Raw genomic sequence first — 72,089 nt, forward strand, 5'->3', positions numbered from 1 at the left:
GTACAAGTGTTGTTTACATTGATTACCTTGTTCTAGAAGCACTCTATCTATTAAAAATAACCGCTTCAAACGCAGTTTTCCAGATTTAAGCATACATAGGGACGGACAGACAGCAACAACGACTTTGTTTTATACTAAGTAATGATTACAATATAACCCTACATAGCGCCCTAGTTCCAAGCTAAGCAGAGCTTGTATTATGGGAACGAGACAACTGATAAAAATGTAATACTTAAATACAGTTTGTTTGGTACACCAGACCAATACAAACAATTATATTTATAAATACAAATATTTGTATCGTGCAAGGATCGAATTCGTGACCATGATAAGTAATGCGGTGTGCAACCACTAGACCTTGGATGTTTAAATTTGAGATTGATTTGAGTATTTTGTCACTACTAAACATAAACATTGGATGTACAGAGTTATAATAAATAAACTTGGTAAGGTCATAGTATTACTACTAAGTAATAAATAAGACAAGTACCACATTCCAACCAAAAAACTTCGCCATGAACTGAGCCAAACTAATTAAACTTCTGTGTTAGTTGACGATAACATGCGGTGTTCATCAAAGAAAAGACAAACTTAATCCTAACGGTTAGTAGAACTTATCTATGAGGGGATGGGGATTGTTATATATATTATATGGGCTAATGACTCCATCGCTAGCCATGCCAGGCAGGTTGACCTCCACGCGATTCATCGTGGAAACCATAATATGACGATGGAGTAACTACCCTGATCGTAGGTGCTCAACCTGTCATCCTCCACTGATGCCCCGTCATGGGATAAGGTTAGGAGGCGTCAAGTTAGGAGCACCATGCATTATCATACATTAAAAATATAAAAACTTGTTTATGATCTAATTAAATGTAACCATTAAAATAGTTTTGAAAGTAATGAAACTATCATGCTATAAATATACAGAACAGTTTTTTTTTGTTTATTTTGCATTATAAGTTATATTTATTTAGAATTTGTTACCTATTACCTATAGATAAAAGGAATGATATCATGATAATATGGAGTACATTAATTTCGAAGATTTGTTTGTCTGTTTGTATGTTTATTATTTTTTACAGTCTGTTGTTTCAGGAGTAAACGGCTGAACGGATCTTAACGTAAAACATGAAGATAGATGGTATCACGAGGTCGGACATGTGCTAACATTCATAAAAACCAGACGAAGTAACAACAATTAGATAATATATTTTAAAAATACAAAATGATTTTTTTTCTTATGCTTCGCGTATTGAAACAATAAACAATTACTTGACAATGATTGATGCATTTGTGTATTCAGTTGATATGCACATGAGCGGCATTGCGTCAGAGAATTAGCGTATCCAAACGTCTTTTATTTCATGGGACGTCTTATATTTCTTACATAAAATTTAATAATCCGTCAGGATACGCACTGTCCTATATTTATATCGATGATGACCGGTGGTACACGACGTGTGTGTGAGAATTTAGAAAGTAGTAAGTAATAGATCTAAACAAATAGCTAAACACAAAAAAAAAATCAGTTAAGTCCATTTGTCGAGGCACGTAATAGGGAAATCGCGTATCTTGTAAGGTTCTTGCCGTTCATGCCTTGTTTGTCCTTATAAGCTAAAGAAAAGGTTGGCAACCCTACAAAGAATCCACATTTGCAAAATGAAATAACGCAAGGATCACACACCAAGATTATATAAATATTTTTTCATCCGTATACGACGTTTTCTTAATACCATATAAGTAAAACTATTCTTATAATCTCTATACTAAGATGATTTTACCCGACTAAATTTCACTTATAGATATTTATATATGTATAATTGCTTAGTTAGTGTACTTACTCCTATATTATCTTATCTGTGCTTCTATTAATTAAGTGTAAATATCCCTTTTGGAAGAAGGTGTCCTCCAACTATTAGTTTTTTATAATAAAATATAATGTTTCCCTAAATATTGTAATTCACTATGTATATCTATATATATATATATTATTATTAATACTATAAATACTATTATATTATATATTATTATAAATACTATTATTTAACACAGGTAATAGTTGTAGAAGACAAAAAGTAACAATTTCAATAACACGTTTACTTGCGTAAACAATATTTAACAGATTAAGTTAACATTTAAAGACAATCAAACTTTCGTTCTCTCGATAGATAGAGATTAGTAAGTTCAGGCGGGCCCACCCTATCCTACCTACCACATTTTGTGCTTTGAGCTTCGCACCGAATCAAAGCCGAACCTACCCGAAGTTCCGTCGAATCCACACGAGACAATTGCAACCACCCGCTGGCAGTTCGAAACGAAAGATCGAGGTATAACTACGTCTCGTTCACGCGAACAACGCGGCTTAAAGTTCTGCTCTTCGTCACATTCTTAAGTGAAGTGAAACTTGGATAATATTGAAATTTGTATTACTGTTTTGTGAATTCTAAATAGATACTTTTTGGATTTCATCGCCAGAGATTCACAGACTTTGTTTCCTCTTTGTAAGCCGGTGCACTAATTGATGTTTGCGGAGGTAAGTGAAGTTTATTTTTGTTGACTGCCAGGATCGTTAACTGGTTCTATAGCATTCTTTTCATTTTTGTTAACAATATTAGAAAATATTGTGATAATTTTGACGACACTGTATTATAAAATTCGATATGATTCGATTATTTCCTTTAGAGTATTTAATAACTTCATTCAGTGAGTAACAGTAAGAGAAATTATCTAGAACCGAACAAAATTTTATTCTTGCTGATAGATTATTAGATAGATATGATCTAGATTCTTCAATGTATTTCAAAGTTGACGATAGAAAATTAATCTATTAGTTTTACAACGTGGCGATAACCTAAAGCGTTCAATCCCTTCATCCTTTCATCAGAGAAAACAAAAAATCGACCATTGTGGTTATGTCTATTTGCTTCATCCGCTCGTAAACCAGTTCCCAGATGATAGTTTGTTATTATTTTTTGTCGGAACTGGTATCGAGTACTAACACCAAGATACCAAAGAACTACTGGCTTGCACCGCCGTCATTATGGGAATACATTAACTATTAACATCAGATGAAAAGTAAACGGTGCTTTTTACGGAATGTCCTTTATCTGAATAAGAATATAATTATGGGATACTTTATATATACTTACCATAACCAGATCTACGGATCTGACTACAGCACCAATATATCACAGTTATCTATACCTAGCTATCTCAGCGAAATTTAAGTAAGTATTATAAAAAAATGTGAGATCAGCATTCACTTACTTTTTTAGTTTAGTTTTACATAACTACAAGGTAAAAAATATTGTTTTGATGTAAGTAGTAAGGGGCTAAAATATTTTATTTACATAAGAATAATTGATTGTAAGTAGGTAATTATATATAATATCTACTCAATTTTGACTAATTGTATCATAAAAAGCTGTTCTTCTCTCAATCTCAGGCACATCTCTAGAATGAATTAATTTCTGGCATCAACGTGATCGAGGTCTGAGTTAATTAAAATCTGCTCTCCATCAGCTTTACTTAAGATAACAAAAAACGACACCCTTCAATCTCGATATTTTAAGTGACATTTTCCATAACCTAAGTTTAATCGAGTTTGTATAATCCAAGGTATATTAAAATTTAATTGACTAATCATTAAACTGGTAAGTCATTGAATTGCCTTTGGTGATCGCCGTCGAATACCAACATTTATTTTTGGCGACAATAACACCAAAAATTTATGTTAATAATTGTTATGTAATGATCATAATTATAAGCTAATGTACCTATAAAAATGTCATAGCTTCTTTTGTTAGAGGAAAATTATTCCAAGTTTTTGTTTGCATATTATATAGTATATAGTAAAGATATAAATTTGATATATCTATTTTATTTACAGTAACTATCTATGACTACTGGAATCGTATAATCATTACTTATTACGACAAGCAAGTTTGTTTAACGTAACAGACACTGAACAAACAAATTATCATATCCTGTCGTTTAACTTGAAAGGAGGAGAAATAACAAATCACTTCGTCCTATCTACAGGACTGATAAGGCAGTGCAACGTGTTAGATAACCTAGGGTTACCATCCAACATTAACCGACGGCGGTATGCGAACTGATAAGTAACTTAAAGGAATTTTCTTTTCAAAATGGATATATGTATATATATGAGAAAGAAGAGAAAATGTCTAAAAGTATTAAATACAATTAAGTAATAGGTACTGGTACTAATAATATTCTAGTATCAAAGTCTTTTAGTCTGTCTGTTACCTTTTGTCACGAGGATGGACGTACACGTCTTTTATCTTAAGAAGTAATCTGTAAAGGGTGAACTAAGGAATAAAAGTTTATGCAGACGAAGCCGCGGGTAACAGCTGGTGGTTGTATAAATCAGTAACTCGCAAACGAACGACTACCTTTATAGGTATAAAACACAATAAATCTTGTACGCCATAAAGACTATATACATATACGTACTATATGCTAGCTGACACGCGTAACTTTGTTTGCGTCAGATTTTATCCATTTTTGCAAAATTATTAATTGCAGACCGGTTTCTATTGGTCGTAGCGTAATATTATTATAACCTGTAACATTCCTCGATAAATGAACTATAAGAATTTTCAAAATCGGATCAGTAGGTCCCGAGATTATCTCACAAATTTTACCTCTTTATAATATTAATATGAATGTGTAGAAACACAAACGCTACAAAATATCCCCCAAATAAACCAAGCTTATATCCTGCTATACAGCGCAGCCGACGTTCCCCCATACAAAATTTGCAGACAGAATATAAGTTGCTTTGTCGGGATGTACAATTAAATATAGCCAACAGCAAATTAATTACATGTGCCGCTTCTTAAAATAAGTACAGTGTATAAAATGGCCTGATTTTATACCTTATTTAGATGATATTTAAAATCCATACTGGCATACTAATATTATAAATGCAAAACTGTATCAGTCTGTCTTAAAACATCATAATGAAAATGGACATTAATATTTATATATCACAGGGACAGATATAGGATATCTTAAACAGCAACATGGAAAAAGGCGAAATAGAAGATGAAAATTTGTACAAACGAGTGACAATAGATACAATAACTAGTATGAATCAGTGACTCAGAAACCAATGACTGTCTTTATTAGTACAAATCACAATAAATAATAAATGGCATCAAATCTATGCTATTTCCTTAGTTATTTTTAAATAAACTTGTGAGATAGTAAGTCCTAAATAGACAATAGGTTAAGAAAAAAGATCATAAACTAAATATAATTTTTATTCAGATACCTTGAAGTTGACATCGTGACTATAAAATAACAGTAGATAATAACAAAATATCTCGAATGATTCGAATCGAAAGCATAACTAACAAGCTGTTTGAGTAAAAATAGTATAATCGACCTACAAATTTATTTAAAGCATGTAGACTAAATCAATACTTGAGGTATTTAGAGTAACAGAACAATACTGCGCTCACCTGACTGCGCTTAGGTAGGCAGTGATATAAATAATGCCCTAATTCTAACTCATTTAGAGCTCCATCCAACAATGTAGACCGTAGGTGGAAGTTCTAATTACATTTCAGTATATCAAATGGTTAGATAAAATATTAGAAATTATTAACATCAGATAAAATTACATACACAAATTGTATGTACCAATCTAACATATAGCACGTAGTAATAGAGATATAATATTTAACAGAAATTTAGTGGGTTTCGAATTTTCGCATTTCATTCGATATTTCATACAATAATCTTAATGGACTATGTATTATTCAATATACTTTTTAATTATGTTTTAAAAATGAAAGCGGATTCTCACATCAGTATTTAAGTAACTGTTATATACCTTTATATATAGTATTATACTTTCTGTACTAATATACCCAATAATTATGTTTAACAATCATAATTATATTGGTGTATGAACAACCGAAATATTGATAATATACATACCTACTATATCTATATTATGTAAGATATACAAATATCTAGATAATTCAAGAATATACCGCATTTGCATGAATTTAAATTCCAAACAGTTTAGAACTAAATATTTACGATACTTCATGAGTTTCCGTTCAAGCGGAAATTGAAGTTATCTGACTGCGAACGAAATGCTTCATAGATATTGACATTTGAACTGGTACCAACGTTTCCCTAGATAAGATGTAGAATGAAATTAAAGAAGAATAATGCTCAGAAGAATAATTTAAGCAATTGTTTTACTTATTGTAGGAATAACGTATTCTCCAACATGTTGTGTTATGTAAAATTATAAATGGTTTTACGACCATATGAACAAAAATAAAAATGACTCTGCAAAAGTACAAGTGTTGATATTTATAATAGGTATGAATAAAATATATATATTCACTGCAAAAATAAAAAAAAAAAGCCCGTACGTAGTTGATAAGGATAATATTTTTATTTGACCAACCTTGTGGTTTTGTGAAGTAAAGAATATGACGCCATTTCAATAATGGTCACGAGGATAATAACAGGTATCACAGTATTACCTACATAAAACATACCTGTACGATTCTTACGACATTTGTAAATATAGAAGTAAGACTTACTATACGGTTTTGAAATATATAACTGCATATATTTTTGACGGATTCGGAGGTATAGCGGTTTGGCACATCTCTATATTTATAATGGTTGCAGGTTCTTTCTATTTTTCTCAGGGTTTGTATGTATTTGCAAAAAAAATGCATAACTATTTATATCAAAATTGTTTAGTACACATAACACAAGCTCTGCTTAGCTTAAAACTAGATCTTTAACATCTTGATGAAAATAATGGCACCTCTCCATGCATACTGCATGCTTCAATATAGATACAGATTTTCAATCCTTACTATATCTCGATTTTTTGCAATTTTTTCAAGAATTTACTATTTTTGACGATTTATGGCTTTGTTTTCTAAACTACATAAAGAAACGATAAAATTGTTATCGGGATGACGATTTGTGTCATACTAAAAGCGGTCAAAGTTCTTGAGTGATAGAGTATGTTTCGCTATATCAGAAGTGTCATCGTGAAGCGTATATAGAAGGAGCAGTGAACTTTGCGCAGTGTGGAGCGAAGCTCTTCCCCACACCTGAGGTTCACTCACACAACCATTAACTTCGTAGGTAGGTACATTTATAGTTTCAAGACATCACGTGCTGGTCGCACATTATTCAAGAACTTAATAGGCATGAGAATTTTATTCTGCTGCTTTAAATCGACAGATTTAATTTACGTAATTAGCTGTAAAACTGCTGCTAAGTAAGTTAATTTGCAAATTAAAAATGTAATATTTACATCTTAGTAAGTTGTATATAAACAAGTTGAGATGGTAAAATTTTTTACTGAAGCAATGTAGTGAATTGATTGTTGTTAACAATTGCAATGGTAAACGTATGGTAGGTTCCTGAAATCAACTTATTTGTTGTTGAACAACAAATAACTTGTTTCAGCAACGTATACGAACACATTACATATAATACGATTTCTTAGGAAATAATTTGAAGTCTGAAATATCTCTGGAGCTAGAAGTCTGAAATATTGAACAGACTTTCCTTAGGTCACAGAAATCTAATAGCAAAGAACATAATTTCTCGAAACTCCCAAGGGCAAAGAAAGTAGTGGTAGGTACTTCACTGGTAAAGCTGCAAGATACTACAAATTTTAGTTCTACATGTAATATTTTATGTGTGTAGACTCAGAAAGCTGTAAATTATACTGGATATTACGGTCATGAAGACGTAACTCATCAATGAAGCAAAATGAAGGCAAAATTTGTATCAAAGACAATGAATTTATGATCTTGACATAGCACGAATTAATTACAAACGACTCAACCGGACCATCGTATACAGGTTTAATATTCAATCAAAAAATATATAGTAATGTAGATTATATTGTACATAATGTAAAAAAAAAACTAAAGGATTAGAGTGTTTCACGCTTATTTCGAATTACGATGTTTTTGTAAAGCAAAGATCTATTAATAAATGTCCCTTTCACAGTAAACCCAGTGATGGAACGATTCTTTATAGAGAGCCGACTGTTAATTAACAAATTAGTTCCACTATTATGCTACGATTTCCTGATGCTTTGATGTGTTGTTGATTGTTTTATGACTGTTAAGAAGTTATTACTTTTTATGAAATTATCATTTTCTTTTTCTAAACACTGTTCCGGCTTTTGTTTGGATTTCATTGCTCTTTGATCGCATTGTCTTTCTCATGAGAAATTGTTACTAGTAAGCTATTGTGTAAAATTAAGTAAAGCTCTAATAATTACAGCAAGTTAATAATAAATAACGTTGTCTTGAATATTTTATCTAATCGCTTTATATTATACATTATGCACAATTCTAAGAGGTTCTACATAATTTATCTCTGTTTTTCCCTACGTTATTGATTTTCATAATATTGTTTACGATTAATTACACATTTATTCTTAATATCTTATATTCATAGATTATGGATCGGCGTTACATGATGTCCGTGGTCCTGTTTCACATACTCATATAGGCAACGATTGCCACTTACCATCAGGCGGACCGTCAGCTTTTTTGTTATTCCAACTGGAGAAAAAATAGTAACAACGAAAAAGGTTTTTCACATTTTGTGTAACATAATTATTATCTGTATACAAGAAAATATGACAAAAAAGGATATTTGATAAATGTGTTCTGCTAGACCCTAACAAAAACAACAAGCTCCAAAACTAAGGAAAATGAAGCCCATTTCCATTGTATCATTAGATTTTGTAATTATGTTTAATTTAGTAGTCTAAAGCTATCCAAATACCGCCCAATAAATAGTACATCACCATTTGATGTACTTTATTGGGCGATATTTGGATAGCTCTAGGCTAGGTAGCCTAGAGCTAAGCTAGAGTACCAATTTAAATTATTGATAGTAGGTACTATCAATAATTTAAATTGGTACCAAAGTGTAAACAGTAGACTTAAAAAAATTATATAGGTATATAATTTTTACTAATATTACAAATGTGAAAACATTCACTTTTATTTCTGGTTTCTTGGTTTCTTTTGGTTTCTAGCATCTTAAATAATCATTATTGCATTTCCCCTTAGGTATCTGAATGTAGCATTTCGAATGTAAAAGGATATAAGCTATTTTATCCTTCTCAATCAAAATGAGCCAGTCATGCGAACAAAGTCATGGGATCAGCCCATTTCTATACAATTTGGGACGTAACAAATTTCGAGTAATAAATAAAACGACTTAGTTCCTTGACCCACCAAGGTTATCTACCATTAGTTGCTACATTTGAGTGGTACGCTGGTATTATATTCAAATTTAAAATTTTGTATTTGGACTTAAGAATGTCATTGTTTCATTGTAATTAGCTGCTTACAAGACAGTGTTCCCAAGATCACTCGTGTCAAATAGTCATGTGATAATTGTAATGCAATACTCTTTTAGATATTTAATATAACATTTTACAGGTCTAATCTTTTTATTAGAATCTAAGTAAACAGAGGAACTTAACGATAAACTGGAAAATTATGGGGGATTTTGCCCATTTGCCCGTTTTAAAACTATGCATAATTTGTCTAATCTTTTTTTTTTAATAGTATAAAATATTGGTATGGCTGTAAATGCACTTTTATGCTAACAAAAGTGCATTTACTACTTTCATATTTTATCTAAGTTGATGTTTTATTCAAATGAGAATTTATAGATTGACTTAAATTTTAATAATAAGTAGGAGGATAGAAACAAAATATACATATTATTTATAATTAATAAAAATATTCATAGTAATATAACATAGATTGTACTATATAAGCCTAGTTACAATTAGTGGGCAATGTGTGAATTACGTGAATAGTGAGTTTTATAAGAGCCCTTGACAGGGCGCGGGTTGAGTTAAAATCTAGGCTTAATGGGACCCCGAGCTCGAGTACTGAGCACTAATGATGACCATTTAACATGAAAGTTCTAAGTGTTATATAAAAATAAGTAGCTACATAATTTTGCACTTGCCTATTTACATTATTTTAAGCCGAGCACGCAATCAAGCAAATATATACTAGCGACCTGCCACGGCTTGATTTTTTCTTCTTTTGTATACTATAATACATATTAATTATACATAAACATAAACCTTCCTTTTTAATCACTATCTATTCCTGAAAATTGTATTAAAATCCGTATAGTGCATAAGATCTAAGCACACAAACATATTTTATAACTCTATTATAAACTCAACAAATCAAAAAGTCGAGAGAGGTAAATACCACAAAATTACTCGTGTTAAAACCCGTTTACTTAAACTTACCATCACATTAAAAAATTAAAGGTGAGTTTGTCTACAGCCTGGATAGATAAAACTTAGTAGAATTAGATATAATTAAAAAAATACCATGGATGTACTCCATACCTCTTTTATCTCACGTCGATTGCAGTAAATTCTTGGTATATTAAGTATAATAGATAGTAATAAATTATAAGATTGTCTGGATGACAGAACGCGAAGACGATAAATGCGATTATTATTTATATACATATATCAGGTTTCTATTAACAACTACACTGTTAAGTTTTTGTGAAAATATTTCATATTCAATACATCTCATTGTACTTCCTCCATTACATCTTACGAAAATATCTAAACCTACCATGATCTAAAGTCATAATCTTTTGATCATTGTAGAGTTAGATATTTTCCTATTCATACCTACTTACGGTAACAGAGTACGAAACACTGTAACAAATGTTTTTATATATCAAGAATTTACATTTATCGTTACCAATAATTTTATTTTTGATATAATTATCTGTTGACATATAATTATAATTACTATTGAATGGTATTGTGTATAGAGATGTGTTACATTTGTGAATAAAATAATAAGAACAATATGAGTTAAGTGTTCTTTTATAATTTTAATTAATTAAGTAGATGAACTCAAGTAAATATTCAAAAATATCTTTTTAATTTTGTCATAGTTTTATTAAAAAATATTATAATATTGACAACTATATAAAACAACGATACATATAAATTACGATATATTTGCATAAATTATAGTAAACAAGATCGTTTTGGACACTAGACTAAAACGGTCGAGCATTGGAGCGTGCAGCAGGTGTCAAAACAATTCTGAAGCAGATGTTTGAAACCGTTTTGGAACGTTAATTTGCATCATTAATTATTTAATAGATGAAGCATTAAACCTTAGAAGATTGACAGCCACGTATTTAGCAATGAAATAAAATAATTATTCTTGCAATATACATCAATACATGTATGGAAATTAAGTACTAAAAAACACAATCGATGCTGTCAGGCTTGCTGCTAAATAAAAATGCTTAGTTTCTACCAATTGCCAGTTGTTTATAATACTTACTGGATACATATAAATATTGTCAGAATTAATTTCATAAGTCATCCGTCATAGGGATGACCAGTTTCAATTGTTGGTAATAAGAAATAAATCAAATAGTACAACATATAACTTAGAGGTTTCCATTGAATTTCACAAAATAGACACATTTAATACTTAAGACTAGTGCAATAATTTCAAGAAATTTGCCCAGCCATTATTACTGTACTATCTGGTAGAAAACTATCAGTTTGTTGAATTGCAAAATAAATACATTAAGAGTGGTTTTACGAATCACTAAATTGTTCTTTTTAAAGTTCTTTGATCGTATACAAAGAAAACTACATTCGTAAAACTCCGGATCACTTTATCTATAGACTGAGACGAAGGTATAAAAACCACTTGTGAGAAGTTATATTACTTGTTCGGCTTTAGCTATAAAAACTTCACTTATTTTATGGTTCCACGCAAGTGGCTTATTGCAATAAAAAAGGCAAGAGTGTATATGTAACGTATTTTTGGTTTCCTTTCATAGGTTTGATGTAATTAGTGACCCTATTTGAAATCTACATAGATAAAATAGCCAATCGTCCTGGAAATATACTTTTTATAATTTACTAATAGATTACATTAATATAAATCGTGAGTAATTACAACCTCTAAGTGCTACAATAGAGTTGTTAATCAAAACACTAAACGGAAAGTATAAGTGTTATAAGACGTCATCTTGTGTGTTTGTCTGTAGATTTTTAAGGTGTGATATTACAGGCATAACATTATTATTATATTTCATATTGTATAGGTGACGGTCATTGGTCCGGTTTTATGATTTGTATCGTATTAATATTATACTATCTAACATTATTATTAAAATTTCACTTCATACTCCTAAATTACCAAGTATCTTAAACGTAGGATATGACAAAATTGTAAATAGACTGATCTATCCTCGATCTATTTACCTCGCAACCGTACATATCGTACCTAATTTAGCACATTATTACTAAAGAAAAAATAGATTGTCCGAGTATAAGAACTGACTTCTAATTTTTTTTTCGGAATAATCTCATTATGTCGGCTGACTACTCGTGTGGTTTCCTAATTGCTGTTGTATCCGATTTTATGGTTTATGAGATAAATTCCTAAAAGGCGACGTGATTGGAATATTTTGTGCAACAAATAAGTACTTTCGTATTTTATCGTCTTCGAGATCATAAGTAATCCTAATCATATTAAAACATTCATATGTCTGCTATTATTATTGCAAAAATACTAAAACTTATCGTTTAATGTTAAATGTACTTATTATTAGATCTACTATAAAGATTTCCTGAAATTCTTAGAGGAATTGAAGATAACCCGTTTATGCGGGCGAAGAAGCAGTAAATAACAAACTTGATTACAGTTACCTGGTAAAAAATTGCTACGAAACGACCAATAATGTAAAATGTTAACTGTTACAATAACAATATCTTCTCATGAGCTTTGATCTTAAATGATGCATATATCATTTAAGATCAAATATATATTTTGGTATACTCTTTAAAAAATTAAGTATTGCCATTAGTTGTGTTGTTAACACAGTACAATCTCTGCATAATTTGGGTTATTTATGTCAATTTCTAGCCATTGGAGAATTATAATTAATTACAAATACGAAAATATCGCAGTGTGTCTGTTTGATACCTGTTCCCGACTAAAGTAGTCTTAAAAAAATTCGTGACAACGGAATCTTATCACCAAAAAGCAGACGAAGTCACGTAAAAAGCTAGCAGTAAATAGTTGCCATACCTACACAGAAGTCTATCGGAAGAGTAAACACGATCGATATGACAGGTAAGTAATCGGATTTGTTGGCCATTCCCCCGTCCATTCAGGAAGTGACCCCGATGTATGGATGAGTGAACGTAGTAATCCTTTATTTTCCTTCTTTTCTTCCTCCTAATGCTGCTTATAGTAACGACAATAGGATATTTTGTACAAAATAATAATGGATATAAAATATATCTTTAGGACTATTTATTGATGGGATGGTCAGACATTTTTACAAATGTCGGTTTTATGGTGATAGCAAACTTGACATTACCCACATTTCGGATATTTGGAATACGAGGTGGTACAGTGTTATACACTTGCCCCTGTAGTTCGTCTCTCCGGTTAATTTGTTTATTAGTGTTTCTCAGAAATATAAATTAACACAAGTTGTTTTTACTTTACGTTGGCTAGATTTATATTTTCGGCAATATCAAAGATCAGGTCATCGGTTCAGATTAATAAAATTGCTACAGACCAATTTTCTGATCAAAATGCTGTACCAAATTTGACATTATTTTATAACTTAGATATTTTGTTTACTTCTATTTTGGTCTTCTACTAATTTTTAATGACATAAATAAAAAAAGAAATTTAAAAAGCATGTTCACGATTCGGTGTATCTTATAATGTATATTTTTGGACGTATAATTAATTTATTTTAAATATAAGTTAATTTCTGTTTAAATGAATAGAACGTATTGGGGGCTTTTTTATATAGGGTAGTCCAATTAATATAATTCTAAAAGAGTTGAAATTATTCCACTGTATTGATTGCCGCAAACTGATACTGATTGATTTGACATTTCGTACACAATCTTCATGTTTATCTTTAGAAAAGAAACAAAAAGTACCTATATTATACTCGTAGGTACTTCTTAAGACAAGTAATTTGAAATATACAAACTGAGTGTCCATTACGCGGCACCTGAATATTTTTACACGAAAATAGTGATGTCGATACCATATTACTGTTCTCACGAAACTAAACATAGCGAGTTCTTTAAGTGGTTTAACATTTTACGTTCTTATGGTGATTGTAATAAAGTTCAAGTTTTGTTTTACAAGGTAGAAAGTGTTAATCATGTCCATATTCCACGATATTCTGACGAATTAGCAAAACGTTGTGTCGCATTACAGCGTATGTGTTAATACGTTCTTTATATGTGACGTTGTAAACAAAGTCCACAAACCAAGTTGCATATGTTTTTATTATTATAGTGAAGTCATCCGTAAACTAAAGCAATATCCAGTAAGCACATCTACAAATCTAAAATAAATGAACATCAATCAAAGTTTAGTGTACATACTAAAGTTCGTATATTTAAAAACACACTTTGTCAAGTAAACATCTTTATAGATGACTAACAGTTACTCGCGTATTTGTCTGGTTTTTATATAAAAGACATAAATATCATTAAAATCCATTAGACATACATACTTTATGGATGTATGGATGAGCGACAGATAAGAAATATCAGACAATAGTAAATTTTTACGATGTTACTGGAAATTAGGTATGATTCTAACAAAAAATTACAGAAATCTTATATGGTTCTTTAAACATCCAACTCCAAATCCTTCCATTTTTGTAGATTATACTTTCCAAGATAGCCATATTCGAGCAAGAACAATTTGCATATATCAATTCTAGTCACCAATAAGTATTACCATAGATAAATGTAACAGTGGTTGTTATATAACCTCTTTTTGTGTGCAAATTTTATTGCAAATTCTCGTAATCAAAGAATATTGGAGAATAAACGTCAAATAAGTAGTAATGTAAGTTAAGAAACTATTGAATGGACAGCATGCAGAAGCAAAATACATTAACATAAACAGATGTATGTATATAAAGATTAAGGCTATATGTATACATGATCGTCACGAAGAGTCTTATTACATAGACTGTCTACATTAGAAAGATTTATATGATCTGCCCAACAAAATGTATTGCAGAAAAATATCTAAGAACCCGCAATTTTACCTCGATAATATAATCCTATTCTTGAATCAAATTTGTTCACGTGCGAGAAATCCCTCCTGACGACGTATCTCAGACGCTTGGATTCTGTAATTTTCTTCGTAAATCATACGGTGGTATACTATTTACACTGCTGTATGAAAATATACTAGATACCTACGTAGTGACGGCGAAACAGCAATGTAGATTGTAAATGTTGATATTTTAGTGTCGCGTACCGCGAGCCGTGGAGTGCTTCGTGCACGCTGTCGACAAAATAACTTTAGTTCAGAGGCGAGTTTTCGCTCAAGTAAACGTTTCGTATCATCGTAGAAAATTATAAAATTACCTCATAGATTTTTAGATAAGTGAACTGTTTCGTAAATATTATTAACGATTGGTTTGATAGTGCTCTCTTAAATTTAACTGCAGTGTTTATGTGATTCAGTGATTAGGCTTTTATAGTCACGACCCTTATTGGATTTTAAAGGTAGACTACCTATTATCTATACATATAAATAAAATTGGAGTGTCTGTTTGTAATATTGAAATAACCGTTTTTACTACGTGCGTATGAATATAAATACGGTACATACACCAAATTAACATTTTTTACAATTTTTGTCTGTCTCTCTGTCTGTCCGTTTGTTCCTGCTAATCTTTGATATGGCTAGACCGATTTTGACGGGACTTTTTTTTGACAAGTAGCTGATGTAATATGAAGTAACTTTGGCTACTTTTATTTTAGAAAAATAAAGTTAAATTTCACGCGGACAAACTCGGAAAATACGTCGACTCGTGACTAATTATTTTGAGATAACATTTAAATATACATTTTGGCGTATGAATTAAATCATCCAAACACGTTTGACTCCTTCATATTTTTTATTGCATTAATATTTACCTATATCGAAAAATAAATTATAAAAAGTTGTAGATAATATCACTACATTATTTTAAGATTTCATTGTGTCGATATTTATACCTGCCTAATTAATCGTAGATACATAAATTTTTTTAATATCTGAATATATTTAGTTACCTACCTATTTACTCCACTCCATGAAATGTATAAGTCCATAATAATTTAATGACAACTATACCTGGTTTGAAATATCACGCGCAACATTATTCAAAAGGAAGGTCGAAGGCATCAATGGATTCCATAATGATTCATAACAAACAACTAATAAATCTCAGGATAAGTAGGTATACTATGCTCAAGATTGATTAGTATTTAAGTGGGCTCTAAAGTTTTAGCATTGTAATTATAAACTATATATTAAAACAAATCATATACATATTTACTAGCTGGTTCGTGCAACTTCGTTTTAATATAACATAAAAATTTCCTGTTTTTGCAACTTTTTAAATGATGCTCCGCTTCTATTGGCTATATAGCCATAAAGTCTTCCTCGTTAAATGGGCTTAACAATATAATAAGAAATTTTCAATTCGAACATGTATTTCCTATGTGTATTAGTGCGTTAAACTAAACAAACTTTAGCTTTACAGTATTATTATATGTGTTCCTGTATCTGAATTATGCGTAAAAAATTGCTGAGTATATACCTATTATGGTCTTTGTTAAGAAAATAATGTTTGTACAAGATTTTATTCAGTTTTACTCTACATTAAAACAAATTTCATTTTTTAGGAAGTTCCTACCCTACATACCTATACCTAACATGATATAAACAGTTAATTTATTGTAAAAACACTGTCAAATATGTCTATATTATATCTAATTAAGTAGTATTATGTAAGACCAACCCACATGAACTAAACATGCCATTCACACACGCAACAATCATTAGCATGTTCTTCAGAAGTAATTTGTTTATTATTTATAATAAAGTTACAGTATTTATTTAGAATTACTTGCATTTTCTACATACAAATAATTAAGGAAAATTTGCATAATAAAAAGGATTAGGTAGACGCTAAATATGTGATATACTTTATTAAGATATAGGTAGATAAATAAAAAGTCGTAAATCAAATTATTTACTTAACTAGATTCTATAAGCGGACCAGATGATCTTGCATGTTATCGTTACTGATAATAACTTATTATGTGCTGCATTTTTATACTTATATGCATTGATAGTGTAAATGGTTATCTTTTTAACGCCAGCCGCAAAAGTAGGGGTGTTATAAGTTTGACATGCCTGTATCTCTGTGTGTGCCATCATAACTACTAAACGAGCGGACCAATTATGATGTAATTTTTTTGTTTGAATGTTGACATGTTCGATATGATTTTTCGATACATTTTATGAGGATCTTTTATGGTCAACTAGGGAATGCAATCCCGATTCCCGATCTCGCGAGATCTCGTGTAATTTTTCGGGATCAATCCCGACGCATCATATGACGAGATCCCGTTCGAGATTGACGGGATTGGGCGGCAGTGAAAAAGAAATAAAAAATATAATCACACGATTATATCGTAAAGAACCAAACCAAGCAGATATTAATACGGCAGTACTAATCGAAGATGACTTGCCTCTTTCAATGATTGCAGAAGATTTGAATTTACGTGCTGCACAAACTAATAAATCGCTTCAAGAGGAATTAGAAGAAACTCTGCGAGCTTCTAAAAGTCCTTTTGCACGTATATCCACGTCTACGAGCTTAGCAAATTAGAATCTACCATTAAAAAAGAAATGGATTTGTTTGAGTGTGGAGAAACAAGGGGGCGATTTTTGCAGTTTGCATATAATTGCTTCGCCACGCTGTTGCCAACCAGCGTTGAGTCGGAGAGGGCATTTTGCGGGGTACATTGCAACGGACATTAGATGCCGTTTAGCAGATGAAACTATTAATACCCTTTGTTTTTTAAGGAGTCATTTTCAAAATCACTGTTTTTCCTAATTCCCTTGAAATAAGCTTATTGTTTTTGATTACCTAATTTAACTACGTTAATTTCCTTACAACCTGATTATTATTTAGTTAAGATTAAAGAATAAAGGTTTTTATTATCTTTCGAGTAATATGTTATTTTAGTTAACCTCACTATCACAAACAAGCAGTTATTAGCTTTTTCAGTCATCTGATTTCAACATTTTTTTTAAATTTAGACGGGATCCCGAAAATTCCGGGATCCCGCGGGATTGATATTTCTAATCCCGCGGGATCCCGAATTTGCAATCTCGAGTCGGGATTGCATTCCCTATGGTCAACTATGATAAAAGATTTGTATTCTTTAATGAAGTTGAAGAATAAAATAAAGTTACTAATATTGCGTTGGCAAGTTTATTCAATCAATTATAAAATCACCCAACACCGGTTATCTGCGACATCCGTAATAGCGTTTACATTAAATATTAATGTGATGACAAATTTTTGCTTTTGCGTAATCAATATATCCGACATTTGATTCATAATCACGGAATCCGGTTTTTAGGAAATGTATCAAACCGTGATAGCTGCATTTATGCATTCAGCCACTTTCGTGGAACGATAAAATCAGGTTTCTTACACGTGTGTGTTATACATATATTTCATTGATGTATACAGGTACCTATTGAATTTAGCAGATAATTATTAGGTAATTGTATTTTTTTTATTAATACGTGTTTGTATATACAGCTGATAAATGATTACTATTTGAAAATAAAAAAATAATTATGCTACTTCAAATATATACAAGTAATTCGTGGTAGCATTAAAAAATTGTAATTTCCCAAGATGTAAATTTATCTTTTTGAAAGCATGTCTTCCTAATCTTTTTAACATAAAATTATGTTAAATCATAGTTCATAATAAATTAAAAAATACTATAAAAATTATAGTAAACTAGCCTTCATCGTTTATCTTCATTTAGTGATGAAATGGCAACAAACAGACATTCGCATTTATAATATTAAGTAATTAGAGAGCATACTTTACTACAGTATTTTAAAATGACGTATGTCCGAAAACAGTAAATACTGTCAATTACAAAAATCTCAAAATGTATGCGCAAGTAGATCTCTAATGATATTTAACTAAATATTCATTAGCGATAATTTAAGGAACGTCTCTGAGTGCGGCTGTTAGTAAGTATTGTCAAGCTGTTGTATCTGTTTACAGTCGCATGCAAACTGCTTGAATTAATTTTTAGTATTCTTTCACAAGACCTTCGAATTTGTATTGGAAATACGTGTTAGCTCTGAGCCGGTGAGCATTTAACGCTCCATATAACGCTATTTCCTCTGATTGCTTTTTGTCACAGCCTACTTCCCGATTAACTACCATAAATCAAGTTGACATTACAGATAATGGCTAATTAACATTAATTATTTTTTAATTAGTATTCAAGAATACATTTACTTTATTGGTATTTTAAATGGCATTTCAGTAGTAGATACCTTTAATTTTATGTTAAGTTTATTTGTGTTTCTGCAGTATTATTGGATTTGTAGAAAGTAATAAGATATTTATATCATATTTAAAATGGTATTATCATTACATAGTATAAAATAAAGTCGCTGTTGCTGTCTGTAGGCTTAAATCTTTAAAACTACGCAACGGATTTTGAAGCGGTTTTTTAATAGATAGAGTGATTCTAGTGGAAGGTTTATATATAATAATACATGTACATTCGGGCAAAGCCGGAGGGAGTAGCTAGTATTTGTACAAAAGAAAAAATTCAAGTTAATTTTAAACTTTTGTATTTAGAACATGTTATTTATTTCTATAGTTTGTCGTGTATTATATTATATATAACAAGCATAATGTATACAAAGTATGTAAAGTGTTACGTGTAAATTACTATAAACAATTAATCCAATCATCCACGTTTACATCTCAAACGTTTTCACTTAACGGAATACAAAGCAACCATTTTTAGAATAGATATTTATCTGCTTGTTACATCATGACAAGAAAATGGGTGAATGGATTACAATGAAATTTTATAACTCAGAAACGGGTGTATGTTATAATACAATTACTTGAAAGTATCATGAAATGTATACCTACATATAGGCAGATTGTATGATCCTTATATTGTTTGAAGTTGTATAGAACGAGTCTTTATTAATAATAAATAAATAATGATACTGTGTTAGAAAGAACAATTAGAACAGACAATTATTTGTATTTATATTTATGTATGGCAAAATGTGTATATAAGTAAAGGACAAATCTTTCCAATCAATATTATCAAAAAACTGACTGATTAATATGCAGGGGTAAATTCGGAGTCCAGGTATGAAATTTGGCACTAATGTTCCTTCTAAAAATAAGAAAACAGTGAGAAGGAAATTCCTAAATTTTCTTAATAACATTTAATATTTGTTATTGCTTTATATTGTTTTGTTTTCTCATTCTCTCTTAAATTCGAGATCACCCAATGTATTTTAATTATAACCAAAAAAACTTAGTCATTGTCATTTTGCATTTAAACACATATTTTTCCTCACAAGATGAGGATTTATCTATTGCCAAACTATTTTCAAGTATCGATCCGTAGTCCGTACCTATTTCTTCGGCTTTGAATTAGGTATTTTCCTCACTTTTTTGTGACCATCTAAAATGGTTATTTGCTTATACGTCTGACCTTGCATATACATGAAGCGTGACCGTCAAGCCTTATTTCAGATCATTTACATGCACGACTTTTTGCCCGAACGTATCTCAAAACATAGGTAAAAATCACGCATTTTGGTAAACAATCATGTTGTACATATAGGTAAATTTGTACATATACGACATACTAAAATAAATTAAACAAAATTTCATTAGATAATATATAAATAAAAATGTATTACTTAAGCCACTACGGAAGTGTTACCCTTCCAATTAAAGTTAAAAAACAAGATTTATTTTATATACATTTAAACTTCCTGTTTCACATTATATTAGAAAATGATTACTCCGAGTTAAATCTTCAAGGTTCAACAGTTTTTGTTACGCATTAACATCATTATGAATACTTCCTTTTGTTGTATACAAGAAAAATATTTGAATAGCCTACTAATATTATCTCATCCATCCAGCAAAATAAATATATTTGACCTTTCGCATGGTAGATTGAAATCTGGGTTACGTATTAACTGCTTACTGTTATTTCAGCTAGAATTTAAAATATTGAAATACACAGAAGTAATATTGAAAATTCATGAACATTACAATGAATATTACAAGTGTTACTTTAGTGTTACAAGTTAATTCAGTAAATTACACATAAATGATTAATTAGTAAGTAGGTACTTTGTATATTTTATCCCTAAGTTAGAAGATCAAATAGTACAAAATTACATTTACATTTATTAGATACAATATTTTAAAACCACCACAAGTGTCACAACACTGGAAAGTCACATAACCTCACTAGTCACCTACTCAGTTCAAATATTTTTATGTAATTATTTCACAAAATATATAGTTATTTACTAAAAATATTTTAAACTAAATCAAATAGAATTGTGTATTGTCATTTCAAACCTACTTTTTTATGTATATTGGAACGGATATTTCACTAAAAAAAATATAATTAATAAGCTATTGGAAAAAGAAAGCAAGTAGTACATAAATATATTCAGTTCTTGTGAAAATAATATCTTTAATACAGAAATAATATAAGATATACATTGATGTTTCGTATAGGTTAAGTTACTAATACATTTTGTTCATTAGAAAATTTAACAAACAAATTTTTATTGTTATCTATGAATTGTTTATTATAATATAATGTCCAGGAAGAAATGTCGACCACACGTAGCCAGAAGTGGAAATAAATTACCACAGATCATATATCTGTAACACGAACGTAATCTGACAACTATACTTTCACTGAAGCGATATGTCACGACATTATTACAGGAACATCAGCCTCCGTGTCCAATCGCCACAGATCAATCTCACTGATTAGTCGAAAGCAAACGAGTTCATTATCAAACTCGGTTCCTCGTTTTAAGATATAATTACAAAGATGTTATTAGAGAATCTCCAAATTAAAGACTCGTCAATATTTACCACAGAAAGAATTGCAAAGGCGGCCTACTATGGTTGGAAGTGGTTTCAAGTTTAGGGTCCATCCAATATCTAAAGCGAATTATTTTAGTAGGATCAAAACAATCATCACTGTAAATTTGGTATAATATAACCTAATCTTATACAACGTAGTTTTCGGGCTCTTTTCTTATAATGTAAATTTTTTTAATGAAATGCAGCATGTACTTACTTTATAGTTTATTCCATCGAGACACTAACGGTAGATAATAGAATGACAATGAAATCAGGCCTGTTAATCTATAATGATGGATTCACCAGGAATCAACCACGATTTTTTTCAGGGCGACTGCGTATAGGTCCAGTTGTCATTATGTTGATGGATGCTAGTAACGGTGTCTCTAGTCCCCATTACTAAAAATCTCTTCTTAAATATATTTCAATAAATATCTAATTATTTTAATAATGGTTTAAATTCCTAATCTTATATATAAAATTCTCGTGTCACAGTTTTCGTTCCCATACTCCTCCGAAACGGCTTGACCGATTCTCATGAAATTTTGTGAGCGTATTGAGTAGGTCTGAGAATCGGGCAACATCTATTTTTCATCCCCCTAAATGTTAGGGGTAGTCCACCCCTAAATTTTTTTTTTATTTTAAGGCAAAACAACGTTTGCCGCGACAGCTAGTTGTTTATAAATTATAAAATTAATTTATAAAATAAAGGATATTATTATAATTTATAATCAAATTCAATGTTATTAAGTTACATCAGATAAGTACATGTTTCAATTAAACAACCTAATTCACACTAGGTTTATTTATTTGGTCTGTATTTTATTAACCCGTTTACCTTAAAACTCCGTACTAAGACAGCAATATCAATTTTCTGTTTGATTGGTGTCTATAAAACCAAATATTTATGATTAATATTCGATTTCATTATACTAATGAGAAATTCGTATTCTAGAGAATATTATTTATTGTAAATCTAAAGTTTAAACAAAAGATTGTGACAAAAAATTGAATAATTATATAAATCTTGTCAATAATAATGTAATTAATGAGAAACCATTAATATATACTATTATAATTATAATACATTAATATATAAATACATAGAAAAAAGAAATAAGTTACTTTACTCCGTCATTAATATATTGTAGAATTGTTCTCTCTTAAAGCTAATATTTTATTTTAAGAAAAAGTAAAAAAAAAACAAATTTTTTTCAATTATACACATACAGTCTTTTGTTAAGTTATTCACTCTTATAAATAGGCTCAATATTTATACCCTTTTACGACTAATATTGTTTCATGTATATTATATTTTAGCATTTGTTAGGGCTATTAAAACATCAGACTGCGTTGATTAATAAAATGTGTCAAAAATTATACGACCATGAACAACAACCCTAAGAAGATTCAGGATAGGGCGCAGTGAACTTTGCTCGATGTTCATTCATTCCTCATTAATTCTGTGTTAATTAGTTAACATACCGTATTTATTGAAGCTTAAATTTAAAAATATAGTTGGAACTTCGAATGTAACATCCGAAATGTATGAAACTCAAAAAAATTATATTGTATTATCTATACGTACGTATAAGTGTAGTTGTATTAGATAGTTACAAGTTGTGTAAATAATGATAAAGACAATCGAGTAAAAATTTAAAACATAAAACTAAAATATCAGCTGCGAAATACAAACAGGCATCTTACAAGCAAAATAACCGTTACAGAAGTTTACTTCTTCAAACTTTATTATAACCTTGTTTTATTTATTATATAAATTATGTCAAAAAATAGGTAAAACTAATGAAAATGACAATGCTAAATAAACGTCACGTGAAGTTAATATATTGCTGATTATTCTGCTGCGTAGTTTGTCATTGTCATATTTAATAACACCATAACTGTTAAGACAGTAGTTGTACAATGTAGTGAATTAATACAAATACTCTGATTCTCACTTAATTTCTAATAATCATAGGATTTATAAAAACTACGAAATTATTTTACCATCGTTATATACCTATCAATATCCTCATCCATTCAACGTCACGTCTAATATGATAGACCTTAATGCATACAATATAATATTAAAATAACAACTTTAACATAGAACAATTATTATTAGATTCAAATAAATAATTTATAACAGTAAACAAATTCTTTAGAAACATATTTCAAGTGAGATTTATTACGAACATACAAAGTTCTTTCATCTTGTAAACCTCTATGTTTGCCGTCAAGTTTCACAATTTGTGAGACAAAGCATCTTGTGAATATTTCATGTTTTTGTCTTAAACACTATTCCTTGGGAGTCAAAGAGTTATTTCCTAAACAGACACAAGTCATAACGATGAATATTCAACACTGGAGTGCTTAACACTTGAGCAACTGTTAATAGAACTGAAATTAGGTATACTTCATTATCATAAGTGCTTATCTACATAATGATGACACACAATGCAAGCATACGTATGTAGTTAGAATAGTAGATCTATAAGATTTAACACAGATAGTTCCAGATATTTGTCTCAAATTTTCTGTCAAAATTGTATCTTCGTCCGATCCAAATTTTACTTATATTTTTCTGTTTACTTTCGTTGCCTATTATAAATATATATATTATTTATCGTATTTAAACTTGTAATTATAATATCTCTTTTCCTATTTATAAGTAATATTCGAATACCTGATGAATATCATCTGTCATTTTTTTACCACACAGAACAAAGCTACCGAAACACAATTTTAAGGCTATGATTAAATAATAACAAAGCCAAATAATGCAGAGTTTCGCTACATAAAAAGACGGAAACTTTTCTATCTCGTTACGTGACGACCGGACTACATTAAGACAACGACTTCTTTTGAAACAAATAAAACAACAGTTTAATAGAGTTTTGCACGTCATAAAAGAGCACATAGGTCGTAAAACCGAATTTAGTCCCTGGAAGTCAATTTTGGTGAAGGCGTAAAACGGAACGACTCTTTTTATGTTCATTACTACAGACCCTTTTATAATAGCCTAACACTGTAATACATAAACTATGAGTTTGACAAATTATTTTTTAAGAATAGAACTGAGTTTGTTTTTATAAAGTTATATGATTACCAATATTAACGCTATAAAGAAAATTTTAAAACTTTCAACTTCCTGTGTGTATTAAAACAAAATGATGAGATCAGGAAGTTTTAGGAGTTCTAACGTCAAGTTTGGCTTGTAGAATAAATAATATAATGCTAATTGAATTTTAAATAACATATCCACTTATTTATGTTCAAAACTATTTAATCCATGCTTTACTCATTGATAATACTAATATAATTTTGAAAATGACATACACTGACCTTCCAATGTATGCAATAGCAGGGTTTAAAAGCCATATATTGTTCTTACTTGCTAAAATTTTGAAAATATCTTTATTTTATGACGTGTGTCAACGCTAAAACCCAAAAAATCAAAAAAATTTAACCCTCACTCAATTTGAACCCCTGTATCAAGGATAAAATAATTTATATTAAAACGCAAATATATTGTAGTCGAATACCATCTCTATTATCATCTATCATCTGTCAGCTTTCAAAGAAGGAAAAATCATAATATAATCTGTCTAATAAATTTGTTTAGGAGCAACCATACAAATGTAACAGTCATGATGATGATGACTGTTGAATCATCATCGCAGTCCGGAAGACGTCCACTGCTGGACATAGGCCTCCCCCAAAGATCTCCACGACGATCGGTCCTGCGCTGCTCGCATCCAATGCCTTCCAGCGATCTTGACCAGATCGTCGGTCCACCTTGCTGGAGGCCTTCCCACGCTGCGTCTTCCGGTCCGTCCGACTCGAGGACTATACCCTAACGGCCATCTGTCCTACGAGCTATATACCCCGCCCATTGCCACTTCAGAGTCGCAATTCTTCGGGCTATGTCGGTCACTCTGGTTCTTCTGCGTATCTCCTCATTTCTGATTCGTTCACGCTGAGTAACTCCGAGCATAGCCCTCTCCATTGCCCTCTGAGTGACTCTGAGCTTGTTGATAGGGCCCATAGTTAGCGACCACGTCTCTGTTCCGTAAGTCATCACTGGCAACACACATTGGTCGTAAACCTTCGTCTTGAGACACTGCGGAAATTTGGACGAAAAGATATATCGGAGCTTCCCGAACGCTGCCCATCCGAGAATGTAACAGTCACGAGTTTCTTACTTATAACACCTCTTTTTACATCTGGAGTAAAAATTATTCTTAAAAAATGCTTATGAAACGAGAAAAATAATAAATAGTAGGTAAACTCGTTGGAACAGATAGTTTAATTATTGTATATATCGGTATTTATTTTAGTGACTACACCTACTCTCGTAAGCTATCCAGTTGCTAATTTAGAAGCAATATTAAAACGGTGTCGAGTATTTCGAGGAACGAGTATAGGGTAGTGACCGTACTTGCATGAGCCTAGCCTGTGATGCGTCACTGCCGCGTCACTTCTAATCTTAGCTCTAAGACAACAACAGCTTGACCTCTACCTGACTCACGTTTCTAATCACAGTCATCTTTAATCGTCATCTAATTAATCAAATGATACAACAATTAGAATTGCCTACAGAATTGTAAGAATTAACCAGTTTTTCATCGTTTATACATATAATAATGTAAAGTGTCTACCTATATGAGTATATAGAGGTATATGGTAGGTAATTGTATTTTGAACTAAATGTGCCTGAGATTTCGAGCGTGTATATATACTCTATTGATAACAATGAATGAAACGTCTACATGACTCTATATTTTATTTTATAATATATAAATTAAAAAAAAATAGTTATATATATTAAAATAAATTAAAAAAGACTCCGTGGCGTATTGAATTTGGGTTGGCGATTAGGTTGCTTAAATTTAACGACATATAAACATATTCTGTGAAAATTTCGTTCTAATTATTATTATTTTTATTTATATTTGCAAACAAGCTGACGGCTCATAGTAAGCGATAACCGGCGGTATATATATTTAAAATAAAATAAACTTTATTTGGGTACAATTTTAACTTCAATATATATACATGTATAATATTTATATGTTCATATGAACAACACGATATCATGATACTCGTGATACCACTCTTGTGTAGCCTTACCAGAAGATTAAGATATTGTGCCTCATATTGTAACAGTACTTCTTCCAATATTTTGTTATATATATATTGAAAAATTAACAGTATTTTATAAATTGTTGCAGATTCAACGGGTGCTATTTTGTCGGCTGTGTAAATAAAAGTACCGTACGTTCACTGACATAAAGGTTAGTGGAATCCTTATTGTTAACTGATATATGAAAACTTTTATACTAATTTGTAGTAGGTAGGTTACTTAACAATAATAGTTAATAACAAATGGACGTATAAACAAATACTAGCATTTATGTATTCTCTAATGTGTGCTACTTTATTAAAATTGCTATGACGTCTTACACATATGAAATTAAATATATAAATGTACACATATAGTTATGTAAAGATAATGAAACTAGATATTTGTAGATGTTTCTAATTACTTGCATTTTTCTAACATTAAATTGTAAAGGGTACTTAATATTATATACAGTTAGGCACTTAAATGTACTAAACACTATTGCAATTTCTCATGATGGTTATTATAAACTAATTGTTAATTAATTGGTTTATTTGAGGTATCACACAAAAATATTTGTGGTAATTACAAATATATGAATAAACCTGTTGTTTTTAATTACTAATAATATCTAATCAAGAATTTAGGTATATAGAAAAAACTAATCATTTTGAAATAGCATTTATTTTTTATAAGATGCATTTTTTATGGATGATAATGGAATAGTGCACCCGACTGCGCTAACGGTTTATGATGGAGGGACACCAGTGGAGAATGATAGGATAGAATTAGCTACGACGATTCCTAGGAGGAACCGCGAGTAAATGGACCTGATGGGGTACATTGTTAGCAAAGGGGTCATAGTAATCATTACTAAGAATCTGCTTTCCCGACAGAATAACGTTTTCAACTACCAATTGTCTACGAATAGAAATACGCTCCTACTGGTAAGCATATGTATACGAAACTACAGATTCCTTCATATTGTATTTATTTAAGTGAAACAAATGAAGCCTGTATGGACACAGTTGGTCTTTGTACTGATGAAATATGTGTAGTTATAAGTAATGAAAAAGCACACAATATACGTAGTGTACATTTATTTATATTTATGTATTTAAGTACTCAAGTAAGACTGTTAATTTGATTCTCTAATATTCGTTAATAAATAGCACATACATTTATCTTCTATAGATATATATTATGAGTATTTGCGTCACGTGATACAAATTGACTACTTAATTACGTTTGATCGTTTAGTTCATTATGTACACATACAAAAAACAACAGTAATACGTAATATTCTTATTAGGTATTTACAATGTAAATTGTATTTTTTTAATTAGCATATCTAAAGACCTTTATGGGATGTTGATTTCAATATAGATTTAACATTTTTAGTACAATGAATACTGTATGTATGACAATTGGCAAAATAACGTAGACATCTGTGGATACTTATGACAGGAAGACTTACGACTACTATAGAAAAAAGAGATTAAATAATGGGAATCTACAATAATTAGCCATAAATATCTTAAAATAAAAATATGATTTAAGCGATAAATAATGGCTAAGCAAAAACTAAAAAATATAACGTTATATTGATGAACTTCTTTATAAATCTTTTACGTTGTTATAGGATATGTTTTGCTTAGTACAAAAGTGAATAATATGGGTATATTGTTTTTTACCTGCCTCTTACTAATAAGTTAACCAACAAGTACTTAACTATCATGTTACAGTATTACACAATTCTATCAGATAGTTATCAAACTTTTAACAAAAATGTCCGATAAGACCGATGGCAGCTAATTCTTTCAGTATAATTCCAGTATATGCGATTCATTCTTCAGATTACTAGTAACCAGATAGAAATATTAAACTTAGACACAAATTTTTCAAGTATTTTGTTTTATTTAATACTAAATATTCAGATTCTACAGGAAGTTCTCGACCAAACTAACGACAATTTTATCTGACGACTCAAGCTGTGCTGCTTATATTTTGCAGCATTGTCAATGCGTACATATAATAAATAATCACTGCCTCAAGAGAAAACGGGACCCTGGCCTTTTCACTAACACTCGTGTCTTTTGTCATGTTAGTTGGTATCCATTATTGTCGTTAGCAATACATAACACACACTAACATGTTTACATTAGCATGCGAGTAGCTTGCAGACTTTCTTGTTTTGTGTTTTCGAGAACATTCCTATAAATTTAATATGTATAATACATTAGAAGATTAAGATGGAGTCACCAAGTGATGATTTACAATGAGAGCAACGAGCAAGTAAAGCATGAGATTTTTGTTAAGTAGGTATTAATAGGCGGATAATTTAATCTCCTAAAGCTCGATCTGAAATTTAATAGTTATCTGGTATGTAAGATATACCTAAAATATAACAGTAAAACAACAAACGCCACTGTTCAGATTCGTGTTTAAAAATACATTTTTTTACGTACAAATGTAAAATTAAATAATTATATTGTTCTGATTGGTAGGAATAAATTAAATGATATTATTAGTATTACACAAATAGTAATCGATCGCCCTAAAACCTTTAGGGAATTTAATAAAAACTAATATTGACATGACACTGCCCTTGTAACTAAAAATGGGTCAAACAGATATCGATGGGTTATCACTCTATCTCTCTATAACTATGAAGATAAAATACAACACAATATTCACGACAAGTACCTTATCAGGCTCAGGAATGTGGTCCTGTTATCCAGGTCCTGGTATATGCGACTTTACATTTTATTGGAATGAATATTGAAAACATAAAATATGGTTATTGAACACCATCAACATATAAAGTTTATTGTATTGCAGAAAAGTGAGACCAACAACAAATATTTAAGTACTTAAAATATTATTTTGTAAGTTCCAACAGTTTTGTTTAAACTTTTTTCCTTCAAATTTACATGCCTTCCGTCCTACTTTCTGATTTCTTTGAAATTCTTTGAATTTATTTTTCGAGTCGCTGAAAGTTGGTCAGCTCGATGATAACTTGCCTGACAAAAATAATTAATTAATCAAGTCGTGATCTTAGAACCACAAGACTTTGTTTTAATAAATAATCTTAATATTTTTAATTTTGTTCCTCCATCGATGATTTAGCCAACGTGGGAAAAGACAATGCTTGTGTATTTGTTGAGAATCTAAAACAACGTAAACACATACATACTTTAAGGACATCGAAAGAAATATAATAATATATACGGTATTCTAATAAATACGCAGACTAAGAAAAAAACATATTATTAAACTTAGCTATTATTTTAGGATCTATACAAAATTTCCAAAACTATGGCACAAAAGAAGCGTAAGTTTATTACTTGATTGACTCGTGATAATAATTGTCAACGAAGTTACATTAAAATATACATTATAGCTACTTATTCCTGTTAAGACAATATACCATAGATTGAAAAGTACTGGTATAAAGTTTAGTCAAATGTTTTAGGGACATACAATTGAAGTAAAATATTGTAAAAATGTCTAAAGTTACCCAACACAGGCGCGATATATAATATGTCACCCGGTTCACACATAAACCATTGTGACATCCGTATTTTTGTCGCGTCTGTATACCAATACATCCTCGTCGCGTCGCGGCCCCAATATTGATCAGTTGCACGTGATCTACCTTTCCAAGTATAGTGTTTTCACTTCAAATTCCGAATTATTCAATGCACTTAAAATCAACTTCCGTTAGTGAATAAAATTTGTTAGAAATACTGAAATTGTTGAACCATTTACTTTATATATGCAGCATATTTTCAAAATACACGGGCTTCCTCAATGCACATAGAAAATCATATAGTTATAGGATACTGTTAATCGTAAATAACTAAATTTAGTACATCTACTTCTTTTGAAGTCAGCTAGAAACTTTGTACGTATGTACGTGTGTTTCGAGTACCAAGTATTTTTATAAAATTTTGAGTATAGAAAAAAAAACAAAGAAAAATATAATATGCTTTTGTTATTGGCGTTACCCCAGCACAATAACACAACAATTAAATAAATAAGAACACGTCATATGTTTCTGTGTCTCATTCTATCTCATGTGCGTATGCATTGTTGTATAACAATAATGCTATATTCTAGTTTTCTCTATATTAATTCAATTGCTACTTATTCAGATTTTTATAGGTAATACTCGTGCTATAATTAATAAATATAATAATAGTTATATAAAAAATATTGGTGACAATATTATAATTCTTGCAGATTCCATTTTTATTTAGTGCCACTTATATTTTTTGAATACTTTTGGAGCATACAAAGTAACACATAACATACATTTTGCAAATGTGCATTAAATAAATGTTGGTGCAGTCGCTGAAATTGCGTTGACTTCTGTGAAATTGGAATCCATTTTATCTTCATTTTATATGTCATTTACAAAATTGAATATTTCTTGCTGATTCACGTGTGCCTTTAAGCAGTTTTCTAACCTTATTTACTTTATCGCACAATTTATTTTAAGAACTAGCATTAGAAAAACTGTTATTCATGACTTTGAATTTTTAATGCTTAAAAGTTAAGATTGTTTGTGGTAAAATTATAAATTATGTTATATTCCATTTGTAATATCTGGATTTGGAAATTTTAAGCATAGATTCAAGAACTTTGTTCTGAATTTATTATGAAACCATTTAGAAAATTAGCTTAGATATTATTTATCTGTTTGGAGAGATAAAAACAAGAAGTCGAATTGAGAAATGCTTCATTTTTACGACGATTTTTTGTCTATATATGGATATGGACGTTCTCTAAGTAATTCACTTTCCTATATAATACTATTCCTACTGGAATTATGTTGAAATATTAGTGTTAAATCAACTCCATAATTCAATAACATTACGTAAATTCCATTGCAAAAATCCAAGAAGTTTTACGTGATAGGGTCTTTTATTCTGCATTTACTCTATACCTACTAACTAACAATTTAAATTAATTTTAATAATTAATTATATATACATAATTTTACAATTAGATCCAGTAAGTACAGGAAATACTTACGGGATTAGCGCCTTCAATCAAACAAACTCTACAACTTTATATTGTAGTATATATGGATACATGTATATCTATGGCCTGTTTAATACAGACATTTAATTAAAAAATATAAAAGTTGGTATTCTCCTACTTTGGCCTAAATACAATTTTATTTTATTAAAGATGAATCTCTAGTTTATAGCGACGTATAATATTTATACAAATTTATTCATAACGGCTCTGTGTATTTCTTTCATGCTAATAAAACGAGAATACACTACGGACAATAAACAACCGTACACATATATCTGCAAAAGCTCATTTGTTGGATTAACCATTTATCTTATACGAAATGAAAGGACGCAGTTGTAGCATATTGTTCCTCCTTTTGGTATTCCGCCAAATGTAGGATATGAATCGTAAATAGTTGCTGCAAGGACAGATAATATGGTGATATAAGCAATTCATGAGACAACTTATGTAATTGTATTAATTTAAGCGGATTTCATGTTATAATCAATCTGAATCATTTTATTATTTATAGTAATATTAGGATTCGAGAAGAGGATATTTATTTATTTTATATAACATCTTACGAAAGAAATATCAACTGTGGCCTTATCTATGACATGTATGGAGTAGCATATTAATTAAAATCAGTGTAAGTAACAATAAAAAAATAACACGCGTACTAAGGTACTTTATTTATAGCCTTGATATAAGACACTGTACAATGTAAAATTTCCCAAAAGTTACACATGTATTAGAAGTATAATGTATAATTATGAATAGTAGACATGTAATTATAAATATAGGTATAATAAGTAGATTATACTCTTGTTATAATTATTTTTACCTTCCTCTTTCTTCTCTGCCAATAAAGCTCAAGCTTATTATGTGGTATAATGTAATAGCTACCTATTTCATAAACGAATGTCGTAGTGATATGTCTAAACAAGCCACATAACGGGAGTTAATTACTCAGAAATTTTTGTTTACAAATTTCATGTTCGAAGAAAGTATGTTGTACAAGGTGCAAATGTTACGACTTACGATCTTTCTCATACATACAATGTGGCAGAAACGCATAGGGCCCGGGTGCATAGGTCCATAATAATATGAAATTCATCTGGTGTCAAATTAGTAGTTATAGTAGTAAGTTAGCAGCAATAGTAGTAGAATTCTATGTGGTTTGAAATGATTAGATACTTCATCATCGGCTTCTTCCTTATCCCATTTACTTGGGGTCGTAATATGTTATTCATACGAGAGAATAGTTTTGGCTTCAGTTTTTTAATGACCATATTTAATGCCTGCTTCAGGTCAACCCCCGTTGGGCTTCTTGAAATTAATATATACTTAATTACATTAATAGATAACCTAATTACCTTTCAGATTATATTTCTTTAGTTCCATAAAAGAGAACCTATCCATATGTCAACTGTAACAACAACGTAATACAACATTACACAGAAGTTAGTAAAAAATATATTAGTATTTATTACCCATCCTCAAAAGAATACAATCCGTCTAGCAATGGCGAAGACATCGTTACATTTATACGTAGTACACAGCTAAAAATAAAACTATTCAAAGGCGCCCAAATTTTAATTTTCAAACAGGTGTTTCTTGTATGACGTACAAGGTATTTTAAGAGGTTTACAGTAATAGAAAAAGTTCTGGCGACCAATTATTATAATAAAGCTTCGTACTCTTTTTTATGTTATTCTAGATGACCCGGTAAACTCGCCCTGCCCACTATATACTCTAAAACTATTAACTTTTCGTTTATTTTTAGTCACTCTCAAACTCGATTCTGAGATACCAATAGGAATATTACACTAGGAATATGTAACTAGCTGCTCTTCTGTTTTCTTAAACTATTCTAATGCTATTGGCCAGACTTTATAGCTTCACCGGATAAATATATGCAAATGCAGTAGACACTTCAAACCCGTGGAACGACTTTCAGAACGCCCTGAAAGGCAACTCTTCTTGACGGATACGAATTTAGGCTGAGGGCACCGCAAGGGGTTAAACCTCGGCTCATGCCGTCCTCATTTCGATCCCCGTTAGAATAAGACAGGGGATCGATAGGAATACGATGTGAACATGAGGTACCTAACTTGTCGCAGATTTGACTGACTTCGACGACCTATGTCAGCTTGTCTTCTCCTCACTATTTTAATGAACGTTATAAAATTGCATGTAATTACTTTCACGGTCACTCAAATCTGTCATTTTTTTCATTGGTAATTTAAAAGCATTTAACACATCAAGTTAAGATTGCGAAACCCTGTAATTATTTCAAAGCAATTTTTAGTTAAAATTATTATGAAGGATATACCTACTTATTCATAAAAATACCAATTCCCCAATAAACCTATTCTAGGTAATATGTAAAATATTTTGTCTATTTGTGTTCTACAATTTTCTTTATATTTTTTAATTTAAATATAAGAAAAATCACTTAACTACAGGCACATAATTTATTACACTTTTTAAATGAAGTAAACGAATGTTCTAGCAAAATTACTAATTATGTATTATACTATCATTGACATAACATTCAAATTGGATTAGAAATATGCAGGAGCATTCACGAGGTTCGCTGAACACATCGTAATTCAAATAACAGTTGGACAATTAATGAGACGGGCGTACGCAACGATGAAAAGTTGATAGACAACATTCTTATTACAACATACATTCAACCTTATAGTGCGGGATAAGCCATGACGTTTGCTTTTTATGATAAACTACTATACGAAGAGATGGAACGAGGAACTTCTGATGTTAAATATAAACATTACTGCAATTTATCTTATATCCATTTTTATAAAACTTAGTGATTTTATTAGATACTTATAAGAAAATTTCCATTAGTATCATTCTAACCAGTTAGCCAGATTTTATATGATGCTACGATTGAAGAAAATGTTTTCCGAGACATAAACATAAAATAATATCAAAAAATTGCTACAATAAAAGAAAATAACTTACAGAATGTGCCCTCTACTCTATAAAATTATTTATATCCATGAACAATATTATTATAATAATAATAACATAACACCTACAAAAACTAGTAAGCTACTTAAATTCCATATTTTTATTGACAAATCCAATTCAACTCACAACGTTATATTACATAGAGTACTCGACCGCCAACTTCGTCGAACCCACGCACCTCCAACGATGACAGTTAATAGTAATAAACTTAAACACTTATAATGTACCATCATAGTAAGCGGCCAACCATAAACAGAAACGCCAAGTAAAGTGTTTTCTTGGACATCAATAAGTACATAAGATATTAAAAACATTGTTTACTATAATCTTGATGAATGCCCTTGGCATTACCATCTTAACATCAGATTACGGCAGCTGTATTATTTCTTTTAATTTGTTTCAATGGATCTGAATACTCTTTTGGTATATGCTGACTAGCCACCTGTGAGTGATGATAGGATAAGCATGAAGTCAAGTCAGTTCATCGTGGGAAATTCACCAAGAATTAACCATGACGGTTGCCAATTGCCGAATGCAATTGCCGTCTGATGTCCTTTGATTTACCATACATTGCAATTAAGCCACTAATAATCTCCATTTTACCAATCTCCTATTTTTAACTTTATTTCATTTCAATAAACTTGGAAATAAAATTCATTTAATTTATAAAAATATATAAATGAAACCACATAATAATGAATTGTTATTATTAATACAAAAGTATGCAAATTCGCATATTATTGCTGTTCATGCATATAGGTGACGGTTACCACTAAACATTAGGTGGACGGAAAGCTTGCTTACCATTCCAATTACATAAAAAATATATTGATTTGGTAAAGAAAATTACAACAGATTGTAGAAAGTTAATTATAGATTAACTTTATACAATTTCACAATTATGCTACCAGCAAAAAAATATTTGCTGTAAATTATACAGTATCTATCTATCTAATGAATCTATAGAATGTCGGAAGTACGATTGATCGCTCTAATACTTGTAGAACAATGGGATGCACTGTCGGCCATAATTTTTATTGATGTTATAGTAGGAAACCACATAATTTCAACTTTCACAGCAGTCTTCGTAAGAATATTGCGCAATAGTAATTTTTCTGTGAAAACACACTTGAATACGTCTATAAAAATACTTACGTACTGGATGGAAAATGAAATGTAATAAGAGTTAATAAATGACATTATGTGGTCAATATTTCGATAGGACACAAGAACTTCAGATGACTCATGTGTTAAAATGACGTAAGCTTAATGACGTTCAAGTGTTATGGGTATCACTTAGTAAGTGTGGTCTTGTATGAGTACAGATTACAACATTGTTTAAGTTGACTCAAAAAATAAGTATGTGAATAGTAATTTTGTAAATCAAATCTAATATAACTCATTCATATTAGAGTGAGGATTACATTTTGTCATATGTCAGAAGGCCAACATGAAAGGTCACCAAGTATATAATAGGTATTACGTAAAAGGGTTTCCATTATGTCCATAAAGAGTTTTAGAAGCCAACTTTCCTTTTGTAATTTAAATCCTTTTTCTTTTATGAGTCAAATTTCATTTCAGCCTCTTTGATGCGAATTTTATTTTCTTTTTCAACTAAATTATAATTTTAGATTTTGTTACTCAACAAAAATAAACATTAGTTTCATAACAAGTAATAAGTGATTATCAAAATACGGAAAAGTTATAACAAACTTAATACCTATCTATAAAAAAAGATTCATAGAAATCATTGAAAAATGGACAATTAAGAATAATTACACAAAAGTAATGAACAAGTAGGTATATACATACGAGTATGTATTAACAAATATCGGACTTATTACTTTTATAAATAGTTTGAAAAGAATTACACTTTTGTGAATATAGGTACCTTACAAAATGCAAAAATTATGAATCTGAATGAAGATCATGAGATATTTTTATTTTGATATTGGTAGCAATGCAAATATGCACTATACGGGAGTGCCGTGTCAGTCTAATTATAATTTTAACAAATTACGATATATGATGATATTAATTCATTTACTTATTTTTCACTGAATACATTAATAATTGCGTGGTGTGATACAAATCATGACAAAAGTAACATTAAAACTTCTGAAAGTAAAAAGTATAGTTATAATTCGACTGTACTTTACTGATACAACTTATGATTACATCTTTACTGTTGAATACTAATATACCTACTTGTCGCGTAGCGTTCTGATTGGAGCGCACACATCAATTCAAATACGCAACGTAATGTAACAGACTTAAAATATCAACCGACCGATCTAACGTACTTTTGTTCACTCCACCAAAATTGTAATTTATCACAGTATTTACCCATTAAATTCAAGACTATAAGCAAATCTATCATTTCTACAACCCTGTATTCTGCTGAAGACAACCTCACCGACCATCTGAGCATTCGAGCCGCATCATCACGTACCACTACTAATAAACTAAACCAATATTTATAGGGATTATAGTACAGGCAGCTTTTTTGAGGACGATTAATTGCGATAAAAAATATGTATTTTATATATACTTTCAAAATATTTAGGTATTCATTATTATTTTTAATTTGATACTTGTAGCTATAATTATTAAGGTATGTATTTATTACCAAATAATGCTAATAGCACGTCTATTAAAACATACATATGTCTTGGTTCAAATTAAGCTAAGAAATCATTAATTTTAATATTGTAATAGAAATGTAAAGGGATTAAAATACATATTTGTAATTATGTACCTAGTTAATATAATTAATAATAATAAACCTTTAACTCGGTTACATTTCAGAAATGCAGTGTTACCACTGCTAATTATGCATTCTACACGAAACTTTCGTTACTTCCTATACTGAAACAGTAAGGAAGTAAAACGTAACCACTGAATGACTAACAGTGTTCCATAAGAAAACTCTTAATAAGGACATCATTAGGCTATTGAATGTTGCAAAGCACGTACTGAACATGTCTTGACTTTTTATAGAGGTGGTTACGAACTAGTTTTCAACATAGACACAGATACAAATAGAAAAAGAGAAAGCCATCAATGCTAGAGTAATTGATACTTAAATAGTAGCATGTTTTAGTATTATTTTTTTTTATAAATTACTAGTGAAGAGTAGAGTTCAATAACTGGTGAATATCTGGGATATTCACCAGTTATTGATAACTCTATGAGTTGAATATATATTAGCATAATATACACACTGTTTATGTTACGTTGGAATAATATCCCTTTCAAACAGTAAAAGAATTTCTCAAATTAGTACAGTGGTTCTAGAGTTTACATTCCTCACCCAAAATGTGCCTGTCTGTATAAAAGTAATTTTATACAGATTAAAAATAATATCTGTATTAATTTTTTTAGCATATAAACGCTATTTTTTCTTTCACTAATAAATAATGGATACATGTTGTTCAATGATTACCGAAATTATATCTATTAGTAATCAATTTATTAATATATAAATACGTATATATGAACTATAAAAATTTACAATTAGTAAACATATAAGAGTTAATTTCAGTTACTTGAGCACACAACATTGTTGACGTTCTTTATCTTCGAAATGATTTATATTTGAACACGTCAATGTTGACGCCTCACGGTTGATAACCCGAATATCAAGCTCATTATGATATGTATAAATAATTACACTGCAATTATCAGTTTCTATTCTAGATCAAGGAGGTCAGGAATAATAACAGGTTTATGATTGTAATAAATTAAAGCTTTCAATAATGTTGAACGAAAAAATATCAGTAGGTAATGTAAAAATAAATAAAATAGATACATACAGATAACGAATTTATTAATTTTTATTATATTATCGAAGTAAAGAACAATTTAGTTGTCTAAATGAAATAATTTGACATTGTTTGATAGTTTGAACCTTTAGTGACCTCGATTTCTTTACAAATACAAATATTTTTATTGTGCTTATGAATGGCAGTACGTCCAGGATCACCCTGAAAAAGAAAAAGTACAAAACCTACGCACCGGCAGTGATAAACAATGTATCATGCCGGATAATACACGTCAAAAATAAGACGTTGATTCTTATACAAGAGGAAAGGGAAGAAAGTGCTTTTTCCAAAGTAGGGAGGCTCCTGGAGGAGCTAACAAAACTAGTAAGCGAGGGCCGATCCATCCCCAGGATCATCAGTGTAGATGCAATGGTGATCGCGTATGAAAAGGCCAAGACCAAACACAGGATCGGATGCATTGACTCGTCGGAACATCACCAATTAGTGGTGTATGAAGACAAAGGGGAAAACCTCCACTTTATGAGGAGCAGTGCGCCTGGTTCGTGCAAGGAGAAATCTCGGACGGACGGGCAAAGCGACCCGTCCGATGGGGCGGGGTGTGCGAGTGGATCGGAGATCCTGCAGCAGAAAGCAGTGAACAGAGAACAGCAACATCGGGAAGCGAAGAGGGAGCAAGAAATCGACGGAGCTATAACATCAGAGAGACGAATAGAGGCTCTAACTAGAACATTGGGCGCGGCAGCTATGTCGGTGTCAAAGAGGGCCGGAGGGACTATCCGTAAACATATAGGGATAACACGCCAAGAGGAAGCCATAGAATGGGCACTGAGACCTGCCGCGAAGAAACCCAAGCGGCAGTACAAGGATCCAACCAAGGCAGATCTGGGACTGGTGGACCCGCCTCGTCTCCGTCCAGTGAGGAACCCGAAGGATCATATTATCAACGCCTTCCTGGAGTATCGAGCGATAGTCGTGGCAACACATACCCTGCACAAAAATACCTGTGCTAAATTAATAAAAAAATACAAGAAGGGTGGTGATGATGCGATTGTCGACGAACTGGACAGGGAGGACGCCGCACAGTGGGAACTCGCCTAAGAAAGCCATCTCATAAATACTTTTTCTAAAACTCAGTGGATGTGCATATATAATACCTCAACTTGTAGCCAAAGAGTTACTCTATCATTATAAATATGATTCAAATCTCTGACTATTCATACTTCATAGAATAGAGCCTCTAAAGTCAAGGAATGAAAAAAATACAAAAATAATTTTGTAACTTAAATTTGTTTGGTACAAGTTTATAGTATCAAAACAATATCAAGTCATATAGTGTGATACCATTTTAGAATGCTTAGAATGTGTACATTACTATAAAATAAAAATATATTTAGTTTTGTCGAATATTATTTAAATAAAAATCCATATATCGTTATAGGTACTATTTTCTTTTCTCAGACTTTCACTTGGAGATTTGACAGTTGCTTGAACACTTGCCGAAGTTCTAAATTTGGTTTTATTTATTAGAAAATATAATTTAATTTGATGGCATAACATTTTTTTTTGCAGTTTCACTGCGTAAAATATTTAAATCGAGTATAATATCATGGTGAGATTTGTTTTTTCTAAGTACGTATATTAAGATTTCCTTCTTTATTTGAGATTCTCTGTCTGAATGCTCAAAGAAATACTTTTTGCTCAATTATTACTTTATATTTTATCTTTTGCCTTACTTTTATCAACTATTTCACTCAGTATATAGTTCCCATTCCCATACAGACCTATTCTATACCGCATAATGATAAATATTTTTTATCAAGTAATTTTGCACACGTATATGATCATTATCAAGTATAAAATAGTGTATGTATTTGCATATGAAATATTACAGTTCTTCATAAGCATTTGTCATTACTAAACAATTGTTAATTACTCATCTCGCCCCAATGAGTGAATTCTCTCTATCTCAAACTATATACGAAATAATTTTATCGAATCTTCAGATGCCAATATAGCAAAAATTATCTCAAGTATTTAGAAGTCCTTCATAACTCAGTTTCGTAAATGCTATACGAAATGTGGTCGAAAGAAAGAACAGTTTTTAAATAAAATAGCAATTTATAGGATGGTATTTTCTCTGTAAATCTAGAAAAAACTACATGCGAACCTGAACCTCCTACTTCGACAGAGAAAAGAGGCAGACCTTCTAAAACGTACGAAGACAGTTCGGACAAAGAAACGGAAAAACAAGGGATTGCTTGATACCTGTGGACTTCATACTGAACTCATATGTACAGGGTTTAAGGGTTTCATCGTTGATATTTTACGAGCATTGCCGGCAGAAAACTAGAATGAAATGAGCAATCTTAATGAGTAATCTTATTAATGAACCGGCACATATAACAGCATATTCAAAACATTAAGCTCTTAGCATTTTCATAAAATTGGATCTGAACAAGGCACAGTATAAAAATATGAGGAGTTGTTAGATAGCAACACTAATGACGGCAATACAGCCAGAAGATTTTTCCAAAATTATCATTGTACATTAAAAATCACTGGTATAGATGAGGAATTAATAAAACTGTTTTATGTTATGAAATGAAATGTGAACGTGTGACACGTCACTTTTCTGTCTTGCCTCTCGGGCAACTTTCAGAAGATGCTCAAGAGTCACGGAACAAAGACTATAAACAGTTCAGGCTTCATCATGCAAGACAATGTTCGAGGGTAGCCTCTAACAAAGATGTTCTACACGCATTTTTATATACCTCTGACCCATACATAACAAGTTTAAGAAAACCTTCCAATTAAAAATATTTAGTACTTTTTGATGAAGCAAAGGAGCTCTTGAGTGACTTGTAAGCCATCTTTATAAGAATTTTTGTTTTTTACGTAGATACTTTTACTTATTTCTGTATAAACTTCTTAGGACATAAATGTAAGTCTACAAATTCTATATTTCTTGTATTCCTACATTTTCTATAACTATTAGAAATATTTTTTTACTCACAAAGCATACATTATTTAAAAGTATATATATTTAAGATTATCAGGAAAAAAAATCATGTATATATCTTTATTAATACAGAAGTTATAGATTTATGAGATGAAAATGAGTCAAAGTTCCCACTGTGCGCCGCCTTGTATGACAACAACACACAGACCACAATGTTAGGGGCATATACTGGTAAATACATGGCGGCATACTGCGAGTCCGTGGGGTTCGTCACGCTGGACGCGGAGGAGACTAGGAAAACCGGGAAGCCGAGTTTCCGCGCACCCCCACAGGATAATATCCTGTTGGTCGCGGCATGCACAAGGATTATGTTGGACGACAGGATCCTGAGCCAAGCTGATGCGAGGTGCAGGGACTTGACCGGGGACATATCCTTTGAAGCGTGGAACATCCCAAATATCGAGTGGATAAACGGCGTCCCGGGTTGCGGGAAGACTACGTGGATCATCAACAACTACGACCACAAAAAGGACATGATTGTCACAACCACCGTGGACGCGGCCAAGGATCTAAGGAACAAGCTGGAAGCCAAGACAACGGAAAACACAGGAGAAAGGGTGAGAACAATGGCCTCTTTGTTGGTTAACGGCAAAAGGGACAATACAAATGTGTCCCGCATCCTAGTGGATGAAGCCCTTATGAACCACTTTGGGGCCATAGTGCTAGCAGCAGAAATGGCCAAAGCAAAAGATGTCCTGCTTATTGGCGACGTAAATCAACTCCCCTTTATAGATAGGCATAACCTATTTGAAATTACCTACGAGCGACCTAACAAATCAGCAGGTATTACTAGGGAGTTTCTATGTACTCACAGAAACCCCTTGGATGTAGCGTGTGCCCTGAGAGAAGTATACAACGGGATATACTCGACCAACCTCCGGATTAGGTCGCTGAGGCTCATGGAATACGACAGCAAAGTCATACCATCGGACCAAAGCAGGACTCTATACCTGGTTCATACCCAAGCGGAGAAAGCAAAGCTAATATCCGAGGGATATGGAATGGACGAGGAGTCTAAAGTGCTGACGATTCATGAGGCCCAGGGACTGACATCGGAGAGGGTTATTATCATCAATACTAGAAGTAAACCCTTGGAAGTGCATGGCAGCTACTCTCATGCCGTGGTAGCCATCACCAGGCACATAGGCGACTGCGTATATTATACGAGAAATCGAGAAGACGCAGTTGCTCGTTTTATACAAGAGGCCGAAGGCGCGACTCACTCGGACATTCGTGAGTACTCACTGCAGATGGCGATTAAAAATAGAGACAGGGCGATTGTTGATGCGCTGATTGCGCTAAAATAATCAGCACATAGAAAACCAGAACAGCTGATGCATCGTCGGGGCGCTTTGGACTGGAAAGGCCGGAACATGCTCGCTAAAAGTATAAATAAAAAAAAAAAAAAAAGAAAGGAAAGGAGAAAAGAAGGAAGAAAGGAAAAAAGGGGAAAGGGAAGTGAAAAAGGGAAAAAAAAAAAAAAAAAAATTGCCGAATTACGACAAAAAGTGAACTGTGAAATTAAACAATCAATAATTAAACAAAACCTGGACTATAACAAATAGTGAACTTTGAAAATAGTGTTAAAATAAGAATTCATATAATTGTATAAGCAGTGTAAGAATTCATAATGTGTATTGTTACATTATGAATTCTTACATTGCACAATGTAATGAAAACTGTGAAATTAGTAGTAGTGTAAGATTTATATAATTATATATGCATATTGATAAATCTAATCTTCCAAATAAAGATGGGTGACACTGCATGTTGTCAACTCACCCGGCCGGCCAGCGGTGGTTCTGGGCCAGACGGATAAGGTCTGCCTCGGTGTCACTGTTAGGCAAATTGTAACATCTCGTCCGTGCCTTTTTTAATTTACTTTAATATTATAATATTTATTTAATTAAAAAAGGCACGGACGAATATATCTGTGGAAAAATGTATTTAAATATATAAAAAAATATTTTTATTTTATCTGAACATGGTTTACATACTAGTATAATTTATGGTTAATATTAATCATATGTTTCACTAGAAACTGGCATACTTTATATTGTAATAACAGTGATTAAACTTGGTATATGTACACATAGTAGTTGCAGTTTTTCAGACAACGAATTTACAGCTGGTTCATACCCGTCCGTGTACATACTAATACTACACATTTTAATAATTTTAGGCTGAAAGCCTAAAATTATTAAAGCCTAACTAAAAAATAAAAACGGAAACCTTTTGCTACATCTTTGTATTTACTAGTATACACGCTTGTTACTACATTTTAGGCTCAATATCGAAAACTACACTACTACTACTAACATTAAATTGCGATACTCGCCGCGCTGAAAGCACCCCATCGTTACTTTGCGTAATTGCAAGTATATTCGTTTCCCAACAGTGTGGATTGTAAAATTGTATACTTATATGGAATCGAGAAGGACATAGGTTTTTTTTCCGGTCCATACTGATGTATGCCAGTCACGCAGACGAAAACCAGTAGTTAATAATAAGATTGATACAGTGTTCTATTTTACGGCTTTACTACATGGTAGCATTTAGTAATATCCTGAAACATAAAATTGGATTAAACCGCTATAAGTCTATTAAGCATAACTGAGACTGGAATCTAATGTACTTGTAAATATATATGTATGCCGTTTTCAAAAACCTAAGAGGTTTCTAAGAAAATTAAAAAAAAGTATGTAATTTAATTAACAAGGACAATATAAACAAAAGGAAAATTAATAATGACATATTTATACAAATAATTGAAAAAATATTAAAGATAAAATAATAGACAATATATAAACTATATAAAAAAGCGCATCGTCCATAATATCATAAACAATAGTAATAAAGAAATGCCAATTATCCGTTCTGATAACCTCAATATTAATAAGAAACGAACAGGCCTTTACGTTATTGAAAACCTTGTTGACATAAACTTGCATTAAATTGATTCTGATATTAAAAAAATAGGTTTCGATTACACAAGAAGTCACCACGAGCAAGGTTCATTGTTACGTGATTACGATCGAAGCATGTCTCGATTAAGACCGACAATAGTATTGACATAGCTTGCCGGATTGCTTTACAAATCAGTTACGTTAGTATTGTGGTTTAGTTTATCAGTAGAAATTCATCTATTGAAACATTATTTCACTAACCTTAACTTCTTTGGCCTTGGTTTTTCCCATTACTTGAAATTAACTGTTCTATTACGCCATTCAGTTTCATTCATCAGCAGTTCATCGCAGAATGCATCACGTTGTCCGCACTAATGCGTTACCATACCTGAAAACTAAGATGTCATATCTCTCGTATTATAAAATTATAACAATATACACGACTTTTTCAATATCTACCTCGGGAAAGTTATAATACTTATTTCTAACGTCTAAACAGTACTTTTTTGTATGACATTATCTTCTTTGCCTTTTATTCACATAAAGGCATCTATCATTAGCTGATCATCATTACGTCGAAAATAATTTGCTAATGGCTGACTTTCAAATTACTCCTAAATCAATACAAATTATATTAATTGTTAGTTAATGTAATAAATAGAATATTGAATACTAAGTATTAGTAAATTACGATGTGTGACATAGGCAATAAATAAAACGGTGTCCCAATATTTTGTATTAAGCAACAACCTCCAGACCAGGCCTATTGAATATTTAATGTTAACCCACGAAAGACTGAAAATAGCATGACGGAAGACAAATATAGGTGCATTGAACATTTGTATTTATCTCCAATTGACATTAAATTTGTAAAATCATTTTGCGAACTGCAATGCGATTTTGTAACAATATATATAGAATGCTATTACACTTGGGCAAGCCATTGATGACAAGTTGGATGTAGAAATTGTATTTGCAAATAGTGGTGATCGTAAAAGGAGATGGACAAGTTATGAAACCTGACAGTACTTAATAACTTTGACGTACTTACTCATTTGCACATAGTACAAGTACATTAACGGATATAACATGCAAACTAAATGACTTCCAATTAGCAAGCAAGTCAATAGTTTCAAAATAGATATTTTCTTGAAATGTATCGTTTTATATTGGACAGAGATTTGAGAGAATATCTTTCTTTTATTTTAAACGTATTCGTTATGTTATTTATTTTCCACTAAAAAAGTAAGATTATTGATGTTTTTTCTAATAAGAAACATGTATTTTTTTATTTGCGTGGAAGTACTTTACTTAATTGTTTATTCTATTCGTTAAAATCATCAGAATCACGAGGTAAAAAACACATTTTTTCTAAAACATTTAAAATAACTGTAACAAATTTGAAAAACAGAATAAGATTAAAAAGAGACAAAAAGAAAAACACCAAAAAAATAGTTCACAACAATAACTGAGTAATGAGAAAGTATTCACACAATTTTCAATGAACTGATGGAAAATATTCATTCCGATGATAACTCCCGCATATTTCATATCGTGTGTGCTGCTAACATGGTATGGCACTTCCCAAAATTATGCATACCAATGACACTGGGGAGTATCATTCGGTTATACGAAATGAATACAAAATATTAACAGCGAAACTTATTACGTACCAAAATTTAACAATAATGTACAATATAGCAAAATATAACAACTTCAAAAACATGGATTTTTTATATGTGAATAATATGCTAACGGGCCACCAGATGAAAAGTAACCTAAGAAATTATATAATTATAAAGTACCTTGTATTACCTTACCGTATAAAAAATAACTATATACTAAAATATAACTATGATTTCTTTTTATTTCTGAGAGTGGAAGGAATGTAACCTCATCATACTTTGCCGGTAATCATACGTTCCCATTCCAGAGGATTGAAATATTATGCTTCGGTACCCTAGAATAGATCACTTTCCAACCAAAATATAGTTCAGAAAGCTGCTTTGCGGTTGAAGGATAAAAGGTAAGTAGCGCAGGGTATTTATCTTTTGTTTACAGCTTTGTACCACTGGAAAACGTTATTACACTGTATTTTATATTTATTAAGTTCACATTTTCATTGTTTCAGAGTGATACAATGGTATAAACTGAACAGAGATGCGGTGGTTCAGAAAAGGCGAGCCGCCGCGGTTGCTAGCCGTGTCGCCCGAAACTGAAACGCGCACTACACGCAGGTCCCGAATTGGTGAGTTTCAATCTCCACCTAAACTACACTCCGTATTTTTAATATAATATAATATAAATACAAATATGTTAATTCAGTTTAAAATAATGAACTGCTTTAAATTATTTTAATATAGCTCCGCTATATTTTGTCTTCTGAAAAATAAATAGTAGAAGTATCATTTTTTAAACTTATCATCAATGAACCTTATTATAGATATATTAATTTTTAAAATATCTACTATTTCACCGTTTTTTTTTTACTTTAAGCAATACATAAAAACAATTTCACTTTTATAATATGAGATTAGGAAAACAAAACAAATATTTCTATATTTTTATTATAAATGTTTTACCCTCTCGTCTATGATCGCCCTTAGTATCTATACAGTCCTGTTCATTTCGGTTTCATGATTGTCCCATTCATAGGAGTGAGTGCGATTAGAGACAAATACAATGTGATGAAAAAACACTGCTGTTTGGCAAATATTTTGGTGTGACTAATGTCACTGTAAACAAAAACTGTAAAAAGCAGACAAAATATAATATAAGAAAAGTTGTTTCCAACATACCCACTGTATATTATACACTCTAATTTAAAACAATATGTCCCTATATAATATGTAATTTTATACGATTCTCTTATGAATCTTTGGTACGCCTACAATAACAAATAAACTTATCCATTATCTGAGGTTATATCTAACTCAAATATTTTTATATGTTTACCCATATCATGCGAAGACGACATATGAGATTTCAATTTTTTTTTATATTCGTGTAATTGACTATTACACAAATAAAACAAAATTGATTTTAAATTGAAGAATTTTTCTGGTATAATTTAAAGATACGGAAGTAGTACATCTTTGTTTTTTAGAATGGCAATGATTGACTACGGACGACACATGGCCAACGTGATATACTGATCATGTATATAGAAAATGGCTGATTAGCATGATAGCTACATTTTGAAAAAAAAATCTAAATTAATATTCTTAAAATAAATAGCATTGTACTGCATTTGTCGCGTATAGTGTAAATTAATATTGAAATAATATTTTTCTGAATAGAAAGTAATTTTATTTTATTAAACAACTTAAAAGTCAAGTACATAAACAAGCCTAATGTTCATTAATAAGTAACTGAATTGACCTTCAATACACCCAATTTGTTTGCATAATTGACCTAATAGAGTTCTTGTTCTTAACCTGAGATATAAAAAACTACTGTACTGCAAGAATTAAAAAAACTAGAATTTTACGCAATGTTTCCAAATATGCTATTGGTTGTTATACTTGACATAAAAATATCTACTAGTATTCTAATATGCAAAAATCATAGGCTAATGTCCATCATTAAAAACAAAATTGGAAAGAGATAAAAAAAATAAGTTCACTTTTGCAATCGCGGAGATTGCAAAAGTGAACTTATTTTTTTTTTGGGTTAATCGAAAAACCATTTGGCACTGGAATTTTCAAGGGTGCCGTAAACCTAAAGGAACGAAAATAAAACAGTCATGTGTTAAAATTCTGAAAGAGAGTTCAATTCACAGTTCTCTGCAAATTCACTGTCATGTCTCAAAATGAAACACAGCTTTGCAAACTGATTGGCGGCAGAAATAGGTGAGGAAGAGGATTTGTACAAATTCTACCTCGGTTATTGTTATAAATACGACCCCTAATTGATAAGTTATCTGTATTAAATGAAATTAGGTCAGAGTCGGACAACCGCACCGCAGTCGGATACAATCAGTACAATGGCCGGCTCTGAAGTATAGTACCTACGTGTACCTAAATGACCTAAATACAAATATGATACTTAGACTAACTAACTATATATAAGAATATATTTGCCTTAAATTAAGCACAGTTACATTTAAAGTTATTGTCATATGACAAAAGTATTATTAAAGACATTTATTCCTAATCATACACTAAACTATATCGCCCACTTCCTACAGTAATCTAAGCTTAAACTCAATTTGTGTTGGCGACCAATGAAATTAACGATGTCTTTAACACCTACGTATTGAAATGTACATTGCTTTGTTTCCCTTTGATACATAGATAAAATTATGTAACCATATTATGTGCATTTCATAAGAATATTATTACTTGAATACTAACAAAGTTGATTACTCTTTTAATTTTAGTTCCTTCTTCTTAAACATAATTTCTAATACTACTAAGGACCTATTAAATAGTATTCCATAGTTTAGGAGGAACAATCAGTAAGTATTCAGTATGTATGTAATCCCACAGAATAGTTATTACTACTTATAATTTAATAATTTGCTTAATAAAGCAATAGCAATATCATAATATTTTTTATTAAGGTCTGAATCTACAAATAAAATGCTTTGTATAATTTAGATATATTCCCCAAAAATAAATTAGCCATCGTAGTAGCTTAGTCAATGCTGCATTAACCGAAGAATAAGCAAGAATTTAAAAAAATCAGTACTCACATAATTTTCACTTACAAATTACAAATAGCAAATATTTATTCCAAACCCAGTCAGTCGTCGATCAGTTTATATTGAATTCATTAATATCATTTCATATAAGTTATAACAGCAATATCATAATTTAATTATGGATAAATTTCAAAAAACATCTGTTTCAATAAATTACAATAATTTATATCTCATATAAGTTTTATGAATTTAATATTAAACATTCAAAATTACAAGAAAGTATTATAATTTTAGTATACTTAATATACATAACAGAAATGATTACAATGAGCACTGTTTTGCTATAAAATCATTACAGGCGCAAAAACTTTGAAATATTGTGAATATATACGATACGTATATATATATATACATAGATTAAAGAAAGAGAAGTAAGAAATTTGCTAATTGGTAAATTAACTACTTTTTATAAATATATACAGACTTGAATGAAATATAATATGTGTAATAAACAAAGTACAACTTTGTACAAGGTGTAATATTGTGACACTATTGAAATAATAAACGAACGATGACGAAGTTATCGCGAATTTAATGATCAAGTTGGAAAATTAATAACTTTATCAGATTGACTTATAGCCTGTATTTAGACCTATACTCGGACCCTCGACTCTTGAATGATAAGAATGTTTTTCTAATGAATATTCATGGAACTCAAAGTAAAATTATTCATATTTGATAATAGCAAGACTGTATAGAAATAAAATAATGCTTCTAGACAACTCGAACAGTGGTAATCGTATCAATATTTATTTTACGTAACCCAATTACAGTAGGTACAATTTAAATATTTTCGATCGATATTGGATATATATCATTACATACAGATATTAAATATATTCCTTAATTATCTTCTTAATTTTTTTATGTTTAAATTGTAAGTATACTTTCTTCTTCAACTTCATCTCACAAAGACATTAATTTTATATTTCAGATGTATCGCCTGCGCGCTATCCTCAGAGAAAAAGTAGTGGCAGTTCAGTGGAAACCAACTTCTATAATCTAAATGATCAAGTCATAATAGTCGAAAAATCACCTCATCGAAAATATGGTAGTAATGTTGACACCCCAATTACACGTCATATATCGCTACAAAGTGGTCCCACTTCACCGCAAGATAACTACAACGCTAGTCGCAGTAACCGCGGAGGCTCTTTGGAAAAAGAATACATGATTTATCGAGAAAAACGCAACCCATTACTGGACAAAGTAAAAAACACAAAACTGTCGTGTTTCAAATCAAATGGGCCTTTAAGACATGCTGATGATGCTGCATCTACATCTGGAAGCGATTGCAGTGGATTTGGACATATTGACGATATTAATCAATGTCGATACGCTGCTAACTACCAAGAAACACACATAGATTTAGATAATCAAAATCCGTGGGTTAAAATGCCAAATTACGACGATGATGTATTTTTTGCTAAAAGTGTGACTAGTCCTGTCGAATCTAATTGGAGAGAAAATAAATCTTTCTCCAATAGAGGTGCTAGATGTTATAGCTCTGGATCGGAGTGTGACCGCTATCACATTATACCGAAAGTAGGAGCAAAGCTTTCAAAATCTAGTGATCAAATTTTCAATGATGATTTTGAACATTATGATGATACACCTGTTATTATAAAATCTCAGAAAAAGACTGATAAATGTAAGATTAAAAATGAAAGAGATACAATTGGACCAAGTTCCTGCCTATCTGCTAAATTAAGAGCAATGTCAGATAGATATTTGAAATCGTCTACAACTAAAATACTATCAAAATTATATAAACAAAACGAGGGAAATGAAGAAGTAAATGGCAGTAACGATAATATTTTAAAATCAAGCAGTAGTAATAAAAAAGCTAAAAGACGAGGTGGTGTTAAAGCCAAACTGAGAAGCTTTTCATATGGTGCATTACCAGGTTTAGAAGAATTTCAAAAAGGCCATAATTCGGTATTTCACGATGATGTTTATCAGGTGTTTTGTGATGACGAGAACGCATTAATACAGGATTGCGAAGATGCTGACTCTGGTATCCTAGTCAACGAATCTGCAGCTTCTTCGATATTTGACAGTGACAGAATCTCATCTCGATGTGAGAGTTCAGCTTCACATATAAACCCGGTTCCCCCTTGCCATGGTAGAAGTGTATCAGGAGACCAAAGTTATATAAAAGTAAGAACTTCTGGTAGAAAGAGTCGAGATAGGAGTGATTGTCCTAAACCTAGGCCGCGACATACCCAAAGAGCTTTATCATTAGACCGCAAAGAAATACTTAGGCGTATGCCAAAGAATAATATCGATTCCGAACCTCAATATTTACAATTGACTGAAAAACAAAAAATGCGACAAAGGGATGGTAGTCAAGATTCTGGAATTCCTCCTATTCCACCTTGTAGAAAATCAGATAAAGACAAGTCTAACAAAATACATTCAGAATTTAAAGTGGTTAAAATATTGAGGAGAAATCCATCTGACGAATTAGGCATTTTTATTGCCAAAACAAAGCTATCAGATGAAGGTCATATAGGATATCTTGTTGCTCATGTCGTACCAGGTGGATTAGCAGAAAAGTAAGTACTATAAAAATTTAGTTGCCATAGTCACGTACTATTACTTACATTAAAAGGTATTTGTGAAGCCTAAAATATTTCTTCTCACCTATTTATTATTAATTATGTTTTTAGGTTTAACAATCGTGCTTTCGTGTTATTTAATTAACATCACGCTACCACTTCTATTTGAACCAAGATAAAATCCATTTTATAAATAATACACAGCACATATTTATTTATATTTTTTTCTAATATTAATATGTGTAATTATTTTTCAGAGAAGGCACTCTTCGAATAGGCGATGAACTACTCAACGTTAACGGCCGCCGTTTACGTGACCTCACTATGTCGGAAGCCAAGGAAGCACTGAGATCAGGTTCATCGGAAATAGATATTGTCATTTGCAGGCAACGTGAGAAACCACAGACAGACGCAAGACAAAGAGAGCAATCGCAACGGACTGCTATAATAATGCGCGAAAGTTCTGTAGATTATGAAAATGCAATAATATTAGGAAAGGAAAAACGTGTAGATAAACATGACGTCAGGATAGATCGACAGCGAACACAGGACGAGTCAGCTTGTAATCGCCGCGCGCTATCAACTGCGGACGAGGCGACCGACAACGCACCCGGCGCACACACACACTTCCTCAAAGGCCAGAACGCAAGCTACAGCAGCATGAATAACAAGCTGCTCCGCCGGCAAGTCGTCAGTTACAGTGGCGCGAATAAAGACGGGCTCGCACTGAGCTGCGCCGGTGATATCGTGGACGTTGATGTACCTGACGGTGTTTCGGAACGGATTAAAGAGAGAAACAATAGTGGAAGTGCAACACAAACCCCTAATGCGGCGAATTTCTGTACACTACCACGTAAACCGCGAGCACCGACGCACACTTATCATACTATAACGTTTGAGAAAGGACAAGGAAAGAAACCACTCGGCTTCACCATTGTGGGGGGACGCGATTCACCCAGAGGTCCACTCGGTATCTTCATTAAGAGCATCCTACCACAAGGGCAGGCAGTCGATAATGGCCAATTAAAAGCAGGTGTGTACACATAACTGTATTTATAGATTAGATAAAGTTATACTGATTGTAGATTCTGTAGACTTTGAGGAATGCGGTATGATAAGGATAGGAAGCCGTATTGTAGTCAACGAGCTAGTAATAATAATGCGCATAAAAGTATTAACTTAGTATAGAATTTTAGTACTCATTGTACGCTACGCTGAATAGATATCATACTTGACATGAATATTTATTTGAGGTTATTTGAGACTAGTTGAATTTAAATAGAATTGAAATAGATATATATTTTTAGTAACCGATTGAAATAAAACAAAACTAAATCTAATGCGAACCATATACAGCTGTGGGAAAATATATATATAGCACATAGACATAGAGACGGAAATAATAATAATTAATATTTTTTTAACGAAATATTTTTTATGTAATAATATATTTTCTCATATATCTGCCACATGCAGACACCCATCAGTTACATTTTTATTAGCTATTAGTAAACTATACGTAGTTGCATAAAGCGATGTGCACTCCGCGGTTATATGTAACTGAATTTTACATTTATATTATTAAAATATGTTTAAAAACGGATAAATAGATGAGTGGATGTTACTGCCATAAATATCTCACAGTTAATTACCAACATTGATACAAATGTTATCATAAACGGCATAATACTGCATTATTAATGTTCATGGTCGACTTACTACTATATGTCTGTTCTGTAAGTATTTACATTGCATTTGGAAGTGCACACTAATGTAATGATAATATATATACACAATTGTTACTAATAAATATAATATAAATGTCCTAATATTATAAAGCGAAAGTAATTATAATAAATCATATATTTTCACGAACGGATCTTAAAGTGAATTGATAATTCTTATCTCGGGGACGAATACAAGCTATCTATATCTGAAAACAAACCGGACGAAATTACGGTAATGGCTACTAAAAAAAGGACTTATAACCTCCATAATTAAGAAAAATTGTATTTTTTTGTATTTGGGATGATAGAAAGCATATCCTTTTTTTGTACCGTAATTAATAAGAGGAAAATAACTAAAAGATATATTTATCTTATCTAATTCAATACCTGACAATGAATGAAATTCTCTGAATATGAAATGATAATCATTGTTATGATGTATGAAAAACATTAAATGAATAAAAAATATTCATAATATATATAAATATATAATTTTGTACAATGATTTGCAAAGTGTTGTTGTTGGTTTATATGAATAATTTTACTTATATAGGTAACAGTTCTTTATAATAAACTAAACCACAAACAAAATATATTATACATGCCTATATTTATTATATATTAATAATAAATATAGGCATATATGGTGTAATTATATAGTTTCATTGTTTATGCAAATTGTCATACTTGTTATTAAATTTATTGTTTTGCATTATACCTAACATAACAATATCTATTACTAAACTAAATTTGTTAATAATATCCCTTTAAAGAAGGTTTTGAACACGTTTAAGGAAACAAGGATACTAAAAAGATTCTCCACTGTTGAAAAGACTTTCTTCTACTTAATTCTTATCGGAACAAAGTACCCGTTTAGAAATATAATTATTATGTCAATATTATCAAATGCCATAACGAGTGAATTTAAATGAATTTCACAAACGATTGGTTTTTTTAAAAAACATCTTATACATTTCTGGTAGTCATGAGCCAAAAATATTATATATTGTATTTGGAAGAATTTAAAAAAAAATACCAACACCTCTCAATTCATTTACGCCTATTACGTTTATTTTTATGATTTTATAAGCTGACCGTCATCCTGCTGGTAGATTGTAACCGTCGTTTATATGCATGTACCATGGACTACGGACATCACGTTAATAAGTGACGCCCAGGATACCACTTATGGGTTGTGTATAATATTATTGTCTTAAAATAAAGCATAAAAAGCAAGCTGCATGGCGCCTGAAATAGGTATCTAAGCAGATGACATCTTACTAAATCTGCCGCGTGCGTGAATAATAATATGGTGCCAAAAAATTTTTGTAAATTTTATACGTAATTTTTGCGGATGAAGGAATATGAAATTTCGCACACTTCATTAGTTTATATAGAGATGAAGAGAAGGATACTATTTGTTTTTCAATTACTTATACAAAATATAATACATAAAATTAAAAAATCATAATAATATTAAAAAATACACTACCATGTACATGAGACACACACGCACTCTTTTGTTTATTGTTTTTTTTTTTCTTTCTTTGGCAACAGGCTAGTGTTACCTAGCTAAAAAATTGTTTATTGTTAAAGTTTGTGTTCAATTTGAGACTAGATTAAAAGTTTTTGTTTTTAGTATTATTTGTTTACCGAATGTTAAACTACGACCACTAGTGAAATAAATGATTTAATAAGGGTTTTAATAATAATTTTCAGGTGACGAGGTGTTAGCGGTAAATGGACAAGCGTGTCATGAGTTGGCTCATATAGAGGCTCTCGCACTGTTTAAAGCCGTTCGTAATGGAACTATCGAACTGAGAGTCTGTAGGAGAGTTAAGAATGCACAGTAAGTATTTTATCTAAAGAATTTGACTGTAGGGATAGTGATAAAAAATTATGAGTTGTATGATAGGCCGAAAGGTCCTGTATGAGTATTTTTTTATTTTATTTGTAATTTATTTGCATATTTTTATGTAACTAAACTAAACGACTGGTAAACAAGGTGACGGCTTACCCGGCGGTAAGTGGGAATCGTCTCCCATATATATATATATATATATATTAATGGCACCATGCAATCAGGTCTTAAACTAACACCCAGGCTACCTCTTATATTATTAAGTTGCTATTCCAGAGCACTAAGATGCCATGGCTTCGTACCCTGTAATTTCACTGCCTTATCAAGATGCCCAAGCAGATGAGTTGTTCAAAATATTGCCTAGAATTTTTTTATCGTGAATCTACAAATTAGGAAAATTGTTTTTAATAATTCAAAATCAATATAAATAAAACTTAAGATACCAGTAATTTATGATAGTATAATTTTATAGTTTTAATTTGATATTCCATCAAGTTTACACCCATTTGTTGATGTCAATAATTGATTTTTTCTTTTCAATTCCAGATCTGCCAAAGCGAAATCCTGCACGGACTTACTGAACGATGAATAGTAGTTGTGTTTGTAATAATAATAATGACTATAAGTTACAAAACTATTTAATTATGCATGTTCACGTAGCCATATTATTAGGACAGGATTGTTAACACTGCAATTTCGGAATTAAATATAATTATTTTGTAATTTCATGTTGAAAATGTGACATGTTGTACTCATAGTGCAGAATTTATTAGTTGTTTACTATAATATTAACTTACAAAAAATTCTTAATAGTAAGTTAATATATATACATACTGTTGAATCTGCTATAAAATAGCTAATAACTTTCTTTAAGACCATTCATAAAATACGTCCATAGACAAGGCTAACCGTTTACCATCAGATGAACCGTATGCTTGTGCCACCTACGTGGTATAAAACAAAACGTTACGCGTTGAGAGTGATAAATTGTGACACTATATGTATTAACAAAAAACTTAAAAATGTTTCCAACTTCAACTGTTTAATATAAGATTTACATTGTTTTCTTAACGATTTAACACTCGGTTACAAGTGTAAAATTGTTAAATGTTACTAGGGAAGTAGAATTGTCACAAATTTAACAAGAATGGGGGGGGGGGTGAGATTCCTGTGACGTAATTTACGGATGGCACCTTTGCAAGAGAACGCACCTCCTCCCAAAGCCGTCGCAACCTAAAAAATAAAATTAGAAAAAGACGTTTCCTATGTAAAAGACGTTTCAAATGAATCCTATTTTCATTTCTTACATACCAAGGTTCAAAACTAAACGATTCCAACTACACGTTAACACTAATTGAGTTAAAAGTATGATGAATTCTGAAAATTAGTACAAAAAATTGTTTTAATATTAGTTTATTTTGTGTGATGTTTATGAGCGGAGGGGAGGTGCAATAAATTATCCCGATTACTGAACAATAGCATGCTTATGCGTGATCAAATTACGAATCAATTGAATTAGATGCATTATGACATATAAAAGATCTTACAAAATGTAATTTATGGGTAATCATAACAAAAGTACTAGATACTTATTTAAAAAATTTCCAAGACTTACGTAATTTCAACTACATAATGTCTTTTTACCGATATCACTACATTTTGAAAGGTTACGACACATATATAATCTAATGTGAGCACATATAATATAGGTAATATAGACGTAGAGCAAAATAGTCTGACGATTCTTTAAACGTGCCATTTTTATACTTGTGCACTTAATTTTCTAAATACTTATTTCTTCTTAAATTTCTACAATGACAAAACTGTACCTGATTTTTCTTTTCCCTTTTATTTCAAAGCTCAACTTAGTAGATACATTACTGAATAATTGTCCCAAAGATAACAATTAGGTATTCGTGTATCGTTAAGCATTTCCTAAATATCTTTACTGTGTTCGAGATAAGAAATGAAAACTATTTTATAATGTATGTAGTCTATGTAAGAGTAGACTTTCGTTTGCGAGTTGTTTATATCGTAAGAGTAATAGCAATATTTGAAAATTATAAATTCATATAATATTGATAAAACTAGTAGACTGTCAATTTTGAATGAATATGTATTTATGCAATGTGCAATAACAGCTTGTTAAATTTTATAGAAATGTAGGGAATGATCTGTCCACTGTGATTATTTATGAATGAATAGTATAATGTTTTATTTGATCAATGTGTATAGTGCTTTTGATTTAGTGTGTAATTATAATATATAATGGACAAATGGCTGATTGTAAAATTAGTTGTTTTAATATTTTTAACGTACAGACGATTTGGTCTTACATACGCTCCGCCTGATGGAAGGAACCACATCAATTTCTATAAAAGTAACAGCAATTTTATTACGTTGTTGAATCCTGAATAGCGAGGTATTGGCCAATCGGAATGGTTGTATATTACATTTTTTATCTTAATATGGATTTTGTTTTGCTTTCTGTATATAACAATATTGGTAAAACATTGAATGGCACTCCTTGCTAAGATTTATTTATAATTTTTGTAGATTTTATTAAGGAAAATGTATATTTTTGCTTATTCAAATGTAACGGGTTTTAAAAGCAGTCTGCAATTTGTAATATACTTTATGATATTTTGACAAAATAAATTCTCTACTAAATATGTTTATTATAGTAGGTTATATTTATATATGCTCAATGACCGGCTTGAATATAATTAATTTTGTACCTTCTTAACGTACGAACACCATCCTAATATATGTAACTGTTATCTATGAAAATATAACAAACATAATTCCAAAACCAGTAATAAAAAAAATGGTGATTAAAAAGAATATCTCGATATCTATATATGTCTTGTATGCAGTCTTATTTCTAAGTCAGTAAAAAAAAAACAAGATCGGTAAATTGTGAATCTTAGCATTGATTGACCCGTTAAAGTCATTTATCGTATATTATATCTAATTTTATTGCAATTATTATAAATTTCGCACAAATACAGTTTCTACTCGGAATTTTAAAATAAACCTAATTGGTTTTCTTCTCTAGTTTAATATATTTATGTTTGTGTATGTGCTTTGTATATGTTATATGTACAAGACAAATGTTGAATTGAATCGACTTCCACACCAGTGATGTTACAAGTTAAATATTCAATTTAACGTAAGTAATTTGTTCAAGTGAAATTCAATGCAATCACATTAAAAACTTATTGCTGGATTCGATAGAATATAACAGAAATTTGATAGAAATAACTTCCGGAAGACGTAAATATAAATGTAATAATACCTACTTACTATTATCTTGTGTATTTTTGTTACATCGTTTTGAATTAGATAATAAATGTTATAATACATAGGATAATAGTGACAATGTACTATTGTATAGAATATTAAAACAACTTACATTTATATTTAGATTGAAATTTTACTACCGTAGAGAATAAAATCTTTCTGTATGTCATACGATACCATTTATAAGTAGCGTTTATTTACTAAAGTAATTAGTTGCAACTGGTTGCATTGTTTACTGATTATTGGGATTACATGCTAATTTGTCTTGTATATGAATATACTACATGTAAAATGACAGATTCGTTCATATTTTATTAAGTAGGTATAGTTTGTCGACTTCATAAATAGCGTTCCTGAATGATAACAGACGTTTAAGACACTAGGGAAAGAATGTAATAAAGAAATTATAGGAAATCTATTTTTTCCCCGTAATATCCTTAGCCGCAGAGTATGTAAACCACTTCGGAATTTTGCTTTGTATGAACTTGACATATTCTACCTACATAATAAAATCTAATATAAGTAGTACTTACTGTAATTAATAAGTATCTAAATCGTGAATTAATTTATATAGAATAGATAACTGTTTATTATACATATCAATCTATTTTAATTTAATAGCTACTGGAATTATTCATTATTGTTAGAAATTAATTCATAAAATAATAAAATATTACACATGATTTTAATTTATTTTTAATAAATCTAACCTGACTGATTTCATTTATATTTTATAATACTGTTTACCAAGTACATACATAATTTTGATCCCATCGTTCGTTAAAGAAATTCTAACATTTCTAAAATTAATAAATTGTAGATATGCACAAGGTTTGAATATAAAATACAGCTCATACTTTAAGCATTTTTACATAGATGTCTCTGACGTAAATACTGTTTTACAGCGACATCTATTAGAGCTTTGAAAACTTTTCAAGTATAAAAACTTTCTTTTCACAACGGTAGATGGTAGTAGGTACTATGCTAAGATATCTGATATACATTATTTATGGTAGAACAAACCACCAGAAGAATGGCGGATTAGAGAAATTTAATGTGGACTCTAGAAATGAAATGTTATAAAAATATTCGATTGAGCAAGGGTGACAGAAAGATACCTGAATAGAATCGAAATAAGTTCTTGCAAAATATATATAAATAAATATAGATTTCAAACTACAATAAGGAGCGAAACTGTGCGATCCTGTTATTGGATCACAATTAATTTCTATAGTAAACCAATAGGACTGACAAATACATTATTGCGCAACCCACACAAAACTGCGCCGATCTCATTATTTAAACATAAATCTCAGGACTAATATAAGGATATACTATGTTCCAAGCTAAGCAGTGCTTGAGTTATGGCTAATAACCAAATTATTATATATATTACAAAAAAAAGTATATATGTAATTATATCATTACATTGATACATTTTTTGTAAATACACATATATACATACATAATGTATACAGAAAACACCCAAACCGATACAAACAATCATACTCATTATTTTACAAGGTTGTACTGTGCGAGCAATCGAACCCGCGACAATCGGAATTAAGGCGGTGTACTTAACCGTTAGACCACTGAGGCCGTCTAATACCTATATACCTAAGTATAGTAAACGAGTCAATGGACGCAGGTTATTCAAAATTCTTCTACATTGCTTAGTCGTCTATGATGGAATTCCATCCCACCTCCGCTGGAGACTACCAAGAGATATATATATACAATATAGAGATATATATATATATATACGACAGATGTACAGACATTATAAATATTCATATATATATACTTCCCAATCATCTTATTTCCTGAATTTCTAGAATCTTATCTACTAATAATACACGCTAAGTCTTTGTTTAATACCAATAGTGAAAGTTTCCCACTGCAATTGAAAATCTAATAGATAGAAAACTGTTTTTATGTAATACATCGCACTATTCTGGAAAAAGGAAGTAAGTGATTTTCACCAACTTTTCAGGAGTTAAAAAAAACTGTCCTATATTTTTTGTATGAGTTCTAGAAATAAGTTTCAAAGAGAAAATCGTAGGTCACAGTTGCCTTCAACTACATGTGCTATTTAATTTAGGAACAGCTTCATGTACTTCCAGATAATCTAAAAAAACACGGTTACTTCTGTATTCCACGAAACACAAAGAACATTTGCAGGGGTAACTACAATTATTGCTTTTTTGTTATGTATTTTGAAATATATGAACAAATTTAACTCTACTTACGCCTTTATACTTTTCTATATTTCATTATAATCTAGAGTTGCAAGTATAATTACGTTGTTATTTAACGGAAAATCATTTTTTGTACATCGAGTTACGTATTTCTAGGGAGCTATTTATTTTAGTTTAATTAGTGTATTTATAAAAATAGCTTTTATAATGCGGAAAGTAACTGAATATTTAATTTGTATCATGTAATACCTACTTCTTATAGTATATAGTCCATTATGTGCGTGCATGTAAGTCAAAAGTATAAATATAGGGTCAGATTAATTTAGAGAATATGAAAACAAGCAGGGTTATTATTATTTTTTTATTATTTTTAAAGAAATGTTTATTGCCTCCATAATCAGCTTAATCAAAAAATGTTCAAAATAGTGATATTTTTATTAACCTTCATTATCCTCAACTTTGGAATCGGACTCTGTGGTAGCAGATTTAGTACTTAAGCTCTTATAAAAAGTCTGATAGTGTGGTGGTATGTTATTATCTTTATATAGATTCATCAAGTCTTTGTATATATTTTAGGTATCGGTAGCGGCGCATCATACTAATGCCTGATTTCAGAAGGCTCGCTGTGTGCAGCTCTTTTTTTCTCATAACTCTTCCGCTTCTATTTGTCTACAATGATTGGTGTCTCGTCAGCGAATGCGTATTTTATTTGGAATTTCCCCGAACATTGAGGATCTGCCGAAATCTCTTTAATATCGTGTAGTAAATATATTAGGTCCTAACATATGAAATTTGTAAGGGTGTAACTCCCTTACAAAACGCCAATGATTTTTCAAAATATAATATATTTATTTAATTAAAAGATACATATATACCATTGCTATTTATGCACTTTTGCCATCCCATAGGTAGTTTTATTGATCCTTTTACTAAAAAACCAATAGACGGGAATCGATAAATCGGACTTGAATTTTTTCCCTTGCAAGAAATTATCCAAATTTTGAAAGAAAGCAGCAAGATCCGGGAAGTACGGTGGATATATTGGACATTTGAAGCTCTTCTAATTTCGTAACGTTGTCCTGAAGCAGCACTACGGTGATTGACCAGTCTCGGTTGTTTAGCAGCTAGCTTTTCCATCATGGTTTGCAATTGCTGACAATACACATCTGCCGTAATCGTCTGACCAGATTTAAGAAAGCTGAAGTGAACAACACAGGCTCTGGTCCACTAAACGCTCACAAGTAACTTTTTTTGAGTTTGAATTATATCTTGGGGCAGGATTTGGTTGATTTGCTAGGATTCAGACATTGCGATGAGTGTTTCCGATTATCGTTCAAGATTCACTTTTCATAACAGGTAATGATTCGATTTAAAATCCCTTCATTATTATGCCGGTTGGCTAATGTAACGCAGCAGTCTACGCACGTTTGTCGATTTGCTCCATTCAATTCATGATCCACCTTTCAAGCTTTTTTCACCTTCCCAATTTGCTTGAAGTGGATTAAAACTTTGTTACTAACACTGCAGCCTGCAGTTAACTCGGACGTGGTTAGCGATGGATCCGCTTCCACATTAGCCTTTAATTCTTCATTATCAACCTTGGACTCTGGCTGCTCACGGGGCTTGTTTTGCAGATCGAAATTTCCAGAACGAAAACATTGAAACCGAAAACGCACTGTGTTTTCTTTTGCGACACCATCACCATACACATTATTAATTCTTCGCGTCGTTTCTGCACACTGGTGCCACGACGGAATTCGTACCCTTATATTTTATGTTTTCCATTTTGTAAACTGAGTGACGTAAAGAAAAAACCAAAGATTATAGATTACGGTTTTCGAAAAACAAATGCATGAGTAAATAACTGTACAAATTTGTAATTTGAATTCCTGGCGAAAGAGGAGATATTTATCAAAGTGGCCAGTACGACAAAACACCAATTTCATATATACCTAATATATATAGTATCTCTCAGAGGTTGGAGTAACATTTTCATAATCTGGGTTTTTCTTAATGCACTATAAGTATAAACGATGAATTTTAGTGCAATTATCATCTAGAATTTATCTTTGTTAGATTGCGGAGATAATGCGATTCTTTATGTATTGGTCTATTAGTATGTTGACTTTGCTGATCAACACAAGTTGAAATTATGATGATTAGTACTTTAATAGTTTTCAGAAATCTTAATCTTAATATAATATTCTAAACGCGAAAGTTTGTAAGTATGGATCTTTGTTGCTCTTTCACGCAAAAACTACTGAATGGATTTTTACGAAACTTTACACTAATATAGCTTATGCATCTGAATAACACAGGATATATTTTTTATTGAAATTTAACGCGGGTGAAACCGCGGGCACAGCTAGTAATTTAATAGTATCTATTATGAGCAGTGGGAATTAATATTGAATATTACTGCTAGCAGTATAAGGTACATTCAGTTCTAATCCTGGAAACCATCGTAGTTCCATCGTAATTTATTAGACCTACAAATTCACTGCCAATTGTATATTCGTTTATCCATATTTAAAATAGAAGTATTCTTTTTATCTATTGTTTTTATATACACTTCTATCAATTCGCTGTTCTATGGTAATTGTCTAAAAGCAGATCGATTTTTCTATCATTTATTATTGCTATTCCTGGCAAATTCACCTGGTCTCCTGCTCCTCCTGTCATCCATCATTGGTGCGCCGTCAGCTTATACAATTAGCTAAAAATAGTTTATTTTTTACTTAATTTTAATTACATGAACGTATTCTTAATTTTTTTTTTCTTGCATGTATTCAAAATTTAATTCATGAAATGTTACGTGTAATAAAGAAGTAACTACAACTACACTTTACGCAATGTGAAATTTTGCTGGGCGGAAAGTATGTAAAATAATCACACATAAACTATAAGCTAAAGTTTCGTAGAAGAAGTAAGTAATTAGAATTACACAATAGGCCTAGATTGCAAGATATAGGAACAAGTATTTAAGTATATTTACGTTATACATTTTCTTGTAAATCTTCTTTTAAAATTTACGTAAATACAATTATGACTTTATGAGCGGGATAATTGTAAAGCGAATAAATGCAAATATGCATACCTCTATTTTATGCTGGAATTTTATGTTTTCTAAAGTCGCAAAATTTTAGTAGCTTCATGAGATTTTGACAGAATGTAAACCGTGAAGCTCGATTTATTTATGTAATAAAACATTTTTGACGCAAGTGTAGTTGCGGCCTTTTTACACGGGATGTGCGACATGGTTATTGTTAGTTTGTACCTAATTAAATTATTTTTATGTGGTTAATAATATTTTAGTGAATAGTTGCGTAAATAATCCATAAATGTGTATAACTATAAAAACCTATTAGAGTTTTGTCCTACAAAGAGTTATTTAATTTATTACATGGCTTTACAATTATTATTACAAAGGGGGATTTCTCTTGCTTTTATATAACTTTAATTACCTATACAAAAGAAATACCGATACGAGGTACTCACGCAGGCAACACTTTTTACAGTATATCTAGGTAATTTTAAGTTATACCTGAGATTATAAAAAAATAAAACTAGTCTTTATTAAATCTCTGAACATCTGAACTTCTTTAGAAACAAATTATTATGCAATGCCAATGGTTTCGTTAATAACTGTATTAACGAAAATATTTAAATTACGAAAAACCGATTATAAAATTTAAAAATAAAAATCGATTAAATACCTAAAATTTTTAATTTTTGAGTAAAGATTTAATTAAGATTTAATTTATTACTCAGCTTATGATATACGATATAATTATTTTTATTATATACTAATTTAAATATAAAAATAAACAAAATTTAACAGTTTGTTCCCGATCCTATTCTGAAAGCTTATACTTATAATCTTATATTGTTACACCTTATATTATATTTTTATATGAATCAGTGCAAATTTACAAAGCATTATTTGCTGTCGCGTTATATAAACAAGGGTTCGATCGCCCCCAATGTAAACATTTGTATTCGTGTAGACTATATAGTTAATACTATATTACTATATTTTACAAGTTGAAGAGTTTCTCATGATGGAAATACATATCGGAATATCTCTTGCCAGAATTAGCCAAGAGGCGACGTGAGGTTCTCATTCTGCCACATTAGATTTAATGATATCAAGCGAAATATGGCATGTCAAGTGGTATGTTCGGCATGATGTCGACAGTTGGCTATTTTTCTGACTGTAATAACAGTAGTGAAGGTATATGTGATAAAGGACTGTATTTTTTTTTACGTATGATAATGAAATGGTGCACCTGTCTGCGCTAACGGTTTACGCTGGCGGTGCACGAGTGGAGGATGATAAAATGAGCATGAAGTCAGGTCAGTTAGCTCATCATGACGTATTCTCCAAGAATTTGTTATGATGGTTTCCAGGGGTACCCCGTGGAAGTCAACTTGACATAGTACATTGCTAGCAATAGTGTTATCAGTCCATATTACTAACAATACCTTTCCCCCCGGAGGACTGTATTGCTGGTTTAAAGTGAGACAAAGTCCTTGGTGAGGTATATATTCAGATAAGCTTCAATAGAAAACGTAGATGTATATAACAAAGATTAGCTATAAAAGGAACGTCGAAATATAAAATAAAAATATTAAAAAAAAAACTGTTAAAAAGGTTGCCTTGAGCAACAAAATATTATGCTATAATAATATACATTAATAATACTGGTAATCTACTTATCACATTTATTATCCGATTACTTCAATTAGAATTCTAAAACTTACAATTAATACTTTTAATAAGGATGTATCCGTTATTTGTGATTGCTTAGATTATTACTGGGTATACATTATACACCTGCAGATCTTTCCTCTTTGATAATATCTTCTATCTATCTCGTCGTTCCATCACTGTCGTGTTACCGCTTTGAATATTGTATTAAATTACGTTAGATCAATATACGCGAACAAATCGGCTAATACTGAAAATTTATAATAGCATCCATAAGAAAACAAATTTCAAATACCTTAACTTTATAACACAGACAGGAATAAACTATTTTAGTTGCTAAATACATAATCTACATGGGTTTATTATATGACTATATATAAAAGTATATCACTTAGCATAATATGATAGGGGTTTTAGTAGTGGGGACAGGTGGTTCCCTTACTGGGAAATTACCACATCAGATTGATCCACGTGATCCCCATACCAAATCATAGTGATTTGAGAGGATTTAAAAAATATTAATAATACACAATGTAATTCTAAATCCATTCTAAAATTTTAATGTATTCATGAAATTATACTTTGAATTATGAACATAATTCAAATAAAGTCACCTGCAAATTAATAATATTGTTGAGGATTTTATATTGCGGAGACGAAGAGTCGACATAAATCCACATCTATATCTACTCTTGCAGTTTCGCAACTTAGGCACATATCCTCTAATAGACACTCATCTGGTCATAAATTATGAAAATCAAACAATTCTATCTGTAGATTAAAAGAGATTCCTTGATGCAATTCCTAGACAATAATCGTCTTAATACCAGAACATGTTCTTTAACGAATAAGCGGCTTAAAGGGTAGCTTTTATTCTTAACAAATATATTCATAAAATTATTCTCTTAAAAGAGCAAACATTAAATTTTTTAGTTGTATGGAAAAACATTAAATATATTTCACTGTTTTCACCAATTCTTTCAATTGTAGAAAGCTTTCAATTGTTGAATTTGGCAATGCACCGCGAGATGCTATAGGTATTTCATACAACAACCAGGTATTTTATAATTTACAACACTAACTTAACCCGCGTCTTTATGCTATAAAGTCTATTTACTTAATACACAACTTTATTATTTGTAAAATAATTGAAAAAAACCACAATGATCACAATAAATTAGTGAAAATAGCGATTACGCAAATACAAAATAAGACAAATGGACAGAAAGTCTCACAATTATCAATGTGGGTTTTATTATGTTGGTATAAAAGTCTTTGTCATATATTTATATACATTTATGTATATCACATAATTTTGTAAACTTCACACATAAGTCCTTCGTCTCAGTGCTCGTATCTTCTCAGTTTACAGAGTGAACATGCTTAATTGCAGTACCACGCTTTATCAGTGAGTAGAAATGACACCATGTTTACTTTACAAGCTGTTTTGTGTTGACTCAAGATGTCAATGACTTTACCGTACGCAACTTTGTAGCTACAGAGGCAGAAAATATTACCTACTTGTATGTCTAACATATAGGTAGGTACTTATCTACTATAAGAATAGTCAGCTATTAATAATAATAGGTAATATGTGGACCTCTGTTGTAGTTACTTAAGTAAAATTAAAATATTCTTTACCACTATCCAGAACATTTTTGTATTTATACCTAAAAATTAGCTGATACCTTAATACAGGTTTTCTAAAGTAACAAAAATAGTGAAAATATAGGTACTTTCTATACTAATAGGATACAAATATCTGATGGAAAACAGCAATTGTCTCTCGATAGTTGATTACTGCACAAAGTGAGATAATATTTCCGTGTATTTTGCTCTTTGAAGTCAATCAAGCAATTCAGAATTTTAAAACTATATAGGCTCCAATAGGCAGATATGAAACACACAATCTATTGAACTAATGTATGGGTAGGGTTCCGGCTATTTGGCATATCAACTCTAAAGAAAAATTAGTTAAATGACACAGATCCAACCAAATCTTTACATATTTTATTTAAATACTCAAATTAAACGCCCCGCCCCGCCCGCTAAACGCCGTTTGCCCTTTAGAACTATATATAAATGGTAACCATACTGCTTACATTTTGGATACACGTCGTCAAGTATAAAGTGTATACTCTGATCACAAATGAGTTGCAAAAAACGTATAGGAAAGCTACCTTAATATGTAGTACAGGAGTGAACAAATTACGGTAACTTACCACATACATACACAGAAAAGCTTTCATGCAGGGTCCCCTTACTTTTTCGCTTCATTGGCACCGCGGGGCTGTAACCAGAAACTATGGTTATCCAATACATTATAAGATAAGGCGCACCATCTGGTGAACGCTTATGTATTATACCTATAATATATACAATGTTATTGTTTTCTTTACTTTACTAATACAAATACGTAAAGTCGGCAAACACGATTAATGCAGATTTCATTACAAGTAAGAATATTGTTCAAAAATTTAAAATTGGTTATTTTGAATGACTGACTGACTGAGCATAATAGCATAAATGCTATTAGTAACAGATTTTTTATTTTATTTTCTTTGTGTGATTCGATTTCTAATCAGATCACTGAGAATATGAGATTTAGTTAAAAGAAGTAATAAACACCGTTAAAACAAATTCGCATATAAAATTAATAACATTGTAACTTTACTTAACACAAAAAGTTGTTACTGTACATGTAACTAGAAGTGACTATTTCCAACCTAGTTTGTACAGTTTCATCGTTCACTGGAGAAAACATTAATATGTAGACACCAATTAACTTTAACAAATAAGACTTGACATTGGTGCAAAAACCATATACTTTGCTATCAACTATCAATTTTTTACTCTGCCTTAGTTTACACATGCGTCTGGCATGTGTTAACTCGAGTATAGTAAAAAATAATGACAGAATTAATATTTTATCCATAGTTACACAGGAATTAATTCTTGTAACGTCAAATTATAGTAATTACAACTGACCATTTCTAGCGTGTCTAAGTTAAATGGCGACTTATACCTCTAGATTCTCGCTAATGATGCGTAACAAACCACTGATGATTTCGATGGCATCTCCTGCGTGCCTCCAGGACATCAATCACGTAGACTCATGCGCAAAAACTATGCGTAATCGACATCCGTTATTTAGAACCTTAACTAACTTTTTCCTATTCTGTTGTTAAATAGCGGTATCTCTATAAATTTTCAAACGACTTTAAAAAGTTTATCACTGATGATGTAATTGTATATTAGTTTATATTTACTATAAAATATATATAATTGTATACTTTAATAATATTGATTTTTTGGATAAATCTTTAATTGACATTGACGTTCTCAAAGGTTGAGGAAGTTTGATATAAAAATAGCTTAAAAACTAATCAATTTATTTAGTAGATCAAACTCAACTTCTAACTATACATGGAAGTTTCTTTAAAAGTATTTAATAATGTTGCATATACATGGATATATTATTCCAATATCCCATAAAAACTTATTACAATACTGCTAAATACAACTAATAAAATTCTAGACAAGTATATTTGTGTTAAAACTTGGTAATTGTGTATTTCACATACCTAACACTGAACAATCCGTGAGCTTTTTAAGTTTCCTCTGCACGTCTGGCGAAGTTAACACAACATGACGGAATTTACACCAATCCCTTATAACTTTTTATCAGGGATACCAGTAAGTAATCTAAATAATATTACAATTAAATAAACGAAAATATAATTCAGATTACTTCCATATACATTAATTAGATTGTCTTCATCTGTGATAAAATTAAAAAAAAACTAATCAAAGTTGTTAATGTAATTTTAAAATAACGAGGTCTCCGATTATGTATGTATCACCCTATCGATCACATTCGACTTATTTATTTTATATATTGATCTATATTTTGTTACTTTCTATACATAAAATACAGCACTATCAAAAAACAATACAAGAACACGCTATGCATATAACTATATATTGCCCTTTAGCACTACACGTGATGCCAAATATAATACATATTGTAATATACCAATATTCGAAAATCACTAGAAGCCTTTCATCTTCTTCATTCCGGAATATAAAGGACTTGTCATAAAATACTAATTATATTATTAAGTTATTTCAGAACTTCATCCCATAATGGATGAAGTAATTCTATTATTATTCATGTAATTGTATTAACTAGTATAATAATAATATGTACTTGCTTGATACATAGCACAGAAATTATGGCAACCCTGCCTGATACTGATACGAGCTTGTGATTTATGTTACTTTCGCGAAGAGATTTTTCGCTGTATTTTCGCGGACTGCGACCGTAACTTATTACTTTAGATAAAAGTCACATCTGCAAAGTTATGCTTCCAATTTTCACAGCAATGAATTAATTTAAAATTAATTGTTTGATTTTCTTGTATCATTTAGGGTGATTAGGCATAAATTATCTTTATTACGATAAATTTATTTCATTATAATTTTTGGATTGATTTTGTAGGTTCTACTTATTTTATTATCTAACTTCAACGACGAGGTGTAATATATGTTTATGTCAGACTACATTTTAATGCCTTTAAAATATCCTTAATCACGAAATAATTTTTGTGAAACTTTTATTTGTAAAAATCTTTGCACTCCTTTTTTGATGTTAAAATTGAGATTGATATATTTTTTTATTACTTTCCTACATTATACTGGAGGTAAAGATAGGTTCTTGTGTTCTAATTATAAATATTTGCTATCTAAACATATTTCTGAGAGTACACAACAGTAAACAGCAGAATTGTTCGGGCGTGTGACCCATTTAGAGTTCTATTGTAAACGGAATCCTTGAGAGCTATCTTGGAGGTAGCACGAAGTAGGAAGTTGGGTTATAAATTGTGTTATTCCGAAATCTGTTTTGTTGTTACAATGTCACCAAAATGTGTTATCGTAAGCAATTTAAAGGAAGAGCGGTTTCGTAAGACAATGTTTGCTGACAACGTACAATATCAAGCGGGACTATTCTTTAAATCTATTTGGTTATTTTTTTAGCTTACTACTCAAGGTATTTTTGCGCATCTATGTCACTATAGAAAAAAACTCAATAAATGTATGGCGAATTTATTGTTTTTTTTAAATAATGTAATACCTATATAACTATCTGATATATAAAATTTACATATCAGTGTTTGTATTTAAAATTTTGGAAACGGTTTGACAAATTTCAGTTTCTTATGAAATTTAATATGAGTATTCTGTAGGCCTTTAGGTACTACTACTACTACTACTAGGTCTACAGATATATAATTACATAATCACATAGGAAACCAATATATATCTCATTCGATTATATAATAAACTGTATTCAAATTTTAAAATCATTAAATGTAGAGTTAACTTACTACTCACTTTAAGCAAAAATACTTATAATATATGAGAAATTATTTATGTGGTTAATTCTATTCTTAGTTATTATTATTAGTAGTTATTATTAGACTAAGAGGTAAGCTGTCAGTGTAAAACGCCATTCTCATAATACAATCTTAACAGAAATTATTTGAATATGAAAAAAATATTCAGAATCGACCCTCTTATCGCGTGTGTCGCAAGCCAAATGACAACAAAGGGTCGATTTGTCACTGCATTGTCGTTCGTCACAATGGCAACCGGGTCAAGTGACGACGAAACCACGTTAATGGGCCACGGCGAGATCTGAAACTTACCTGCCGTATTGTTGTCGAATCACAGAGTCATACTAAACAGAAAGGTCTTGTGGTTTGAGGTGACAGACAGCCAATCTAATATTAAATACTAATGCGATTAACAACATGTACTAGAGCTTTTTGTAAACCTCAAAATCATAGTAAACGCATTTGATGGAAATAAATTTGTTTCTAAAGATCTTTATGAAATTGTCCATCTGATAAATTGCGAAAAAGTAAAGACTAGTCAATTTAGTACTTTTTACAAGATATCATGAAATAGGGATAATTGATAATCTATCCATTAGCATAGAAATATGATAAATATCGACTTCAGAAAACGTAAAAGTTTGGCTATTTTAT

At 30.8% G+C, this 72,089-nt stretch overlaps 1 protein-coding gene across 1 annotated transcript; it reads left to right on the forward strand.

Annotated features, from left to right (window-relative positions):
* Positions 1-2,328: 2,328 nt before the first annotated feature.
* On the forward strand, positions 2,329-57,404 carry LOC131845851 (uncharacterized). Its single transcript, XM_059194990.1, has 7 exons — positions 2,329-2,539; positions 27,345-27,407; positions 47,105-47,221; positions 50,613-52,236; positions 52,497-53,272; positions 55,686-55,815; positions 56,374-57,404. The coding sequence occupies exons 3-7, from the start codon at positions 47,134-47,136 to the stop codon at positions 56,417-56,419; spliced, it is 2,664 nt and encodes an 887-aa protein (XP_059050973.1). The 5' UTR covers positions 2,329-2,539; positions 27,345-27,407; positions 47,105-47,133; the 3' UTR covers positions 56,420-57,404.
* Positions 57,405-72,089: the final 14,685 nt, after the last annotated feature.

Source organism: Achroia grisella, unplaced genomic scaffold, assembly GCF_030625045.1.
Source record: "Achroia grisella isolate CSIRO2021 unplaced genomic scaffold, CSIRO_AGI_Agris_v1 utg487, whole genome shotgun sequence".
NCBI classification, from domain to species: domain Eukaryota; kingdom Metazoa; phylum Arthropoda; class Insecta; order Lepidoptera; family Pyralidae; genus Achroia; species Achroia grisella.

Bases quoted from the DNA above. Each gene is read 5' to 3' on its own strand.
- LOC131845851 (XM_059194990.1), top strand. From the start codon at position 47,134: ATGCGGTGGTTCAGAAAAGGCGAGCCGCCGCGGTTGCTAGCCGTGTCG. The intron at 53,273-55,685 runs GTGTGTACACAT...AATAATTTTCAG, and splicing joins TAATGGCCAATTAAAAGCAG to GTGACGAGGTGTTAGCGGTA. The intron at 55,816-56,373 runs GTAAGTATTTTA...TTTCAATTCCAG, and splicing joins AGGAGAGTTAAGAATGCACA to ATCTGCCAAAGCGAAATCCT.